This window comes from Chlorocebus sabaeus, chromosome 7, assembly GCF_047675955.1.
Source record: "Chlorocebus sabaeus isolate Y175 chromosome 7, mChlSab1.0.hap1, whole genome shotgun sequence".
Taxonomy (NCBI): Eukaryota; Metazoa; Chordata; class Mammalia; order Primates; family Cercopithecidae; genus Chlorocebus; species Chlorocebus sabaeus.
The window spans coordinates 77,996,693-78,068,781 of NC_132910.1; positions in this window are offsets into that span (position 1 = coordinate 77,996,693).

A 72,089-nucleotide genomic window follows, 5' to 3' on the forward strand; every position below is an offset into this window, starting at 1 on the left:
TGCACAAAAATGGTGCTGATCTCCAATTGTGGATACAGATCTTCCCTGTGGATGATGTACACTGAGAGAGAAAACAAACTCATTGGTGAATCCCAAAGGAAAGAGTCTACGTATGTCCTTTATATTCTTAGCTTTTCTTTACCAAGATCCTTTATTCCTGAAATATAAAAATCAGTCACTTCCACTTACAATTTAAAATGTTATATCTCTGTTTCTAACTTGTATTAGTTTCCTATTGCTGCTATAACAAATTGCCACACACTTAGTGCCCTAAAGAAACACAGATTTAGTATCTTACACTGCTGGAGGTCAGAGGTCTGAAATAGGCCTCTCTGGGCTAACATCAAGTGTATGCAGGACTGCATCCTTCCTGAGGCTCTGGGGAGCATCTGTTTTCTTGGCTTCTCCTGCTTTTGGAGGGCCACTGCATTTCTTGGCTCATTGCCCTGTTTGTCCATATTCAAAGCCAGCAATGGCCAGTGGAGTCCTTCTCACATGCAATCAATCACTCTGACTCTGACTCTTCCGCTTCCTCCTTCCACATTTAAGGACAGGCTTGTAATTATATTGGGTACATCTAGGTAAACCAGAATACTCTCCCTATTTTAAGTTCAATTGATTAGCAACCTTAATTTCATTTGCTACCTTAATTCACCTTTGCCATGTCACCTAATATATTCAAAGGTTCCCAGAATTGAGATACAGGCATCTTTGGAGGTCAAAGTATACACATATTAAAATCCTATAGTCTAGTTGATGTGAGAACACAATAGTAAAAATATTCAAATTCCCATTTTGTTTCTGCTGTGCAATTAACAAACTTTCTGCTGGTTGATCAAAAAAATCATGTGGCTCCTCTGAGCCTCAGTTTCGTCATTTGGCAATGATGTTAATAGTCATTAGTTCCGAAAACAAACTGAATTCATTGGAGTTATTTGTATTATTCAATGATGTATTTTAAATAAATCATAGGAAATATAAGATTTTATTTTAAAAGGACTCATGGTTGGACGTGGTGGCTCATGCCTATAATCCCAGCACTTTGGGAGACTGAGGTGGGTGTTATCACTTGAGGTCAGGAGTTTGAGACCAGTCTGGCCAACATCATGAAACCCTATCTCTGCTAAAAATACAAAAATTAGCTGAGTATTTCTGGACGGAATATAATCTAGCTAGTATTATAAATAGAACAAAATATAGAAGTTGATGTATCTTAATAGGAAAAAATAAGTTTAGGTCTCTAACTCTATACAAGTTGTAGCTTTATATTAAAACATTATCTTCTATTTCTTATTTGTATCCTCTGTAAACCATTCTAATAATAAGGTTTCTCTTTTTCTTTTTCTTTTTTTTTCTTTTTTTTTTTTTTTTTTTTTTTGAGACAGAGTCTCACTCTGTAGCCCAGGCTGGACTGCAATGGCACGATCTTGGCTCGCTGCAATCTCCGCCTCCCAGGTTCAAGTGATTCTCCTGCCTAAACCTCCTAAGTACCTGGGATTATAGGCACGCACTACCATGCCTTGCTAATATTTGCATTTTTAGTAGAGATGTGGTTTCACCATGTTGGCTAAGCTGGTCTCAAACTCCTGACCACGTGATCCACCCACCTCGACCTCCCAGAGGGCTGGGATTATAGGCCTGAGCCACCAGGCCCAGCTAGTTTCTCTTTTTCAAAAACATCTGAGAGTGTACCAAAAAAACAGAAAAAAATATATGTCAATTCACTTAAACCAATTTTTCCAAAAAGTAGGACGTGGTGTTGCCCCATTTTGGAGGACAAGTCTAGAAAGCATATGTCTTTCCAGGTAATGAATAACTCATCAGTTTTATAATTTCTTTAGGATCAGGACATTGGGAAATTTTAAGAATGAAGTCTCTTCTTTAGAATGAAAATATAAAGAACGTACTGGTAAAAGACTCCTGTTTAATATGCTGTTTAGAAATCATAGAATATTGAGTTGCGAAAGGAAGAAAATAAAATAAATAAAATGTAAGAAAAAGCTAAACTGACCAGGCACGGTGGCTCACGTCCGTAATCCCAGCTCACTGGGAGGCCGAGGCAGGTGAATCAAGAGGTGAGGAGTTCAAGACCAGCCTGGCCAACATAGTGTAACCTTGTCTCTACAAAAATACAAAATAATAATAATAATAATAATAACTGGGCATGGTGTCATGGCCTGTAATCCCAGATACTCCAGAGGCTAAGATGGGAGAATTGCTTAAACTTGGGAGGCGGAGGTTGCAGTGAACCAAGATCATGCCACTGCACTCCAGCCTGGGTGACAGAGCAAGACTCCGTCTTGGAGGGAAAAAAAAGCAAAAGCTAAACTGATTAAATAACTAAAAACTTAGAATCACAAAAATATTATTTACAATGTTATTTATAAAATTAGATTATATTAGATACAAAAGTAGATTTATAAATGGAAGCCATTCAAGAAAGTTCCTCTGAAGGAATTGCTTTAGTAAATAAGAATCATAATATTCTGTCTTTTATCCACTTAAGAGTTAAATCATTTTCCTTACCTTTTCATTTATATTTGCTTATTAACTCTTTTTGCAAAATAGAAAAAATGGTAGTAATGACGTAATTTTGAATTGAAATTTCTAGCTCTGTTTTGTTAATTCAGTTATGGACCAAGAATTCAACTACTTAAAAATGACTGCTTTAATAGTTAAGCAGATTTATCTCATAAAATGCCACTTGACATCTTCAGTGACTTCCCTGGGTTCAACATTAATACTCTGGTCATTGGAGTCAACATAAATGAATGAAAGACTTCTTATTTTAATCTACTTGCATTTGTGCCCTCCATTTTCTTAGCTCTGAGTCTTTGTGATATATTTCCTTTAAAAAAACAAAACAAAACAAAAAAGCTTTGTGGGAAGCCGAGGTGGGCAGATCATCTGAGGTCGGGAGTTCGAGACCAGCCTGACCAATGAGAAGAAACCGCATCTCCACAAAAAGTACAAAATTAACCGGGTTTGGTGATGCATGTCTGTAATCTCAGCTACTTGGGAGGCTGAGGCAGGAGAATCGCTTGAAGCCGGGAGGCGTAGGTTGCAGTGAGCCAAGACTGCACCACTGCACTCCAGCCTGGGCAATAAGAGCGAAATTCTGTCTCAAAAAATAAAAAATAAATAAAATAAATAATTAAAAAACAAAAAATAAACTTTTTGAGCTTTGTATTTTTCTAAATAGGTGTGGAGGCTTTTAAACAAACATGTTCAAATTCTATTCCAACTGAAGATTCAAAATTTATACACATACATGTATATATAATTCAAAAGATTTTCAGACTATTTATTAACTAATGATTTAAAAAATACAATTTGAGTAAACAAGTCCTAATGTTAAATTTTGTTTTGTTGATCTCAATTATTAGTTTTACCAAGATCAAACAAAACAAAATGTAATTACTTGAGATTAAATGACAGATTAAGTATGTTTTCATGACTTTTATTTAAAACATTGTTGGTTCTTTAAATATTTTGTTTCCCAGATTTAAAAATATTTTTCTCTCTTAAAATGTCTGTAGTTTACAATAATTTGGTAAAGTATACTTTTGTAAACAAAGATAAAAACACTTTTTCTCCCTACTTAGTATCTCCAAAATTCAAAAATTATTCATGTGTATTCCCATTTTTATAACAATATGGTTATTTGTATAAATTTAATAATAATCTGTTCCCTTTATAACAATATACAATTTAAACTATTGGTTATATTATGAAGGCTTCAGCTAAAATATTATATTTAAATATGTACATAGAATGGCTGGGTTCAAAGTTTCCTTTTTAACTTAACAATGTAATAATATCACTGAAATTTTATAATCGGTAGTTTCTGCTGGAAATTTGACAAAACCTAACCTAAGTGATCCTTTAGTCCACCTAAGAATGAAAACATATTTAACACAATTGGATCGAATCCTTTAACTCAACCCAGTCATTGGATGCTAGATGACACACTTACTTATTAGTAAAATTTCTAATTAGTTAAATAAGAAAATGTCTGTACTATTGCTAATGCTAATACTATGTACTATACCTGGCTAAATTCCTCTGGGAAAGATGAGACCCGTATACACAACTTTTTTGTAAAGGCCATATGTTTATAGTAAGTCTCACCTAATTCCCCAAGGTCATTTAAATTATTGGATTAGTTGCCTGCAAGCCTAGGGTCATGGCTCAAAACTATTATACAAACTGAGATTATTATTTTACTTTATATTTTCCTTTTAAAACTTTATACCTGTTACTTCTTAAATTTGTACAAAAATACAATTCCCAAAAAAACATACTCCTTCAACACTTTAAAATTAAGGACAAAGCCTATGAAACAAACAGATTAAACTTAAAATTAACTCCAAGTAGACCTAGCCTGAAAGTCACTTCCTTCAACGCTCCCTCGTTCTTCAAATGTGGCTAAAAGTGTTTTTGATAATGACTCTTAGTCACCAATCACTTCCCTCCAATGTGAGACCACACGAGACTAGGACAGATATATCCTGACATAAAGGGACAACAGAAACTTCGGTAAGAGATAATTGATCAGCATTGCTTTCAGAGAAGATCTTAATCAAAAGAGGGAAATGTACAAATCGTCAAAATCAAAATGGAGTCACTTATGTTCAAAACTCTGACAAATAGAGCTAGGGGAGGTCTAAAGGAGGGGTTCTCATGCATGAATACCTGATAATAAGAACTACCACTAAAGACTGCAAAAATATAACCCTGCACAAAGGCCATCAAAACCTTGCACATACACAAAAATACTTCTATGAGGACATCTGCCCAGCAACTGCCTGAGCAAATTCAAGCTGGCACCACCCTTGTTATTGATGCTTGTAGCCAAGGATAATTATCTCGAAATAATTATGCAATTCTCTGTGTTTTCTTTAAAATTTTTATCTTCCTTTTACCTCCCTGAATATGCATATAGTTTATTATGACATATGTATTCCCTCTGCAATGTTTATTCCTAAATAAACATCATTTTCTTTTATAGGGTCTCCCTCTCTGTTTGTTATTTAGGTGGACAATACTGACACAATTACATTAATTTCAACATTTTGGAGGGGACATTGAAACCATAGTAGGGACTAACTCACATTTACCTTCTTTATTATTATTATTTAAGAAATAGAAGGGGGAGGTGGATTTGAATATCAAGGTTTGGCTGACATTTAGTAGAATATTTATTTTACCCTGAAAATGCAAGGAGAAACAGAAACAGGATTTCACAGATTTAATCGTGAATTTTAAGATGAGAGAAGTTTGGAAGTATCGCAGACTATAGTTCTGAATCATTATTTAGGCTTCATTATGATGTATCAATACCTTGTGATGCAAAGATACTAATTTAAAAGGCACCTATGTTTTCAAAAGGGAAACTTTTTCCAACTGAATCTAGTGAAAACTGCATTCCAGCTGGATTTTTTTTCTTTTCTTTCCAATTACCAATCACTGTTAGACCAAAACAGATAAAAGTAACTTAAAATAATTAAAAATAGGCTTGATTTAGCAAACAGTACATATAGTAAAATATCAGGCATATTCAAACCTAGCACTCCCATGAATACTTTACTAGGGGAAAATTTGTGCTATAGAAAAACGTTACTTTCCTATACGATTAGAAACAGAATTCTTCTGTTAATGTCAATTCTTCTTTATTGTGAGAAATTGAGAAAATAAGATAAAAGAGAATCTTAAAAAGCATTTTGAATGAAAAAAACATTAATTCAGTTGTTAAATTGAAAAGACTTAAAAGGCTGAAACTATTTTGAGGTCCTCACGAACAATTTCAGCTTAAAGCAAGATATACATCTTCTTAATTTTATGCTATTGCTATTTTAAGAATAACAATACTGTTTCCTCTATTTTTTTAAAAAAATTAGTACACTTCAAATTATAATATTTAGTTCTCTTCCAAAATACTTCAAATAACTGATTTATGAATTAAATAAAACTTAACCAAATAATTGGGATGATAAAACTGTTTTTAATTTTTAGTTTTAATTCACAAACAAAATTTTTATTTTTCCAAGCAAATGTAACATACAAGATATTGTAATTTGGTAGGTATTTACATATCAGTATATACTAAGACAGAGCATGACATGTAGCAAGCACTCCAAAAAATTTATTACTAATAAATTATATGTATAAGTGTGAACATAAGTTCATTAATTCATTTTATAAACTTGAAATATGTTTATTCCCCTGTAAAAAAAAAAATCAAATTAATATCCCAAAATATACTTTAGTCCTCATTCACTACTTCAATGGAATTTGGAGTTGAAAACACTGCTTCTGCAAAATAGATTTGTGATTTGCTAAAACACATTGTTAAAAGCTCAGGTTTTGTTTCTTGGTGCTAGTAGGTGAAAGCACCACTAGCAGTTTTGAACAGAACTTTATTTTGCACATCTGAGTTAAATTATATTTCTCTTGGTTTCAGATGAATAAACACATTCCACAATAGCATCGTGCCAGTAGAATTATGCACCTGGGATATGTTAATTTTCTTAACGACATCACAGTGTTTTCCTAATAGGCTAATCATATTCAGATAAGACTGTCATGATTCCTACATTTAGAAAAAGTACTTTATTTAAGCTAAATTATTAATTAATTTTTTCCCTAACATCCATTTAAGGTCCAATTTTGTATAACATTATTTTCTACTAGTCTTCTAATTAAAATTGTTCCTTATGTTTTGATACTATTTGATCATTAGGTTGGTTTGCAGTATACTCTACACTCCTAAAATAACCTTTACAATTAAATGCTCTTATTCAAAATTTTGGAAGAAAGAGCTTTTATGCATGTTCAATAATTAAAATCAAGCTAATATTACCACATAGATTTTCTGTTATGATATGGTTACAATTTTACATGTAGAATATATGGAATACATATTTTTTCAACTCTTTACCCACATTCTCTACAGTTTGTACCCCCCAATGCAATCTTATACTTAGTACTATCTAAAGAGTTGAGCCAAAACAATCAATTCTCTTATTTTTCTCACATTATAGCTACTGGATTTCACTGAACCCATAAATAGGTTAGAATTGGTTATACCTATATAAATCAGTAAACAAAGCATCTGTTCCTCAATGTTTTATTTCTTTTCATCTAATATGCTTTATATTACCATAAAAAAGAAATTAATAATTGTATTTCTTGTGGTCATGATTATTTGACATCTATATTCAAAAATAGAACTTAAAATAGTTTCAGATCATAATTCAATAGATTTATCCATTTCAATACTCAAGCTGTACATATATGCAAATTAAATTCCATTCAAATATTTATAAAACAGTTTATAACTGCCTCTGGGTATAAATCAGTGAGCCAAGTTAAAGCTATATAAAGCTATATAAGGAAAAAAGATGACAAAAGAGACACTCCACAGAAATGTCATCCCTGAAAATTTCACTATTCTTAGAGAAGTTTATTTCATTTTCAGTTAAACAGATCCAATGACTTGTACCAAAATAACTAAAATATTCCAAATATCATTACAGATCTGAGGTTCTTGTGTGGCTGTCAATATTTTTTCAAATGAAGTTAGTTTCAAGGAGTGGAATAAAAGTAATTACTCTAGCAGGAGTTGGCCATGGTAAGGAACCCTAAAGAACCAACATCAAAGGATACGGCAGGCTAAGGAGTCTATTCAGCATTACAATAGGGCCTAAAATAAACTCGAAAACTTCTGGACTGTTCTTCTAGCTTACTAATAATATCATACCTTGCTTTCACGTTATTATCTACTACTGCCTTTGTCATTGTATATTATTAGCTTTATAAGAAAGAGTGGCCTAGACAGAAGAACTTGGGAGGGAAATGAACATTTTCCCACTTTCGCTAAAGAAATAGGATGCATGGCAGACACAGTTGAGATTGTTTTTAGCTCCAGGCAGCCTTTTTCTGTAAAACCGTTGCTTTTTTGAAATGCATATGATTTTAGTATCTCACTTTCCCCTTATACAGATGAGATTGCATCAGGCCTACTTAATTACTTTATACCTGTTTAGTTAATAAGATTCTGCAAGTAGTTGATAACTTTTGAGAAAGATCCTGGTGGTATTTTGAAAAAAAAAAAAGTCCACAACTCTCAAGCAGATGTTTCTGAAGTCACTGAGTCTCAATATAGTACACTAGGCAGTAGAGTTTTGTGTAAGAAGCAATGGCTTTGGAACCCTGAAGACCTACAATCAAATGCCAGCTTTACCCCTTACAACAATTTCTAGTTTTTTTACTTTTTTTTTTTTGAGATGAAGTCTCAATCTGTCGCCTAGGCTGGAGTGCAGTGGCACAATCTCAGTTCACTGCAACTTCCGCCTTCCAGGTTCAAGCGATTCTTCTCTCTCAGCCTCCCAAGTAGCTGGGACTACAGGCCCCAGCCACCATGTGCGGCTAATTTTTGTATTTTTAGTAGAGACAGGGTTTCACCATGTTGGCCAGGATGGTCTCAAACTCCTGATCTTGTGATCCACCCACCTCAGCCTCCCAAAGTGTTGGGATTACAGGCGTGAGCCACCATACACAGCCTAACAATTTCTAGTTTTAATCAAGCAATTTAACCATAATGAACTTAATGTTCCTATCAGTAAAATGAGATTTGGGTAAGAGAGTATATGAGAAGCTAAATGTTTCTTTTGGAGCATGGGTAACATTGTTCTCTAGGTTACTAATATACTACTTTCTGGAATTAAGCTGCCACCTGGATGCGGGAAACTAGCATAGAGACTAATCATAGGAGGTGCTCTACTGATTTTACTTCCATTCCTGGGGAAGTCATTAAAATGAATGATTTAATTACATCATTATATCATTACCTACTGAGTATCAAAATACCAAATCAATCAAGAGATGGCCATCTTTTCACAGCAGGCCATAATGAGTTTAATATATATTCATGTAGGGCCAGATATGGTGCCTCACAGCTACAATCTCAGTGCTTTGGGAGGCTAAGTTGGGAAGAACACTTGAGGCCAGCAGTTCAAGATCAGTTGGGCAATGTAGTGAAACACCACCTCTAAAAACAAGTTTTGTTCTTTAGTTAGGCAGGAGTGGTGGCACACACCTGTAATCCTATAGCTACTCAGGTGGCTGAGGCAGGAGGATCACTTGAGTCCAGGAGTTCAAGACTGTGGTAAGCTATGACTGTGTCACTATTCTCTGGCCTGGGCAACACAGCAAGACTCTGTCACTAAAAATGTTTTTAATTAAATCAAATATATTCATTTAAATGAAATAAGTGACTTTGTAAACCACATTGGGAGATTTTCTTATGTCCTAGTTTACTCAAGACAGTTAAGTGGTCAGGTGTGGTAAGAGAAAAAAAATAAATAAACTCTGCCTTTACCATTGCATTGCGAAATTACATGGTGATATACTGAGCAATCTCAAGACCAGGGATCGGCTAACTCTCTCTGCAAAGACCAGACAGTAACTATTTTAGGCTTTACATGATATATAGTCTTTGTTGAAACAACTCAACTCTGCCCTTATAACACAAATAAGCCATAGGAATAGATAAACAAATGAATGTGGCTGTGTTACAATAAAACTATATTTACAAAAATTGATGGTGAGCCAGATTTGGCTCAAAGGCTGTAGTTTTCCAACTCCTGCTGATCTTTATGCTGATTACCTCTTAATACTTCACCAATTATCACTACATGATTTTCTATATTCCTGATATTTCCTACCAGTTAGCAAGATAATCAAGACTATATGCAGAGGTTTAGAGAATATATTACAAGAACAATTGCATATTTAAAATTATATATAAATTCTAATCATATTCTTCCTTAAAAAGTTCAATAGAAAAATATGTAAGAGTAGATCAAGAGCAGGAGATGGTGACATTTACAACCAACGGTGTGACTCCTCACTAATATACAGACCTAACATAATGCATCTTCCAATCCCAAAGATCATAGATTAAGGCTCCAGTCAATAAAAAAAAAAACATTTCATATCATCAATACCACTGTTAATAACTGTTATGCCACTTACTAGTCATGCCGATAACCAGCCAAGAACAGGAGAAATTGTCACTAGATAACTATAGTAGCTGAAGACAACAACATGAGAAACCAAAACAAAATATTTTAAATTTATCCACACACTTGCAATAAGATTAAGCCCAAGAATTAAAAGTCACTTACCCTACACAAACACAAAGGAATTTTCAGTTGTTTGAACAAATGGAGAGAACGAAGATACTACAAAACATTTGGTAAGCCTCCTCCACAAAGCATGTTACAAACCACAGAACTTGAAAACAAAGCTAAAAGAAGTAAATGATTATTATGTGAAGACGGTTAAATAGTTTTCTTCATTTTACTTAGGGTCTTTTTAAAGTTCAACATGAATACAGTTAATTCATATTATTTTTTCAAATTGGTCCATTAGCTCTCTGTTATTAGGTTATAGATTCAGAGGTATGAATGATGAATTATTCATCTTTGTAAGTATATGAATAATATATGTATACTGGCCAAAATTAGTTGGTCTTAATTATTAATCAGTTACATTTACTAGCCCTAATGGAGTATAGAAATCACAAAGTCAGCCAGGCATGGTGGCTATAATCTCAGCACTTTGCGGGGCTGAGGCAGGAGGATTGCTTGAAGCCAGGAGTTTGAGACAAGCCTGGGAAACATAGTAATACCTCATATCTACAAAATATGTAAAAATAAGCTGGATATGGTGACATGTGCCTGTAGTCTCAGCTACTCAGGTGGCTGAGACTGGTGGATCATTTAAGTCCAGGAGTTTGAGCCTGCAGTGAGCTATAATCATCACTGCAATCACCGCACTTCAGCCTGGGTGACAAAACCAGACCCTGTCTCAAAATAAAGAGGAAAGGAAGGGAAGGGAAGGGAAGGGGAGGGGAGGGGAGGGGAGGGAAGGGAAGGGAAGGGAGAAAGGAGGGAGGGAGGGAGGGAGGGAAGGAGGAGGGGATACAGAGAGAGAAAGAAAAAAAAGGAAAGGAAAGGAAAGGAAAGGAGGAAAGGAAAGGACACAAAGTTGTTCATTGTTATCTCAAAACCCACTCATACAAATTAGTAGAATATTCCCAGAAAGTGTAAAACTCTATCTTCTATCTCTAAGTGAGATGCTGCAAAGACCAGAGTTCTTACGAGAAGACTGGAGAATTCAGAGCTGTACCCTTAGGCAATTCAAAGCAGACTTCTGTCCCTCTTAATTAAATGAATCCCTCAGCACTGCATGAGCAGGCTGCTTTCCAGAATAGAAGAGATGTCACACAGATGTTTCCAAAAAAATTTCCTCAAGGTTTACCTTGTTGAGAAAGAATGACTCCATTCAAAGCAAGAATTTTACCAAACCTATGAGAATGAACAAGAGCAGAAGAGTTGGAATTCCTCTCTTTTTAAAAGAACAACATACACAATGTACAACCAGACACATATTCAGAATGTCCAGATGTCTTCACCATGTAGGGGAATACTTTTAAAAACTCCACAAAAATAAGTAAAGGCACTGATAGAATGATGAGAAGGTGTTGCAAATCTGAGAAGTGAGAATACACAGACCTCTCTTGCATTGCCAACTTGATTAGCTCTTCTCCTTTACAAAAAGATGCTTTAGCCATTAACCTGCCAAAAGAAGGACCCAAAACTATGCCTGATTTCAGGTCAAAGGTGAAAGAAAGAAATGCCAAGAAGACCATGCTTACAAAAGAAACCTTCAAAACAAGGCAGTAATGATAAGTTTTATAGATCTGTAATACAGAAGAAGAAACCGGTATGGAATAGATCATGTCTGCTTTTGAATTTTAATGCAGATGATGGAAAAAGAGGGCATACATACAAATTAGGGAAAATGTGATTTGAAACAGATGTCAAGCAGCCTTTCATTGCAAAGAGTCATAAATGAATGTATGGAATATCAGGCAGACAAAACTGCTCAAGTGAATATTAAATTTGTTTTTAAAAAAACTTAGTATCATCCCTCATTAGAAGGTATTATAAAAAGCTATGAAGCTTTATTGAATAACTTCAACAAATTTCCTGAATTGTGAATGCTAATTAATTTTTATTCTTATTTTATAACAACACACACACAAAAGGTGCTCACTAGTAAGAAATGATGAGAATAAAGCCAAGAATTAACATGTGGATAGGATTTTAGGTTTCTGATTTGGAGTGCTCGATCACTCCCTCAGCATCACAGCCTCACATGGTGAATGCGATGATTTCTAAGTTGCCAAAAAAAAAAAAAAAAAAAAAATGAGATTATTTTGAAGATTAGAGTTCTAGTCTTTTATTTTAGAAAAAAAAAGTAAGGAAGAAGAGTGCTTCCATTGTTGCTATATTGTAAGCCTGACATTATAATTCCCTCAAGCAATTTTTATGATTTATTTAATGGATACTTGAAAATGAGTACTTTTCTTTTTAAAATATATCCTTAAAAGAAAATCATAGGTATTATCATTTCTAAACACTTGCTTTGTGAGAATTATACTTTTCTTAATGGCCAACAGAAACTGTAGAGACACATTTAGCACTCAAGCAGAGCAACTGATTAACTTTTCGACAGAATTGTTTCTGCCCCATGCCTACACTCTCTTTATTTTATACCATTTTCTGCATTTGTTTAACTTCCTTCTTTTGCAAACATTTTTATTGTATTCTAATTGGCTCAATTTTATGTAACATTTAAAATCATATAAAATTACCTTAAATTATTTAGAACTAAAGAAAGGATAATTAATTACTTGAATCCTTCCTGTAGAATTGCACCATGTAACATAAAAGCCCTGATCACCCTTTTAGTTTATCTCAATTCAGTTAGTACTGTTCTTACACAAGTCATCCAGAAAACATAATTTGTTGGGTAGCCAACACTGTACTCTTGTTTCCAACGATACTATATAAGGAGATTCAATGAAACCTCAAAATAAAGCAAACACTCAATCTACAGAAGGAACACAGAAACAGAATTGTCTGAAAAAATCCATTTGATGTAATGCCCACGGTTCCTGAGGATTTAGAGAACATCTTTACCCCAACAGCTCCCAGTCCAAATTCTCAACAGCGAATCCTGCTTTCAGTGTCATGGTGCTAACCCCCAATCCTTGTCAGAGTCCATATTTTATGACACAGTCTTGTTGAAATTGACATAGGTATACAGTATACCATCTGTCATGGGATGAAGAGAAAAAAAAAAGTCTCTGGCTTCTTCCCCATAGTATTACCATTGTTTCTTCTTCCATTTTTATTCTTCCAGTTCTAGAAACTCTTTTATAAACCTCACAATAAAAAAACTTAGCCCTAACGGTCCTGGTGGTACTCAGTGAATTATCTGCTGAAACACTACTTGCTTTTTGATTGCAAGTATTTAGGAATGAAAGGAAATAAATAAAGGCACAGTGGAATTTCATGACTTCTAAAGTTGCCATACACAATATCCTGATAAAATTCATATTTTTTATCTTACTGAATAATCTTTCTTTAACATAGCCCAGGCATTACTGTTTCTCATCATTGACCTTATCCCAGCAAATACGAACTACAAATATAGTTTCATAGAAGGAGCATATTTACCTGCTGTGTATCTCTCAGTAAACCAAGCTTTCAACAATTTCCAGTTAATTAATACATGTCAAATTTCTCATTTGAGAAAATATCTCACTTGAGAAAATACCATTTTCTAATGATACAAACTTGTTTTTTTATAAACTTCTTGCTAATAATAAGCTAGTAAGCTAGTAACTCATTGGAATTCAGTCATTTTTAGACTAAGCTTTCCACTTACGTCTTTCTTAACCTAATAGATACAAGTTCAACATCATTTAGTACTTCATAGTTCATAACATACTTTTAAAAGATTATCTCATATGATCCTCAAAAGAATCTATTTTATTATCCCAAGTTACAGTTAGGAAATATGAAGTTCAGAAAGAATAGGTGACTTTCCTTGGGTCACTAAATGACACTGTCAGATCTCTGGTTCCTAGTTTAATATTCTTTGCTGTACCTCATGCTAAGGGTTAATGTTAATTTCATTAAGTCAATATACTATTAACAAGGTGACTCTGACAATATGACTCTGACAATTTCTCTACAGGCTGTTTTCTTCATCTAAACATTATCTTCTTCCTGATATCTCTGTGACACTAAATTATAGAAGAACTTTAAAGTCATAGTTAGGCTGTACATCAAAACTTGCAGGAGGTGTGTGGGAGTCACAAAGCAGGTTCTGAGAATCATGTGTGTTGGGCTCCTCAGTGTCAGAAAGAAATGTGGAGATTCTTATGAAGAAAGAAAAATTGACAGATGCTTTTATGGTTTGCATCTAAATTAGCTCAAGCTATGCCTGTGCTGGAAAAACAAAATTACCATATTATTTTCCATGCAAAATATAATTAAATATTTTAAAATATTAATAAGAAACTAAAAAGAAAAGTAAATGACCAATATTGTAAGTGTAACAAACAGAGACCCAATTGTAAGGTGGATCAGATGTAAATTACGGAGCTGGCCAGAGCTCTGAAAGAGTGTATTCTCCTCAGCAGCATCAACAATTTATTTTTAAGAGCAGTTATTCACAAGAGGGTCAGGCATCATTTAAACTAAATGTAAAGCTCTGGAAGGGACTTCTCTGGCACATGCTATATTCATCCTCAGAAATGATGGTTTAAACAAACCTCTGTTTCAAAATGCAAAACTCTGTTTCAAATTATATTACTTTAAATTAACATACTCTTCCATAGAAGACACAAATGTCTGTGTTTACCCACCATTACTTGGAAATAAGCGAAGGTTTTGGTATTATTTCAACTTTCTATGTATGTTGAACTGTAATCAGTATGACCCTACTCTTGAAAAAAATGGAGAAATTGGTCATTAAGCAATTAAAATAATTGCTTAAAATTATCTTAGTCAACAATAAGATGAAAATTAGAAGAACATAACTAGCCCATGCCATTACAAAATTCAACAAAGCTGTTTCTTAAATGTGCACATTTAAAAGAAGAAATGTGAGTGGGGAGAAGAAGAGGAGAAGGAGAAAGGGAAAGGAAAAGGTAGGGAGAGAAGAAGGAAGGAAGGCAGGGAGGAAGGCATCTGACACTGCAACTTGGTGAGCTACATTTCTTCTAAATATTTACTAAACAATTATTCAAAGAATAAAGCATTCAGGAAAAATAATGACAGCTCTTCAACCACAAAACAATAGTATATGTCTCCAGACTGCTTATTAGTAATTCAGATATTATCACCAAATTTGCTTAAGGATTTCAAGTGCGAAACTCACAAAATGTCATTTTAATTCATTCTTAGAGTGTCGTCTTGGCAATCAGTGGAGAAAATTATAGGATTAAGTGGTCTGGCTATATATAAAACAAAGGCAGAAACATAAATCCCTTCTTCAAATACTTGACTGATGTAATGATTTTAATGACTTGCATACTATCGTTCTTCATTCTTAGGAATGGATTATAGTTCTGGAAACGGACTTGACTGATTGAGTTTCATCCAGTCTCACTCTGGATTTTGCTGCTGAATATGATCATTTCTACCACATGAACAGCAGGAGCCAAGCATCTGCCTCTTTATTGTAGCTTCCATGGTATTATTGTTGAATGTGTAAGCCAGTGGGGCCTTGCTGAATGAAGTCCGCAATTTAAATCATAAAATGTTTCATACACCAGAGAACACTTTGGAGGCAACCCAAAGGTGAAACACAACATCTATTGCAATGAGCTATCTGCTGCAGACCCATAAGGCACAATTGAAGTAAGCTTTAAGAGCAGTGCTTCTCAAAGTGAAGTCCAACTGCCTTGTGAAACAACTGCCTTGGAATTAACTGCAGTGATGAATAAAAGATGAAGATTCCTGGGCACCTCTTGAGAGTTACACAATCATAATTTCTAGAGGCAAGTCCCAAGCATCTGCACAAGCTCACCTGGTGATTTTTATATACCCTAAAAATTTAAAAGCCACTGTTTTAATTTTTTTCTCACTGTTTTAAAGTCTTCAGTATACATAACTCTCAGATGCCGATGTATTAGGTTGGTTGAAAGTAATGGCAAAACTGCAATTAATTTGCACCAATCTAATAGTTCCCCTGAAGAAGAATTACAGAATATTTTTTTGAAATAGAACAGTTTCTTTTTATAGGCCGTCATGGAACCCAAACGGATAGAGTAAGGCAATGGATAGAAGCTAGAGAAATGCCCTGCCAGGTTGCCAAGCACAGAACTTGAAAAAAAAAATTTAAATTTTGGTTGTATCAAGAAATAAACATCATGGGGTAGGGTTTTTTGAAAATATGTTGCAACTTAAAATGTGAATTTAGTTTAAGAATTATTATTGACATTTCTTCCCAAACAAGATTATAGTGCTGATGGCACAGTATTGACACATTTACATATAGCACATGGGTAGACACATATGGTAGAAAAACAGCTTCTTTCTTTGCCACATCCACATGCCACATATGCTGGAACTTATTAACATTCTGTTGAAGTGGTCAGACTGTTCTTAGTGTGCTTGTTTTTTCTTGGGGAAATCTATTACCCTCTCAATGAGGAAGCATTCAGTTACCAAACTATTCCTGGTTTTAAGTAATTTGCAAACTTTGTCTTGTAAACACTTACAGATATACCACAGAAGTCCCTAGAGTTACCTTGGAAGTAGCCCAAATTTATCTCAAACATATCTTGCTCATGCAAAATAAATATTGAAACCATTATTTCAGAGAAGCTATTTTTCTAACCCAGTTTCTTTTCAAACTGAACGTCAAGGGCATCGCCTTGGAGGTTGGAAATGCAAAGCCGTGTTTGGTGAGATCGCCAGTGCTGAATGGGAATTATAGGCACAATTGCCTTCCCTCCTTCCCACTGATGTAGGCCTTGCTGTTCACATTTACCTGCTCTTTATAAAAGAAGAAGAATGACTGGAAATATATAGCAGAGCTCTAATTTAGGTTTGCTCTCAAAACATTCACCTCCCTTTAATATTTCCTTTGCAGCTGGCATTGGCAAACTATCGTCCATGGGCCTACGTATCCTGCAGCTAGCTTTTGTAAACAAATTTTATTGGAACACAACCACACCCACTTATTTACATATTGTCTTTGGCTGCTTTCCCACAGCAAAATTTGGGTAGTGGCAAAGAGACACTGGGGCCTGCAAAACTAAAAATATTTACTATCTGATCCTTTGCAGATAAGGTTTGCCTGCCACGGATCTAGATAATATTTACAGTTGCCTCAGTAGTAATCCCTGTCAAACAGAGGTAGGTAGAGGCAGAGGTGATGTATGCCTAGCATGATGAAGGGAGAAATTTTATACAAATATTATTACAAGTAAAAAGGGACAGCTTGATCATAAAAAGTGAAAAATGTCTATTCTTAAATAAAATAACTTCTTTCAAAAGTGAGACATTCGCTAAGTTGCTATTTTGAAAAGGAGGTCAGTAATAACCAAGTTATTGCTGTATATTTGATTTTTATAAATATATAGTAATCCACATAATTTCCCCAGATAAATATTAACACAATTATTTTGTTTTCCTCTCTTATATTATCTCATTCATTCACTCACTCAACACTTATTTAATAAGTACCCATGCTAGACACTAGGTACACAAAAATAAACAAATTGACATTGATCTATTTTCAGGGAAGTTTTGCTAAGTGCAAATTTTGAACTCATATTTGAATTTATAAATAAAGAAAAAATACCAGACTATAAGAGTTTCTCTCCCCAGATAAAGTATACTATATGATGATATATAATCAGGCAATGCAACCTAATACAAAACACTGATATAATATAGATTATTATCAATGAATTTCCTATAGAATGACATTTTTAAAAATAGTCTAAACTATAGTGTTACTATTTTTGTTAAAAACATTGTAACCCCACTCACAGAGCTAAATGAAGAGGAGATTCAGACAAACTTCTAACAACAACAGGGTTCTAGGATAAAGGAAATGTAGCATGTTAGGGAAGCAACATGATATGACAATGTAGTGGAGATGGAGACTGTCTCCTGGAAAGCCTACCATGGGAGGTGATATCTACTATGGTCAGACCTGATGAACGCCGTAGGAAATTTTATAAAGAGGAAATAGAGAATGGAAAGAGGTGACAATGCCAGATCATGCATGTCCGTGTTGGCCATGTAAAACGTTTCATCACTCTTGGTGTTTTTTTAATTGAGATAAACAGGGAGAAATTATATGTTTTAAATAAAAAAATGGGAAAATAATGCTTTCCTGTATAAAGACTACTCTGGCTGCACAGAAGAAAAGTGGACTGGAGGTACTGAGACCACGTAGGAAGCTGCTATAGAAATTCAGGGAGGAGGCCGGGCACGGTGGCTCACGCTTGTAATCCCAGCACTTTGGGAGGCCAAGGCGGGTGGATCACAAGGTCAGGAGATCGAGACCATCCTGGCTAACACGGTGAAACCCCGTCTCTACTAAAAATACAAAAAATTAGCTGGGCGTGGTGACGGGCGCCTGTAGTCCCAGCTGCTGGGGAGGCTGAGGCAGGAGAATGGTGTGAACTCAGGAGGCGGAGCTTGCAGTGAGCCGAGATTGCGCCACTGCACTCCAGCCTGGGCGGCAGAGCGAGACTCCGTCTCAAAAAAAAAAAAAAAGAAAGAAAAAAGAAATTCAGGGAGGAGATGATGGAGGCTGATCTACGGTGATGTTAGTGGAAATGAAATGAAATGAAATGAAATGAAATGAAAAAGTGGTGGCATTTGCTCTGATTGGGACCATGGAGTGGTAATAGGTTAGGGAGAAAAAAATGATGAGTTCAGTGTAGAACATACTGACTGTCTAGTACCTGAGGATCATCCAGGGGAAGCGTAGAACATGTAGCTGGATAAGCCCACCTGAGGCCAGGAGACTGGAGATAAGGATGACTCTTCAGTCTACTGATAATGATTGCTAAAATTGGAGTGGATGAGATTCCCCAGGTTGCATATTTAGAGTGAGAGAGGAAGGGCCCAAAATGGAATCCACTAGGTAGAGCATGAGAAGTTTGCAAAACAAGGACAACAACATAAGTTTAAGAAGGTGTGGCTTAAGTAGATTGGATACAATGTATTGAGTGTTTGAGCATGAGAGTGCAAAGAGAAGGTTTCATAAAGAAAAGAATGGTCAATATGTCCTACTGAGAAAAATATATATATAACATAAAATGTGTTCCATAGATTTATTGTCATTGCCAATTATGGTGACGACAGCTGGGGTGGGGGCAGAAGCCATACTGTGGAAGGCTGAGAAATTAGTGAAGAAACAAAGTAGAGTAGCAGATTTAGGCAATGCTTTTCATATGTTTAACTATGAAGGAGAAGAGAGAGAGAGAGAGAGAGTGGTAGCTGGAAGGAAACACCAGCTAGGAAAACACATAAACAGGACTTCTAGAAAGGTACCAATATTCTATTTTTTAACCTGGTAGATAGCTACATGGTTGTTTGTATTTCAACTAATAAACTGAAGCTTTTCAAATAAAAAGCTAAACTTTATGTTTTGTGCACTTTTTTTTGTTGGTTGGTGTATAGCATTTCCAATTAAAAAAATATGTATGAAGGTATCATTTTAAGGTCACAAAAGAAATTAATATGTGTGAAGAAAATTATAAATCTTCTTTTAAAGATATTTTTGAAAATTTTCTCTATTTGGAAAGGTATATAAAGCTTTCGTATAGGAACACCAAGAATCACTTAAATGAACATTCTGTCAAATCAACCTATATATTAAATGCAATTCCAGTAAAATCTGAATAGGGCTTCTCTATGGAATATAAGAAGGTAATTCTAAACTTCACATGGCACTCATAGGGCTTAAAAACACCAGAAACATGCCTAAAATATAAAAAGGTCAGATGTCATGCCTTGTCAAATATTAAGACTTATTATATCATAAATAGAACAGATAAAAGGTATAAGGATATAGAAATAATATGAGTGGATAGACTTACAAATAATAGAGATAAAGCCAAGCATATATAAATGAGCCTTAACAAAGTTGACATTGCAGATAGGTAAGGAAAGAATTAACTATTCAATAAAAATGTTGGGAGAGTTATTATTCATATAAAAAAAGAAGATATGAACTTTACCTCACACTCTACAGTAATCTTAAATTCTAGATACATGAAGTACTTTCTTTTTATAAAGAAAAATCTATAAACAACTAATTTGTCAAATAGAATAGTATCTTAATGAACTTCAGGTAAGAAAAGATTTGTTAACAAGACACAAACGATATGAAGATAAAGAAAAAGATTGATATATTTAGCTACGTTAAAATTAAGAACTTCTGTTTCTTAAAATACACCATGAAGAGAATAAAAAGACAAGCTACCACCTGAATGAAAATATTTGCAGTATCTGTAAATAACAAGGATTAGTATTTAGGATACATAAGTTCTTTTTAATCAGTAAGAAAAAGACACATAGCCTCAAGTAAAAATTGAAATAAATGTAAAAGAGCATTAAACAAAAGAGGAAAGCCAAATGAACCATAAACTTGTTAAAACATGCATCCTCATCAGTAATTAGGAAATACAATTTCAAACCTCAATGAGATCCAATTTCATGCAAAATTTTAAAGTAAGTCAGTGTCAGTTTTGGTAAAAATATGGGACAAGAAAAACTCTTAGTCACTGCCAATGTACACGTAAATTGGTGCAACCCCTTTGAAAACTATTTGTCACATAAAGTTGAACATGTGTGTATGCTGCAGCCTTGTAATTCTACTACTAAAATATTTTATATTTATATATTACAAGATTTATATAAGAAAATGCATAGCAACATTGTTCTGAACAACAACAATCACAAACGTTTACCAAAACAAATGCTCAACAAAGTGTGTTGTACTATTGTTTTCATACAGTTATGTGTGATATGAGAAGTGAGGAAATAACTTACACTATATTAATATATTAAAATTATCTAAAGTGATGAAAAGGAATGACATAGTACTTTATAAATCAATAAAAATGAATCGCAAATAGTATTAACCAAAATATGCAAGATATAGAATACATATGTCATGTGTTATTATTTGATTTTCATAAAATTCAATACCAATAAATTAAACCTATTTTTAGGGCATATACATGTGGTTGGACACAAAATACAGAAAGGGAAAGGAATGTGATCTCAGAGGGATACACTGCTATCATGCTTTATTTCTTAGGCTAGATGGTGGGCACATGGGTGTTAATTTTATTTGTTGTCATTTTACAGTACATGTATGCATTTTACGTACTCCTTTGTATATATAGTGTATTTTCCAAATCTCTTTAAGGAAAATATCATATGCCTTAAAAATAGGAAATCTTTGATGAAAAAAAAATTAACCAATGAATTTTATCTGATCATTTGAACATTATGAAGTTGATTTTTAAAAATACCTCAATATAAGGTAGGGAAGTAGTAAATAATCACTGAGCTAGGAAGAAAAAAAAAATCTAACAAAACTATTATGAGGGCAAAAATTACCAAAAAAAGGACTCTAAATAGGCAAAAAGCAGAAGAGTAGGTGGAAAGGGATAAGAAATTATTGAACGAAGTGTTAAAAAAAAATTAGCACACTGCTTTCTCCATGCCAATTTATGTTGCCTCCAGAAATATAATACATTAAAGATTCCAAAAAACACAGATAGAGGGAAAAATAGCTATTTTTCTTAAAAGAAAGCAAATAAAAATAACTAACTTCAGTTTGCAAGTACTAATGATGGAAAAAGTTTACCCTGTGTTTTCATAAATCATGTTTCATTTGTGTGAAAAATAGAGAAGAAAATAACATTCTAACAAATGCACTTGAAAATTTATTAATCTTTTACTGCTGTCATGTAATAAACACACACATAGAGATGTGTTATAATAAAAGAACAATTCTTTATGTGAGTGTGTGCAATAACCAAAAAATCATCTAAAACACCCAAATTCCAGAGGGTTAAACTTTTACCTTTTTTTTGGTGGTAGTATGGATTTTATTCAGAGAAGGTAGCTGGACATTTGATGAAACTAGAAATGGATATAAGGTCTTTTACATTTGAGTTTTTCTCACTTTGAACTTTGTCCAAGTGGTGAATGAGTCATGACCAAATATTTTCACAACCTACTAGACATTTGGTGATCATTGAGCCATGAGATGATGGCCTTCCATCATTCCTTGGTGGACAGGTGTCACCACTACTAATTAGGCTTTTGCTTAAAATCTGCTAGGGAGCCAAAAAGCAAGAGGGTCTGGAGACTGAACAGCCCATTCATGGCCTGCAGTGGCCCTATCCAGGTAGGAATAGAAGGCTCCAGGCCAAGCCCAGCTGGTAAATGTCATTACATCCAGCATAACAAAGAGGGGTTTTACCTTGGATTGCTGTCAATCTGGCTCCTCTACCAGCATTTAGTTGACAGGATGAAATTTCACAAATGTAGGTGCTTTGAGGAACATAACTTTGCCTGAATCAGTCCCATAAATTTTACAACTGACATTTCACATGATGTCATGGTATATTCTGGTCAAAAGTCTATCAGCCACAGATTAGCAGAATCTTAGAATAGGTAGACAAGTAGGATGTGCTCCATAGGCAACTGGTTTACACTACAGATATAGTTCTAGAAATGAGGCAGAAAATAACATTCTCAAAATAATAATACTCTCCATTTATACAACATATTACAATTTTCAAATGATTTCACATACCCTTAGAGGTAGAAATTTTTAATTTCAGAAGTAAAAAAAACAATTAAGCTCACAAAGATAATACAGGACTGAGCCAGGACATATTCTGAACATAAGTTAAAGTCTAGTGTTGCAACATCAAAGACATGGAATCAACCCAAGGTGCCCATCTATAGGGAATTGGATAAAGAAAATGTGGTACATATACACCATGGAATACTGCACAGCCATAAAGAGAATGAGATCATGTCCTTTGCAGAAGCATGACTGCAGCTGGAGCCCATTATCCTAAGCGAATTAATGCAGGAACAGAAAACCAAGCACCTCATGTTCTCACTTATAAGTGGGATCTAAACATTGGGTACTCATGAACATAGAAATGGCAACACTAGACACTAGGGACTACTAGAGAGGAAAGGGAAGGAGTGGTTGAAAAACTATTGCATACTATACTATCTGCGTGACAGTATCAATCATACCCCAAACCACAGCATCATGCAATATACCCATTTAACAAACTTGCACATGTACCCCATGAATCTAAAATAAAAGTGGATTTTTAAAAATAATCTACTGTAGGATCCTCTCCACCACAGATGCTTAAACACAGTAACAAGGATAGTGGTTGGCCAGGGACCATGACTCATACCTGTAATTCTGGCTACTTGGAAGGCTGGGGCAGGTGGATCGCTTGAGCTCAGGAGTTCAAGGTTACAGTGAGCTGCACTCCAGACTGGGAAACAGAGTGAGACCACACTCAATTTAAAGAAGATAGTGGTAGTAGCTGCCATTTTTATTAAGCAGCTAGTATGTATGAAGCATTGTATTATGTACTTTGTAATTCTGTGTCTAAATTGAAAATATTAAATTATATTAAAACACATAGCAAGAACTTTCTCTATTTAATCCTTTGATTACAATGAAGATTTCTTATCAGTTTCTAAACTTAAATGCCCTTGTTTTGCTCTCTTTAACTGGAGCAAAACTGTATTGATTTTATATACATATATAAATTAAATATTAAATATATGTGCTTATATATTTTTACATTACACTAATTTTATCATATTTTGCAATTCATTTTTTATAATTATATATATTCATATATTTTAAATATATGTTATAATTGTATTATAATTAATCATAATATATAATTATATATTCTATATATAAAAGATAGTTTATATGTGTATATATTATATATACTGAACATATATTTTATAATTTTGTTATAATCAATTAAATATATAATTACATATAATCATGTACTAATTATTTCTATTATTTCACATATGAATGAAATTAGCTACAAAAACAGTATTATACATTAAGAGATGATAATTTTACTAAACTTTAAAAAAATTGCATGGTCAATATTTAAAACAAAAATTTTTCTTAGATATTATTTATATTTTATTTTTTACCCTTTGTATCACAAAACAAATTACCCTGGAGGGTTCTATTTAACAGATATTTATTGAAAGTTGGCTGTGCTAAAAAAGCAGGAGCTATCCAGAAGTGAGATCAGATAGTACCCTTAAGGACTTTATTATCTACTAAGAATAAAAACACACAAATAAAAGACAATGAGAATTGACCAGAATTTTTTTTCTTTAAGTTCTTCTAAATAGAAAAGGTTGTGTATTTAAAATTAACCAAAAATATATTTAAACTGATATTTCAGCCATGAAATATTTCTAAGTTTTCTTAGAAATATTTAGAACTAATATTAGTTCTAATACTTAGAACTAATATTTCTAAGTTCTCAAAAGTCAACTCAAAATAAATTCAGAGTGGTTTCAAATACTGAGTCATTAAACTGACCCCTAAGAATAAAGAGAGACAGAACACAAATGGTGTCTCTTTATTTTCATTGATTTATTTCAGCACAATTAATCATACTGGATTTTTTCATTGGCAGAAAACTTTTTATTCTTGTATTTTTCATTTAATATAAGAGCCAGCAAAAATGCATTGAAAGGCAAAGTTAACAAACTAAAATCTCTAGCTTCAAATGCAATATCTAAAAAGGAAAATCTCAAATCGTTAGCCCACATAAATATTCCCCTTCCTCATTCCTCATCCCAATCTCCCTGTGTCCTCCTGACAACACACACACACACACCCTTCACCACACACCTGAATCAGTTATTCTAACATACAGCAACCTGATTCTATATCCGGTCCTTTTATGTCTACTTTCAGTTTAACCTAAGCCAGAACACTATCACTGAATAATATAATGTAATGCATGACAAGTATAAATCTTTTAAACATGGCCCCATATGCTGGAGAAGCAAAGAAAATAATATGATGCAGATTTCTGAATCTCCTTTTCCCTCAGAAATCATATGCAATGATTAGAGGCACACTAAAAATCCAAACAAAGAGACCACTCGCTGTATAGATCTATAAACTGGATATTGGTGTTACAGATGCCAAAACACAGTCAGAAAGATTAGCTTTCAGCTCCAGCCCTGCTGAGGAAGTTCCCTGAAGGATGAAAGAGGCCTCGAACAAAGTGAGATGCTTTAGCTGATCAAGCCCTATTTGGTCACTTTCATCTTTGCGATGCGTGGAAAAGGAGCTGCTTTCCTGCCAGCTCTTGGCACTGAGACCAGGCAGAGATATAAAGGGAGGTAAGGCAAGGCCAGTACAAAAGGGGAAGTGGTTAAAGGCAGCAGCCCATTCCAAAGAAACAAAGGTGCTGGCAGGAGACGTTAACAAGGAAGACGCTTGAGCCTCCATGGTAAATAGAATGGCAATGGCCTAATAATAAACCTGAAAGACACAAGTGAGGATGGTTGCATGCAAAGTGGAGGGAAACCTTCCAATTACTGCTGTAGACAGCCCTATTAATCCTCAGGAGCACTCCCGACAAAAAGTCTATTCAATTTTCCCTCGATGTGTTCCATCTAATGGGAGCAGTATTATGTCTGACACTGAGGGTAATTACCTCATGAGAATTTCACATACAGAGAAGTAAAGTCTTTAATTTTCTGCAGGTGTCTTGGACACATTCTGCATAATTCTTTGCCCCAAAATGAGGTGTGCATTCCTATTCTGCAGAGCTGCTTTCAGATTGGGATGGTTTGCATTTGAGGACTATAAGTAATAGTCATTTATCTTAGCCATTATGGAAAGCAGCACATAGTATATTCTCCCTTCATCACATTACAAATGTCATTAGTAACTTCAGCAAAGCTGAAAAAATAAATATAATATATATCATATATGTATCTCATATATACACACACACACACACACGTACTCATATATATACAAATCTTGTTATAACACTCCTCTGGCTCACAACCATTAGCAGCAGATAAGTACTTAGGAGCCCTTCTATATACATTAGCTATGAGAGTTCCAATAAGACTACAACCCTGTAGGCAGACACTTAACTGTTTACGCCTCCCAGTTTATGAAACTTAGAAACGTTGAAATTGTACAGGAAAGAGAATAAATAGAGAGGACAATATTAAGGCTGTTTTATTTTCTGAAATAAGTACATATGTAGCATGTCTTATTGATTTGTTCTAAAGAAGCCTAAGCCAAACATAAATAGATAATTTTTTTTGTGGAATTACACAAAGCAGTTTTTATCATTTTAGCATTCAATCCCTTTTGTGTAACAAAGAAAGCATCCTATAACAGCGGAGGTGTGACAAAAAGGATGTTTAATATGCTAAGTAGAATATGCACAGGGAGGAAACACTCCTTTTAAAAAAAATGTTTTTCAATGATGGAGCAGTCAAGAGTATAGAAATAGGTTATAATGTGGCACACTTCATTCAAATTAATGCAGAAATAATTAAACATTTCTTAGAGTTGATGGCTTTACTACTGAGAAATTGTTACATTATACAAGAACAAAGATGATCTTATTTTTTCTACTAGAAAATAGGTTACATGATCAAGACCACACTGCTTGGTGTCATATATGCTCTTTATGAATGTGTTTTCTTAAAAATACACACGGTTAACTAGAAAACAATGACACTTCAGATATCGCAATATGGTTTATTGAAACAGAGGTGGCTGAATCCCTTTGTTTCTAAATTGGTTCTGCTTCCAAAGTGGCCATGATTTTAGGTTACAGAAGTTATGCCTGCATGGGACAATCAGATTGTTGCCCTGAGTTCACCAGCACTCTCTGCTGTTCAGGGGCTCATAAACAGCCCAAACTAACTGTTCAGGTTTCCTTCTTATCCAGGTGTCTTAAACATTGTAGAACATTTTGAATGTGTTCAGAAAAATCCCCAAAAACCTGACTCTAGCTAATAAAAATTTTTATTACAGTTCAACTTTAGCAAAAAATTAACATGTCCTTGAGTGTAAGTTATGTTTAATTTTCTTTTTGAAATTAGGATGTAAAATTTTAATTAATTACTCTAAGGAAGTGTAGTCTTCTACTCAAAAGCCCGAGGCATCCTTTCAGAGAGAGAAGACTAAGGATGTGCTCGCATCCTTCTCCCTCCTTTCTCTTTCTGAAAATCCCAGTACATGCAGCAATTGGTGCTTCTGGTAATTGCAAAGGACATGCTGTCCTTGGCTTTCATTATTTCCCAATTTACTCAGGCAGGCAAAGACATCTATCAAGTCTTCAAGCCATAAACTTCCTAGCATCCTGTAAAACTTCCCCAAAAGTCTCCTGAGGCTGAAGAGACTGCAAAAAACTGACCTGGAAACTTCCATAACTAGTGCGCTAATCTATAACTCAATAAGAAGTATAGACTTGCTAATGCCCAGTTACCCTTCATGCTCATGGCTAATCACTAAGGTTGGTCTCATTTCTTGATAAAAATGCCACAGGCAAAGGTGAAGAAACTACCAGTCATCTATTACTGGTCTCTGCTTATAAGAAGATACCACAATATGCTGTGTTTTTCTTTTAGAGGGAAGGTGAAGAAAACCTTGGTTATCAGCTTTTTTTCCCCCATTAACAGATATAAAATGGTTCTTTATGAAACATCTGAGTGTAAGTTCCAAATTTCCCTCTGTGAACTCACCATGGCTATGAAATGTTGCAAACATGTAATTCTCCTGTATATTCTTAAAGAGACATTGACTTTCAAATTAGGTCAATGTTGGTAAACACTATCTAAGACCAAGTGAACATAAATCTGAAAGATAATTCAGCATTAAATATTCAAAGTAGAATAATTTTAACTAATACTCACAGTGCTCACTATTTTCTTTTTTTTTTTTTTTTTAACATGAGAAGTTTTTCAAATACCCAACCCCCTGGCAATTCAGAACAGATTCAGGAAAGAACATTACTTCTTACTCAAGAATTAGTTCCAAACTAATACAGATGACAGAACAAGAAAGCATACATGGGAAATAAAATCTGAAACAGATGGCAGGAAGTCCTATATGAAGAATTATACATGCATAGATGATCTGGCCAAAGAAAATTATTCTGGCATAAACACTGGGTCCATTCAAGAGATGGTCAAGAAGAAGGATGAAGTGAAATCGTCAGACCAGTAAGTGGTCATCATTGAGCATGATATAGTTTTTAATTGTACTATTGGTGATGTAATTCACATTAGGGTATTCTGGCCTTATAGGTCCTTAGTAAGAAATGAAAACAGAACATAGCATTACTCACTCTCATTTGCATGCAGTAATTTCTGTAAAAATGCACAGAAACAAACATGCATTCTCAATACGTGAGGATTCTGATATGAAAGGATGAATGAAGGTTCATAAATATAGTGTGTGTTGAGTATAAAGAGAGAAATATATTAACACCTAGATTATGTTTCTATCTCCAAACAGATTTCTTTATTATTTTTATTTTTTGAGACAGGGTCTCACTCTGTCACCCAGGCTGTAGTGCAGTGGCACAATCGTAGCTCACTGAAGCTTTGACCTCCTGGGCTCAAACAATCCTCTTGCCTCAGCTTCTCAAATGGTTAGGACTACAGCTGCACCACCACACCTAGCTAATTGTTTCCTCAATTTTTTTGTAGAGCTGGAGTCTCGCTATGCTGCCCAGGCTGGTCACGAACTCCTGGCTTCAAGTGGTCCTTCCATCTAAGCCTCCCAAAGTGTTGTTATTAACATGTAAGCCACCACGCCGTGCCTAAACAAATTTATTTTTAATGTCTCTGAGTTCCAATGCATTTTGAGAATTGTAATCAATCTTCTTTATTTTTATTTCAGTCTTCCTTATAGCAGCTGTGCATATTTAGCATTTCATAAACAATTAAAACAGCACAGATTAGGACTCCAAAACAGAATTATAAAATTTCAACAGTTAAAAAAAAATCAGATTGAAAGGCTTATAAAGAAAGGTTTATGCCATACAATTTGACATTTCCATTTCTAGTTCTAGACAATGTAACACAAATATGACTTTCACAGAGTATGTCAGGACTGTCAGCGTTAGCTATACATTTTTAAAATATTCAGACTAAATTAAAATAACCTGTTTCCAGCCTTTGAAATTTTTTTTTTTTATTTTGTGTTAAAAGTTGTACAAAGATGTAAGGAGAACTAATATTTTACTGAGCATTTACTATGTGCTAGCCAATATTCTATGGTCTTCACACATGGTGATCCATTTAATATTCAAGATCCTCCAGTATTACTTACTGTACTTATCCTTGCTTTGTAGATGAGAAGGTTAAGTAAACTTGTCATGTTCAATACTGTCAAGTAGCATAGCTGGGATCCAAACCTAGCTCCCAAATTCACTCACAACTGTTTGCTACAATATTGTTTTCATATCTTACACATCCATAAACCTTTATTTACCTCTTCTTCTCCATTATCTAAAAACAAAATCTCTTTTTTACAAAATTTTTCTCACTATACCTGAATTAATAAACTATAGTCCAATACTCATAAAATTATTCTCTTTACATTTATACACACAATTGAATAAATGAATGTGTGTGTTCTTTACCCCTCTAGCGGAAATGAATAAGAATTGTTTTGGGAAAAAAACTAATCTAATACTTAATTTCTCCACTAAAGATATACAGTAGCACACTTACAGCATTTCACAGTAGTATCTTGGAAAGTCATCTTATTGCCAGATATTATAATATTTAACTCTCTGATATTCAATTCCCATTACTTTTTTTGTGTACATTCAAAAATTTTTAACCTGTATGCATTATCCAGCCAAAATATTAAACTAAAAAGTAGAAATTTGGCCAGGTGCGGTGGCTCATGCCTGTAATCCCAGAACTTTGGGACATTGAGCCGGGCAGACCACGAGATCAGGAGATCGATACCATCCTGGCTAACACGGTGAAATCCCGTCTCTACTAAAAATACAAAAAATTAGCTGGGCGTGGTGGCGGGCACCTGTAGTCCCAGGTACTCGGGAGGTCTTGGCAGGAGAATGGTGTGAACCTGGGGGGGCGGAGCTTGCAGTGAGCCAAGATCGGGCCCCTGCACTCCAGCCTGGGCGACAGAGCCAGACTCCATCAAAAAAAAAAAAAAAAAAAAAAAAAAAAAACTGCCCTGTTCTGCCCTTTCTGCCTTACCCTGCTTGGTGGATTCTCTTAGTCTGTGGGTTGTTATATTATTCAGAGTTCCCAGGGAAACAAAAGAGAGAGAGAGAGAGAGAGAGAAATTTGTTTTAAGGAATGGACTCAGGTGAGTGAAGTCTGGCAAGTCCGAAGCCTGCAAGTCAGGCCAGAGCTGGAGACACAGGGAAAAGTTGATGTTGCAGTCTCGAGTCTTAAGGCAGTCTGAAGTTAGAATTCCATCCTTCTCAGGGGAATCTCAGTTTTGTCTCTTAAGGTCTTGACCTGATTGTACAAGGCCCACCTACATCATGGAGTGTGTTTTGTTTTACTCAGTGTTTACTGATTTAAATGTAAATCACATCTAAAAACTACCCTTAAAGTGACACCTAGACTGGCGTTTAACCAAACAACTAGGTACCATAACCTCCCCAAGTTGACAAAAGAAAATTAACCATCACAGCAGCTCATATGTAAATTTTGAATTTTAGAAACTGAACATTACAGAAGACCAATTAGGGAATTGGTTTTGCCATCTTCAATCCTAAGTAGTGTGTCTTAAAGTTTCAATGATTCTGTAAAGCTGAACATATCTTGAATAATTGTAAACAAAAACACTTTTCCCATAATAAACACAATTCCACTGAGCAATACCACCACTAATGTACAATGAAGACCCTTTTTTAGACTAGTGAAGTGCGGTAGTGACAGAAGGGGAAAGGGTAGAACAAGGAGTTTGATTAATAACTGATTATGAAAAATCTATCTTGATAACTCACTACTTTCAAACCAGCTGTGAGATATTTAAGGCTTGAATTGGAATTTGTGACCCACACAAAATATTGCAGTGTCCTACAGCAGATGCCATTTGAGCTTTGGGAAAGAGAGCCTTGGCCTGATATCACAGTGCTGTGATGGCTTCCTTCCTACAGACAAGGAGCAGGAAAATTGGGAAAATCACTACTGTAACCAGAAACAACAATTAATGTCAAATACAAATTCGATAGTACTGCATCCATTACAGCAGTCTTCACTTTCACACCCGATTTCATTACAAAATTAGGATTGGAAACTGCTAGTATTCTGGCAGGTAGTTTCAGGGCACAATCAAAACCTCATGTCACCTGAGGCACTCTGGGCAAAATTCCAAACTGCCAAGAGCACCACCTAATTTGCCTATACAGTTGCATATTTTTGCTACAAAGATAAAGAGTGCAACAGTGATATTTGCTTGCATTTGCATGTTACCCAATAACTGGCTTCAAAGGACTTGTATTTTTTTCAATGCTCACACAATAAAATTCTGAGATCATCAGCTCTGTATCTATTTTCTTGTCTGAGGGAAAAGTCGACCTTGGGTTGTTTCTAATTGCTCTGCCAACAGCATTTAAGGGTTATTTGTAGTTCACATACTTTAAAAAAAAAAATACTTCTTGTGACATATTGATCCAAAATATTACCACGAAAACATTTAAAACAATTGCAATAAGATACTGATTGTCACATCTTTGCTGTATAGGGGTTTTTATGCAAAAAGATTCATGACTGACCCTTTCAGTAGTTACAGATTGAATAATATCTGAGTTAATAACTATCCTTTAAGTATTCTTCTATGTGCTTAGCCTTCTCTCATGTGCATATGTATTGTCAGTAACGCCATCAGTAAACAGAAATTAGGAAGCATTACTTTTTCATGTGCACATGAAACACACATGGATAAACAGGACATGGCTCCTCATGTCCTGTTCTAAGGGAGAAAGAGAAGTAATCAGTTAAAATACAGCACAGTAAGGGCTGGCATTGAGTATCATGAACATCTGGGAAACTACAAATCTCTTAGTATGACCAGAACATAGGGCTTAACATGAAGTATTATTAGAGCTGTCCATGATTATAGTATAGAATTAAGAGGCATTATTGAAGGCCCAATTCTAAAGCATGATTTTGTAATGATACAAATCTAAATACTACATATAGATGGTTCTTGTTTTATCTTACCATAGTCATGCCATTCTGATTGTAATTATTCTGGTTTTCACAGATGATGTAACTGGGACTTAGAGACATTTATCAAGCCAACTTTGTTGAACACTTTGTTTCACACAGAACAATGGCTCCCCAAATATGTCTATATCATAATTCCTGGAATCTGTAAATATATTGCCTCACATGGCAACGAAGACTTTGGAGATTAAATATATTTCTTGAGATGGGAAGATTATTCAGGTGGGCCCAATAAGAGGGAGGCAAAAGAGTCAAGAGTCAGAGAAGGAGGTGTAACAAGAGAGGCAGAGTTCAGTGTTGCAGGGAAGGATCCCCAGAGCAAATATGTGGGCAATACTAGAAGCTGGCAGAAACAAGGAAGTGAGTTCATCCTAGAGCCTGCAGAAGGAAGACAGCCCTATCAACACCTTGACCTCCACACTATAAGATAATAAATGTGCACTCTCTTAAGCCAGTAGTATGCCAGCATTGTCATAAGTGCTTTGCATGAATGAAATAATTTTAGCCTCACTAACATGAGTCAGGTACTACTTTATATTGTATGTAGTCCTCACAACAACCTATAATGTAGGTACTAGCTTTCTACCCATTTTGGAAGTGTGGAAACCAAGATACAAAGAATTAAAGTAATTTGTCTAAGGTCATACACTTAATCATTGACAAAGCCTGAGTTTGATCCCAAGCAATCTAGGGTACATCTTGACTTGAAGTGTCTTCTTTTCCACATTCGCACACCTATTAAATGTCAAAAACAGTGTCTTAATCCGTGTTTCCCCGCAAAAAAACAGAACCTAAGACAAACGTTTGTGTGCAAGTAGTTCATTTTGAGTATTGATCCTAAGAAGCAGGAATAAGGGACTTGGAATAAAGAAAACAGAAGAAGGAGAAGTCAGTCCAAGGATTTATGATCAAGCTGTATTCACTGATAACAACTAGGTTCTTATCCCACTGGATAATGTCTAAGGAATGTGGAGAAGACATCTCAGAATTATCTATTCAAGGAACAGAAGAGGGAATTATTTATTTGCCAGCTTTTGTCCCCCATTAATCCAAGGTTCAGAACTCAGTGTTAACTTTTCACACTTTCAGGGCTACGCATACACTAGATGAGATGAGTGGGTTACTAAGGTCTTCAACTTGGAGGCAGCTAAGAAGCCTCATGGTGACAGATACTCAATTCAGCCAGAGTGAAGATCTGTCAGGTTACACCTGCCCCAGTTGAGTGCGGTAGCAACAGCTGGAGAAATAAATGTGAGCTGTAAAAATGTAAGAGCATAAAAGGAGTCGAAAGCAGCTGGTCTTTGGATTTCAAATTCCAGATTCTTTCCATTGTATCATGATGCATCTCCTCAAGTAATGACTTGTTTTTGCATTGATAAGTTCTGCTGTTTTGAAAGATTAGGTTTCTGCAATAATAGTGAACAATAAAATGTGTTTTTCTTATATATCCCACGAAAGGTGGATTATGCTGTTTTATATGGATTACTTTTGTCTCACTAAATGGATATCAAATTCCTAGAAAGTGGATATAGTAACATTTACCACTGTTTTTATTTCCACAATACTCAAATCAACAATGGACTTAAAATAGGAACTCAAAAAATATGCACTGATTAGTATTCATTTGAATTTCAACTTCTCAGATATTAGTTTTATTAGTAATTACTGCCAAAATATAAATACCCCCACTAGGGATTTTAGAAAATGCTTTCTTCATGTTTTAATGCTCCTTTCAAATCTGTTCCATTCTTTCTTCTTTTAAATTTAATAGCTTAATATTTTTCACCCAAATATAGCATACAATTTGACTTCTGTCATTAGGCAGGAGAATCACCAAGGACCAAACCTGGAAATCCTGAAACATATTTCTTTCCAGATGGATCATAATTCAAATTGAACAAAGTTTTCAGAAATCCTAAGCATAATTCTATATTAATATATTTGTCATTTTTATAGAGAACATTTTTTATCAATTGGACAACATGTACAGTACAACAAACCATCCAAAGAATGACAGCATTAGAATGTGAGTTAATATGGTTATGACTCTATGTCACTAATTTGAGGCCAATTGCATAGATATAATAAAAACTAAATAGATTGTGATATATTATTATTTTATATATCTGGCTAGTAGGTGAAAGACAGCCAAATATTTTGTACCTTAGCAGCATAGTGAAAATTCTCAGGACATAGCACTCTTCATTTCAAAAACGAAAACATTTCCATGAAGAAATATCCATGCCAAAATATATACAGAAAGTAAACTTTGTTGGATATAATTATTTGAATTTGCTTGATATTTTTGTCTTTTCTTCATTATTACACCTGTGAAAATGGTGTTTTAGTTTAAGTAAAAAATAAGCCAAAAAAGGTTCCACTGGGAATCACTATTTTTTATCACAAAAATTAAAATTAAGTAATATACTAAAAATGTTTACCATTTGAGAGATAGTAATCTACAAAATTTACTATAGCCACATTGAAAATGTATTCTTGAATATGGTTTTATTTAATGGATAATTGCATATAAGTAATTTTCTACACACATGTATCATACAGTAATTACTTTTGATAATTATTGTTTTGTTTTAAAATCATTTAAAGTTATAAACAACATAAAATAAAAGATATTATGTTTCACTTTATCTGTATTTAATAGAAAAGTTTCTTAGAGTATAATTCTAGAAAAGTATTACAATTTAGGGTTTAAGTTTTTTATATAATTAACACTTGGTAAGGATAAATCACATACTTACTATTTTGGAGATTTAGGATTCTGTGAGACTTATCAATCATGATCAAATACACCTTGAAAAAAATACTCTATGCCAATGAAAAGAACTATTCAACTATGGTAATAAATCATAAATTCACAAGGAAATACGGGGCCTCAATTTTTATGGGCTCATCGGAAAGACCTGCATGCCATAAACACATGTATTTGGTATTTGCGGTTACTGCTTTTAAAAATATGGAGAAAGGACAAAAAAAAATCTGTCAAATCAAAAAGCTAATACAAGGTTCCAAATTTTTTAAATCATAGATTCATAAGCTTCTTAAGAAAAGGCATGAATCTTTAAAGAAGGATCTTTGGAGGCCTGATACAAATGATAGAGAATAGAAATTTTAAAACCTGTCTTTTCAAAGTTAACAACCGTATATTTGAAAAGTGATATATTTTTAAAATTAAGCAAATATTTTTGTTCATATTTCATTAGGAGAAAAGTGGCTATCACATTGCAGTTTCAAGTTGCAATTTATATGTAGAAACTTTCTATTCCTACTAATGCTATTTTTTTCACTCCTTAGCATCTTTTATAGTTTGAATATATCCCCCAAAAAGCAGGTGTTGGAAACTTAAACCCCAGTGCAACAGTATTGGAAGATGAGGCCTAATGAGATGGGATTGGGCCATGAGGGTTCCATTCTTATCAACAGATTAATGTCATTATGGCAAGAGTGCGTTCATTATAAAGGGGCAACTTTTGTCCTCTATTCACTCTCTTGCCCTCTCTCATCTTCTCTCTTACTCTTTGGTCTTTTCCATAGGATGCCACCACAAGGCCTCACCACATGCTAGCCCCTCTATCTCAGACTTCCCTGAATTCAGGACTATGAGCCAATCAATATCTGTTCATTATCAATTACTCCACCTCACGCATTCAGTTATAGCTGCAGAAAACAGACAAAAACAACATCCCGTATTTTCCATGTTCCTACAGTGCAATTTCAGAGACTTGCTTCCAATTTCTGAACACCAGTGAGCATGTACTAGAATGTAAGACTCAGTCAAGCTTCTGGAATGCTGGGAACACCAGGTAAAATGTGTGAAATACAACATACAGTAACTTACCCTTTACTGGCCCATCCCTAGCTGGCTGAAATTACAACATGTAATTTATCTTGCAGGAATATTGTTTCTACCATCTGTGTCAAATAATCCAATTACCTAACAGCAGTAAAAGGTATGCAAGTAATATCAGGAATGATATGAGACTACGAACAACCTGAGGTCTGTCGTATTGGGAAACTAGACTAAAAGAGGAGATCAAAACCCAAAGAAATGTAAAACAGAAACCTTCACACAACATGAAGACTTAGCCATCCAACATCCCATCCAATAACTAAAATAAACAAAGCATCCATTTATCATGTTACAGTGTCTGGAATTCTTACTGGCACAGTTTCTGACAGTTTTCTGAGATATTTCCTTTGTTCACTCACACTAAATAATCTCAAACCAGATGTATGATGATCAGCCACATTTAGGTGGAAGAAGTATTTATTCCCATTAACCTGTTAACAGATAAATATGTCAGTAATGCCATGTAGTACCATTTAATTCAAGGGAATAGAAAGACATATTTCTTCAGTTAAAAAAGTTCCCAGTACACGTTATTTGTTCTTTTTAAAGCATCTTTTCTTTTCAGTATAGATACACTTTCATCACATACTTTTCTTCCAGAATGTACTTGAGTGTTCTTTGTTTTTCAAACTTCCTGTTATAATCATATGTAGGTTCTCAGCTGAGTGGTATGTTGAAATCCCAGAATGAAAAAATATAGGCAAAAGGGAGAAAAGTGGGGACAGAGCCACGTGTAATAGATAAACCCTGCTTTAATGCTAACCCCAGTTAACTTGGCCAACAGCTCAAATGTACGTACATCAAAATGTACGTAGTTTTGTAAGCTAAGCTCAAACTGGCCTTCGCTGGCCAATGGACACTGCTGCATGAGGGTAACCCAGGCTTTTACACTGACTACAGTTGGTTAGGGAAAACTGGAAGGGAGGGCTGTTGCTCAGGAAATGTAGGGGAAGAGACCAAATCTACAATGGTCTCTGCAACAAAAAGCAGGGTTAATGGGTCAAATCCATAATGTGTCTGTGTGTATACTCAACATGAAAACTGGACATCAAAGACCAATTTTAGTCGAAGAGTCTGAAATTTTTGGTTAAGCCCACAGAGTGAACAAGGTCCAGCATTTAGAGAGTCTCTAAGGCCATTGTAGGCCCAAAATGTTTTGCGGAAGATGTCAGTCTGGAGGGGAAGAGCAAATTTACAGTGATTTCTTACATGGAAATAACAGAAAAGTGACAAAGATCCAGAAGTAGGTTTGTTAGGGTTTACCTTCAATCTTATGACATCCAGGGACCCCTCACCTGCACAGATACCTTCTTAAGATATAGCAGGAAGCCTAACAATATGTTCCTGTGATCATAGGTCTCTGGAATTTTTATCAATATAAAGTAAAATTATTATGACATTAGAAGAAACTTGGAAAGACCCTTAGATTAGGAATGTCTGATTAAATCAAGTGAGGAAAAAAAGACTCCTGGTATGAAGAGTGCTTTCTTGTATTTATTTATTTAATAAAAATAATAAAGGACCACACTCAGGCTGCAGTGCACTGCTGTAATCAGGACTCACTGCAGCCTTGACCTCCCAGGCTCAACCAATTCTCTCACCTAGGCCTCCTAGGAAGCTGGGACCACAGGTAGATGCCATATTATGCCAGGCTTTTGTTGTTGTTGCAGAAATTGGGCCGCACTGTGATGTCCAGGCTGGTCTCGAACTCCTAGACTCAAGCAAATCTCCCATCTCAGCCTCCCAAAGTGCTAGAATTATAGGCATGAGCCACTATGCCTAGCCAAGAGTACTTTTTTGTCATCTCTAAATTTATCTTTTAAAAATTCTCCATTTTTTTGTATCCACAAACCTATGATAGTATTTCTCCCAGTTTTACAGTGATCTTGAAAACTGATGACAGATAACAAATAATGAATTGTTTAGATAAAACAATTTTTTCAAATCTTTTGGTAACACACATATTTTCTAAACTATCAATAAACATTATTGGTAGTTTAGAAAAACCTCTTTCAGATATATACACACACACACACACACACACACACACATATATATATAAAACACATATATGTACTTTTCATATATATAATCAGCCATGCTAGAGGAAGTATTGAGTTATCCTTTCATTCTCTCTGTTGCAAACATAACAAAAGTTATTTTCATTTGAAGCATATGTAGGCCAAAAAATGTAAGAAACAGTGTGTGTGCGTGTGTGTGTGTGTGTGTGTATATATATGTATGTACGTCAGATAATTAATAAAATATGTCATATTCATGCATTTGTGATGATTATGGTGATTTGTCAGTTTTTTTAAGTTAGTAATTTTTGTAGTTTCTTTTTTATTCTAAATAATTACTTTATTCCTAACTTTTAAATATATAACTTAGAGGAAAGGGGTTTGAGGGGGAAGGATAGATATCTAAATTGTATAAGCTTTAGCCTCCACAGAATCTAGAACCGCTCCCATTTGGAAATTGAACGTCAGTTTTTCTGTTGTTTCTTCTTGTTGTTTCAAGACGGCAGATTAGAGGCTTTTAGCATGCTTCAACCCCTTGGAAATAGCAAGACAGTGCATAAAGACCAACTCTATGAGCTTTATGTCAAGAAGGAAAATAGGAATACACTGGAATCAGGAAGGACACCCAGATTCTGGGAAGGAGAACATGGGAAAACAGACCCAATTACAGTGTGTGACTGATAGAGGTGAGTGAAGCCCCAGTATATCAGAGAGGCAGAGAGCTCTCCTCTGTGACTCACCTTTCCACTGAGGATCCAAGCAATCCAGGCTGAGGGAAAGCACTTTGTTTCTCCCAAGCCCTGGAGCTTACCTGGTGAGAGGCTTGAAGATGCTGTGAGGTGAAGACACTAGGGAAAAATGCAAACATTTGCCTACACCAGGACCAAGAGAAGGACACTATTTATAATCCAGGTGCAAATAAAGTCAACCCCGCACCGTGGCTGCACAGGCATTTCAGTCTTGGGCGGGAGACTGGAGCACCTGCTCTGAAACAGATTAGAGATCTCCACATCCAGAACTGTGGAAAGTGGCTCAGCAATAGGCAGTGGAATTGTACTCTCCTCCATCACAGGCCTGGGGCAGGAAGAGAGCTACTACAACTACAGTCTCTCCTGGATGACACGACTGGCAGCCAGGGCCAGGTTAGCGACCTGGAACTGGTGTGCATGTGTCATTGTTGAGTGCCTCAGCCTGCTCCCCTGAGATCGTGGTATAGAGAAATCCTCCCTGCTCCACCCCAGGCAGAACCTCAGGCATTTATAGCACCTACTTGCCTGGAACAGCAGCTTGAGCTAACCAACCCTTCATGGACATAGATTTTGGTGCAATGGGGCCCTCTTTGCTCCACTCCCAGACAGATCTTCAGGCATTCAGAGCACCCATCCACATAGACTAGCAGCCTGAGTCACCCTACCCATCCTGTGCAGAGATCCTTTGCATGGGGGCCACTCTATACCCAGACAGATCTCCAGGAATTAGGAGCATCTGCTCACCTGGTTCGACAGCCTGAGCTAACCCCCACTACCTGGATATAGATTGTGGTGGAATAAGACCCTCTTTACTCCACAGTCAGGTAGATCTTCAAGCATTTGGAGTACCCACTCACCTGGATTCGTCATTTAGGCCACCCCCTGTTCCTCATGCAGAGAACTTGGGGCCAAGGAGTTTTTCCAGCTCCACGCCAAGGAACAATTCTGGGCTCTTGGTGGCTGCCCATTGGATTCGTCCTCAGGCCTGGTGTTTGTACCTGCAACCAGGACCCTGTAGGTGGACCTGTATAGTCCAACTCTACACATCTTCCTCCTTATCCCACTGGGGCTAAGCAGGGAGCTCAGACCACTGTGAACTCTACAAATAAGCCTATTGCCTGAGGCAACAGAGAGCTTCTCCCAGTACCCAAGCATTAAGTATATACCCAGCCATGTGTTTAGCCACAGTCAGCTCTCACCCACAGCACTATCTATTGATTGTAGGTCAAATTGCACAGTCCAATATAAAACCTGCCAGCAGAAGTCTAGAGTCATATCCTCTAAGGAGTGGGGGAAAGGGAAAGGGGGAAAAGAAAAATAATAATAATATAGATAATAATAATAAATATAAAAATAAATAATAAAAAATAATTATAGGGAAACAAAGAAAAAAATAATCCTACCCAAAGGAGAATAATTCAAAAATTAAAAAGTAGCAGTGTCTTCAGGTGAGAAGGAACCTGGGCAAGAATTCTAGTACCATGAAAAATACTGATGACGTGATACCGCAAAGGACCACAGTAGGTCTCCAGCACTGGTCCCTAACCAAGATGGAAACTCCGAAATGACAGATAAAGAATTCAAATCATGGATGCAAGGAAGCTCAATGAGATCCAAGATAAGGTTGAAAATTAACATAAAGAAACTTCTAAGGCAATCCAGGAAATGAAGGAAGAAATAAACATCTTCAAAAGAAATCAGAGATTTTGGAATGGAAAAAAATCACCTAAGAAATTTTAAAATACAAAGGAAAGCTTTATCAATAGATTAGACCAAGCAGAAGAAATAATTTCAGAGCTTCAAGACCAGTCTTTTGAATTAACCACAACAGACAAGACTTGGAATCAACCCAAATGTCCATCAGTGACAGACTGGATTAAGAAAATGTGGCACATATACACCATGGAATACTATGCAGCCATAAAAAAGGATGAGTTTGTGTCCTTTGTAGGGACATGGATGCAGCTGGAAACCATCATTCTTAGCAAACTATCACAAGAACAGAAAACCAAACACCGCATGTTCTCACTCGTAGGTGGGAACTGAACAATGAGATCACTTGGACTCGGGAAGGGGAACATCACACACCGGGGCCTATCATGGGGAGGGGGGAGGGGGGAGGGATTGCATTGGGAGTTATACCTGATGTAAATGACGAGTTGATGGGTGCAGCACACCAACATGGCACAAGTATACATATGTAGCAAACCTGCACGTTGTGCACATGTACCCTACAACTTGAAGTTTAATAATAATAAATAAATTAAAAAAAAAAAGAGTCTATACAAAGTTAAAATCAAAAAAAAAAAAAAATCTTTTTAAAAAGGAATTTAAGACATGTCCAAAGTCTTCAAGAAATATAGGATTATGTAAAGCAATCAAAATTATGAAATACTGGCATTCCTGAGAGAGAAAAGAAAAAGAAAACAGCCTAGATAACATATTTGAGAGAATAATTCAAGAACATTTTCCTTATCTTGCTAGAGAGGTAGGCATCCAGATATAAGAAATGTAGAGGACACCTGGAAAATATTATTCAAAACCAACATCACCAAGATGTAGATTCACCAGAACTGTTCAGAGTCAATGCTAAAGAAAAAAAATCTTAAAGGAACCTAGAGAAAAAGTCAGATCACATACAAAGGGAACCTCATCAGGCTAGCAGGAAGACTTCTCAGCAGAAACCTTACAATCCAAGAGAGATTGGAGGCATATTTTCAGTATTCTTAAAGGTAAGAAATTCCAACCAAGAATTTTATATTCCAAAAAACTAAGCTCCATAAGTGAAGGAGAAACAAAATCTTTTTCAGGGAAACAAGTGCTAAGGGAAATAGTTACCACTCTTGGGGTAACCACTAGACCAACCACTAGACTACCAGACCACCTTACAAGAGATCCCTACGGGAATTCTAAACACAGACACAACAGAACAATACTTACTACCACCAAAATATGCTAGCCCATGGACCCTATAACGTAACCAGACAATAGGAACTACAAAGCAACCAGAAAACAACTTCATGATAGGATTAAGACTTCACTTATCAATATTAACCTTGAGTATAAATTATCTAAACACCCCGCTTAAAAGGCACAGAGTGGCAAGTTGAATTAAGAAAACAAGATCCATTCAACTGCTGTCTTTCATAAACTCATCTCACACATCACGACACCCATAGGCTCAAAGTAAAGGGTTGGAGAAAGATTTATCACATAAATGGAAGTCTAAAAAACATCAAGAGTCACTATTCTTATAAAAGACAAAACAGACTTTAAACCAACAAGAATGAAAAAGGACAAAGGAGAACATTACATAATGATAAATGGTTCAATTCAACAAGAAGACTTAACTATCCCAAATATATACACACCCAACAGTGGAGCACTGAAATTCATAAAATAATTTCTTCTAGACCTATGAAAAGGCTTGGCCTCATAATACTACTGGGAAATTTCAATATTTCACTGACAACATTAGACAGATCACAGAGGCATAAAACCAACAAAGACATTTTGGATTTCAATTTAACATTTGACTGATTGGATCTAACAGACATCCATAGAATACTCCACCTTTTAATCACAGAATATACATTTTTCTCATCTGTACACAGAACATACTCCACGACTGACCACTAGCTCAACCATCAGGCAAGTCTCAATAACTTCAAAAAAATCAAAATCATATCAACCATAATCCCAGACCAAAAAGGAATAAAAATAGAAATCAATACCAAGAAGATCTATCAAGACCATACAATTACATGGAAATTAAACAACTGTCTCCTGAATGACTCATCAACAACTTTTGTTGTTTTGGGTAAACAACAAAAGTAACACAGAAATCAAAAATTATTTGAAAGCAATAAAACAGAGACACAACATACCAGAATCTGTAAAACACAGCAAAAGCAGCGTTAAGAGGAATGTTGATGCCACCGAACATATACCTCAAAACGTCAGAAAGATTTCAAATTAACAATCTAATATCACACCTATAGGAACTAGAAAAGCAAGAACAAACTAATCCCAAAGCTAGTAGAAGAAAAAAATAACTAAAAGTAGATGAGAACTGGTTAATTGAAATGCAAAAATTAATACAAATAATTTTAAAAAACGAGAGTTTATTTTGTTAAAGAATTAACAAGATTAATAGACTCCCAGGTAAGATTACAAAGAAAAAAAGGGAAGATCCAAATAAGCACAATCAAAAATGACAAAGGTGACATGAAAACCAATCCCACAGAAATATAAAAATACTCAGAGATAATTTTTAAAACTTCTATGCACACAAAGTAAACAATCGAGAGAAAAATGAATAAATTTTTCACACAATCTCCATCTCCTAACATTCAATCAGGAATAACTTGAAGCCCTAAACAGATTAATATCAAGTTCCAAACTGAATCAGTAATAAAAAAATCTACTGGCCGAGTTTGGTGGCTCACACCTGTAATCCCAGCATTTTGGGAGGCCGAGGTGGGCAGATCACAAGGTCAGGAGTTCAAGACCAGCCTGGCCAACATGGTGAGACTCCATCTCTACTAAAAATACAAAAAATTAGCTGGGCATGGTGGCACATGCCTTTAATCTCAGCCTCTTGGGAGGCGGAGGCAGGAGAATTGCTTGAACCGGGACCCTGGAGGCAGAGGTTGCCAGTGAGCCAAGATCATGCCACTGAACTCCAGCCTGGGCTACAGAGCTAGACTCTGTCTCAAAATAAATAAATTAATTAATTAAATTAAATTAAAAATCTACCAACCAAAAAAACCATGAACGAGATGGAGTCACAGCTAAATTATATGAGACATATAAAGAAGAGTTGGTACAAGTTTTATTGAGACTATTCAAGAAAATCAAGGAAGAAGGACTTCTCCCTAACTCAATCCACAAAACCAACATCACTCACATACCAAAACCTGGCAAAGATGGGATGATCAAAAAAACTACCAGCCAATATCCCTGATGAACATAGACACAAAAATTTCAACAAAATACCAGCAAAGTGAATCCAGCAGCACATCAAAAAGTTAATTCACAATAGTCAGGTAGACTTCATTCCTGGGATGCAAGATTGGTTCAACATTTGCAAATCAATAAATGTGATTCACTGCAGAAAAAGAATTAAAAACAAAAACCATATAATCATCTCAACAGATGCAGGAAAAACTTTTGATAAGATTCAACATCCCTTCATGATAAAAATCCTCAAGAAACTAGGCATAAAAGGAGCATATCTCAAAATAATAAGATCTACTCATGACAAAACTACAGCCCAACATTAAACTGAATGGGCAAAAAGTGGAAGCATTCCCCTTGAGATCTGGAACAAGACAAGGAAGTTCATTCTCAACACTCCCATTTGACATAACACTGAAAGTCCTTACCAGAGCACTCAATGGAGAAAGAAATAAAATGTATATGAATAGGAAAAGAAGAATTCAAAGTATCTCTCTTTACTGGTGATATGATTCTATACCTAGAAAATCCTAAAAATTCCACCAAAAGGCTCACAGAACTGTTATACAACTTCACTAAAGTTTCAGAATACAAAAACAATGTATAAAAATTAACAGCAGTTCTATACGCTAATAATGTTCAAGCTGAGAGTCAAATCAAGAACACAATCCCACTTACAATAGCCACAATAAAATTCCTAGAAATACAGCTAACCAAGGAGGTGAAAGATCTCTACAAGGAGAAATATAGAACACTGCTGAAATAAATCATAAATGACACAAACAAGTGGAAAAATATTCCACGCTCATGGGTTGGAAAAATCATGGTCATACTGCCCAAAGCAATCTATAGATTCAACACTATTCCTATTAAGCCACTAATGCCATTTTTTCACTAGAAAAAAAATTCTAAAATTTATATGCAACCAAAAAAGAGCCTGAATAGACAAAGCAATCCTAAACAAAAACAGCAAAGCCAGAAACATCACATTATCCAGCTTCAAATCATACTGTAAGGCTACAGTAACCAAAACAGCATGGTACTGGTAGAAAAACAGACGCATAGACCAATGGAACAGAATAGAGAACTCAGAAATAAAGCCACACACCTATGGCCATCTGATATTTGACACAGTCAACAAAACCAAGCCATGAGGAAAGGATTCCCTATTCAGTAAATAGTGCCGAGATAGCTACCTAACTATATGTAGAAGAATGAAACTGGACCCTTGTCTTTCATCATATACAAAAATTAGCTCAAGATGAATTAAAGATTTAAATGTAAGACCTCGAAATATGAGACTCATTGAAGAAAACCTAGGAAATACCATCCTGGTCATTGGCCTAGGAAAAAAGTTCATGACTAAGTCCTCAAAAGCAATTGCAACAAAAACAAAAATTGGTAAGTGGGACCTGATTAGACTAAAGAATTTTTGCACAGCAAAAGAAACTCTCAACAGAGTAAAAGACAAACTATGGAATAGAAGAAACTATTATCAACCTATGCATCTGATAAAGATCTAATATTCAGAATATATAAGGACCTTAAATAATTGAACAATTAAAAACCCATTTAAAAAAACAGACAAAAGACATGAACAAAGTCTTCTCAAAAGACCTACAAGTGGCCAAGAAACATATGAAAAAATATTTAACATCATTAATCATCAGAGAAATGTGAATAAAAACCAAAATTTGATAGTATCTCATATCAGTCAGAATGGCTATTACTGAAAAGTAAAAACAAACAAATGCTGGTGAGAATGCAGAGAAAAGAGAATGCTTACACACTGTTGGTGGGCGTGTAAATTAGTTCAACCACTGCAGAATACAGTTGAGAGATTCCTCAAAAAACTTAAAACAGAACTACCATTCAACACAGTAATCCTATTACTATACATATATCTAAAAGAAAATAAATTATTCTACCAAAAAGGCATATGCACTTGCATGTTCATCACAGCACTATTCACTAAAGCAAGGATACGGAATCAACCTAGGTGACCATCAGTTGTGGACTGGATTTTAAAAAAATTTTGTGCCTATACACCATGGAATACTATGCAGCCATTAAAAAAGAACGAAATCTTTCTTTGAAGCAGCATGAATTCAGCTGGAACCCATTATCCTAAGTGAATTAACACAGGAACAGAAAACCAAATGCCATATGTTCTCACTTATAAGTGGAAGCAGACGATGGATACAAAGACATAAAGATGGCAAAAGTAGACAATGGGGACTATTGGGGGAAAGGGAAGGGTGAGAGGAAAGAGTTGAAAACTGTTGGGTACTATTCTCAGTATCTAGGTGATGAGATCAATCATACCCCAAACCTCAGCATCATGCAATATACTCAGGTATATTGTACATTTCTGTAATAAAATGTGAAATTATTTTTAAAAATAAATTGAGCAACAACCAGCAACTTGGAAGGAACAAAAAAATGTCACAAGCACCACAAAGAAGTAGTCAACAAAAAAGGTGGGAGTTACCATATTTTAGCCAATGACTGATTCTTACAATGATAGAAAGCTGGAGTGTGTGACTCAGGAACTAGGATTCCTTTCTAGTTCTCAGACTGTCTTTCAACACATAGAGATGGCTGAATGCTGTTGTATAAAGGCACCTAAGTCATCCCAGCAAAAGATATCCCAATTTTAGGGTAGGAATATAAATTCTAAACCCCACCAGAGACTTTGCACTGTAGAAGCCCTCTTTTTATCAACAAGATTATAAATCGCAATTGGTTGGTTAATAAGAAAAAAATAAAATAAATTGGTGATCCATAAATATGAGACATGTTTTCAAAATTTTATAACTTGCAATGGTTAAATATGCATTTCATGACCAGATCTTTGATACAGTGTCAAAGAATTTCCTCTGAGCATACGTCACTTATTATATTCCCATATATAATAGTGAGTTCCATATAAAATTGCCAAATTTCAGCCACTCATGATTTTGAAAGATGGGAATGTCATAAAGTTCATTTGGATCTACTGGACCTACAAAAGAGTAATTTTTTTATACCTTGCATCTAATTTAATTCTTGACACCTTGATTTTGTAGTCTTTATAACACAATATAGTTACTTTTCTTAGAAAAACTGACCTTAGGTTTTCTTTTATAGGTTACCTGTTACTTCTGTCTCACAGCTCTTAAGATTCTTTCCCTGTCTTAATTTTGGATAACTTGATGACAACGTGCCCAGGCGAAGATGTTTTTGCAGGGAATTTCCCAGTTGTTCTTGGTGCTTCTTGTATTTGGATGAAGAACACAAGTAGACAATATAAGGTCACACCTCAAGGAACTAAAGAAACAAGAACAAACCAAACCCAAATCAAGCAGAAGAAAGGAAATAACCAAGATCAGAAACAAACAAACAAAATACAAAAGATAAATGAATCTGCTCCCCAAGGACTTTAACTGTGACTAAAACAACTGATTTTTAAAAAATAAGTACATAACATAAAAATGTACAGAGGAAAAGATGCACAATAGTATCAAAGAGGAGTCAGCTTGCAGGAAGCTTGCATGTTCTCTGGACCATCATCAGTATGTTTTACAGATAACACTGATTAATTGACAGTTCAGTTAGGAGATCAGTGAAGAGATCTCTTGCCAGACTTGGTCAATATTATCTCCAGCACTGAAGGAAATTGAGCCTGGGTGGCAAAGGTTTCTGTTTACAATTTATTGGGGCTAGGGAAGCTGAGGATTGGCAGTTTCACATGAATACAAAGGCCAAATAATGTAATCAATTAATTTGAATCTCTTATTCAATGAGTAATATCATCCATGTGGTAATCTAGTTCACCAGTAAGGTGTGTCCACAGTGTGTGAGGAAAACTCCTAAGTAGCCCAAGGATAGCCTATCTCATTATGATATGAATCTCACCACAAACTGTGTGAACAAAGAGTGTTTCCAATTTACTGTATATTTTACCTTTTTATTTTCCTTAGTTCTTTTCCTTATAAGTTAATTGAAAAGTATAAAGCATATATTAAGGTAGAAAACCATTATGATTCAAAAAAGTGAGAAAGTTCAGGACACTTAGAGATATATATTGTATTCACAAAGAAATGTACATAATTTTCATGATCGATCCAATTAGTTATGTTTGTACTAAGTTTTCATAGTAAGAAGAAACTAGAGTTAAGGCTGAGTTTTGCTATTTCCAGAGTTCTAGGCCTAGCCCCATCTCCATGCTCTTTGAAGAGATGTCATAACAACCCCAACAGAATATTTTGGCTGTCTATCTGAGAGTGCAATGGGAATCTTAAGGCTGAAACCTCATCTCATTACAGACACTGTGCAATGAACAAATCAATTCAATATATATTTTGCTGTAGGATCAAAATTGGAAGTCACTGACTTCAAAATCCTCATATCAGTCCTTTCTGCTTTTGCCAGCAAGCAAATATATCCCTGGAGTCCAGCCCCTCAGGTGTGAGCACATCATAATATAAAAATCTGTCAAAATCTCTAGTTTTCTATATGAAAAAATAAACCCCAGAAGCCAAATAAATATCCCTATAGTGTTACATCATATCTTTGACTTTGGTACAGACTGTAGGCATTACCAGCAGTCTCTATTTCTACCAAATTAAAGTAGGAATCCGAAAGAAACCAGTTCACTTCCATGTATCTTTATTTAGTTGAACAAGACAGCCTACCTAAGCAAAATAATGAGACACGTAGGAACTAGCGTGTATTTTGAAAAGAAATTCCCCCAGGGTTCAGCTAATTACTATCTTAAAACAACTGCCTATATTCAGATGCCAATAGAAAGATTAAATCAGTGGCTATGACCATATTATTTCCCTCTTAACACTACAGACAATGTGTCTGCGGTTACTGTACTAACAGCAGGGTACCACGCACCCTGTGGAGCATTCTGTAGAGGATAATGCTTTGAGGGAACACAGCTGCTTTCAGGGGGAGAAAAACTGCAGATTTAAATTTCAGAATGTTTTCCTTTGGGTCGTTTTGTACTTGTGAGCAGAAAGTTCACTCTCTTATGCGCTCCTTCAACATACACACACACACACATACACTTCATACTGATGCAATCATTACCAACCATGATGAGTGTGGTTTCTGCAAGTCAGATGTTGTCTTGACTCATGACTAATTTAAATAACTGAAATAAATCCAGACAACCACTTTACACTATAAAGGGGAAAAAGAAAAAGCTTTTATATGTGTTTCTCCAGCATGCACAAGCAAAGTGGACTATGCACAGACCAGGTGAGAAACTTTTCCACATAGTAGTCTTTAATGTTTATAAATAAGACTTTCTCATGTAGAGAAAGGGAAGAAGGCATATGAAGTGAGTTCACAGAAAGGTGAAAGAGCAATAAACAATTGAGGAACAGCACACTAGCTTCTCCAAAAGGCTATCACTGTTGGAGCAGCCACATGCATTCTCATTCATCCTATATAGTCCACAACATAGACAAGCAGCCCACAGGCACCCCTGCATTTGGCATGGATCCTGGAAATGCCCACACCTACCTTTCACCAAAGCCAGCCTGTCATCCATAGCAGTTGAGAACACATTCTCAGAGGGAAGTTTTAAAGATTAAGTAATCTAAAGCACCAAACATTCTAAATATAGGCCATAACAAAATGAGACAGCCTTACCACATTCTGTGTGTCCCCATTTGCAGTTCCCCAACAAAACCCTGCTCTGTCATACTGTGATGCCTTTCTGCATCCCATTCCCACCGAGGGAGTGTTCCTCTTCATGCTTCTGCTCAGACAGGTCCTGTCTTCCCTGTGTTACCTGCTGTGGAAAAACCATTCTTCACTACTGCTCTTTAATCCTTGGGCAACATAGACATACCACTTTTTATGTTGCATTGTAATTTCTAAAACTAATTTTTAATTTTTCTCTAATCCTGCCCCCTCCACCCCCAGATTATGAGGTTTTGAAGGACAGACAGTGAAATTTTTCTTTTTCTATCCCTGATGATTAGTACAATACCTGGCAGACAACAGATTCCCAGTAGGTGGGTGACAGATGGATAATCTCTAGGCTTGTGTTGGTTGTTCTTTGTTTCTTTTTCTCTTATTGTGATTTGGGAAAACAAGTTTCTTACATTATGAGGATGATGTTATTTATTGAGATGTAAAACTTCATCTCCTTCTCTGCTCCAACAAGGGTTGATTTGTGAGTGACCAGGTTCACTTCTCTGCTGCACAGCTGGAAGAAACGTCTGAAATTCACCCCCCCCCTCCCCCACCCTTGCAAGGAGTGCTCTTGGAATCACTTTTTTGCACAGAGTCAAATTTTTCTCTCACTTCTAATTCTTACCATTCCTCTTGATGATGGGAGGGATTTGTAACCTTAATTTCACGATATATTACCTCAGAAAATACATCTCTTGTCTCAGTGGTCCTAATATCCTTCCCAAAGAAGCATGAACACACAAACACACACATACACACACACACCCCACACACTTGCCCTTTGAGTTATTTAAAGAGTAACCAACATCAATAGCAATTCAGTCCCAGAACACAAGTTTGGCTTCATAAATTAGTCTCACAGTGACAAGGAGTCTTTTCCCTTTCTGATGGGAAACCTGTTCCTTATAGCAAGAAAAGAAGTCCAGGGATCATTTTCTTTATACTATATATTTTCCTGGCAGTTTTATATATTTTCCTTCTTTTAACTTTAGAACACGTGCATTATTTTATCTTCATTCATCCATTTCACAATTTAATTTTAACAAATAACTAATAGAAACCATGATTAAAAGGAATTCTAAACAACTACCTGGCCTACTGGCCTTCATTCATGTTTTCACAAGCACCACACTTACACTTGTTTTAAAATGTTCCAGCAATCTTAGTTCTAACTTTGACTATAATATATTACTATATTCACTTAGAGTGAACCTCTCTATCCAAATTAAATCTTCTTCTGAGTTTTGCATAGTCAGTAGTAAGATCTCACTTAAAAGGCTTGCCAGAAAAATTCTCAGAATGTCTAGTGCTGAAGTTTGGAAAGTGAAGGACACTCTATACAACAAAAGGTAGGAAGGCAGAGTGAGAACCCAATGGCAGTATAACAGGCAGAATAATCACGGCTCAGAGAACAGATCCCGAGAGCCAGACTGCCGAGGTCCAAATTCTACAACTGCAGGCAAGTTACTTAACACTCAGGTTCCTTATCTGTAAAATGGTCATAACAATATTACCTACTTCATATGGTTGTTTGTGAGGATTAAATGAGAGTACACATACTTAAAATGTTTGGACTGGTAACGAGGTAAGCACTAAGTATTTACTATTAAAAATTATTATTATTATCAATAATATTCTCACCAAATGTAAGTATCAAGCCTCTGAGTTAAAAATTATTTTATCTGAAATGCATTAATTGACCTTTCTGTGGTTGATGGCATCCCTGAAGAGTCAATTAATCAAAAGCAGGCCACGTAGCTTGCTTTATCTTTAAGGCAAGCTGCCATGGGTTTTTAATTTAAAGGAAAAACAATCATGGATAGATGCACATCTAAAATAAACTTATCCTTCTTAGTTTCATAATTCTTAAATTACAGCTAGTCTATCTAACAAATACGTATTATATGTCTGCTATTATATCAAAAGGTATAGATAAAAAGAAATGCAGTATAATACATGATTACTTTTCTCAACAAATTTTGGAGAAAACTCAGCTTATAGGCAGGAACTGGTACAATGGAAATTCTGAAGAAAGATCTGGAGGGAAAGACTCTAAGGCTAATAGAATGGGCTTGAATTAATCTTTGAAAGATAGAGAAAGTTTAAGTCAGAAAAGAAAAGGAGGAGGCCTCCCAGGCAGAGTGGATAGTTTAGGCAATAAGTAAGCATGCAGGGACACATTCTCATTGGTTAGGAATGAGCGACCCAGTTAAATGAGACATTGAAGGGCCTGGCGGTGTGAGTGCACACCCAGGCCCTGGGACTGGGGTTAGATTTTATGTGCCTCCATGTTTCTCTTCAAACTGGAAATGTGTTTTCACTGTATATGAAAGGGAAGGAGATGCTTTGATAGATGGCACTCTTAAAAAGATGTCAAGGCTTCATGGAACAACCTCAAATACCATCCAGTTCTCTTGATACCTTGTGCCCTGGTTTCTTTTCTTCCTTGATGTTAAATCACTATAGAAATTTGCATGAGAAGGGGATCTTTGTTTCTCAGAGTTCATCTGCTCCAGTAGCCATTTACTCCTCACTTCATTGTCACTCATCTCCTCAGCAGAGAGAGGGTGAGGACTCCGAGGAGAGAATAGCAGCAGGAGCAGACAAGCTCCTGAGGACCAGAGACTTTGTTGTCATGTAAATCAGCACAGAAATAAAAGGGAAGAGATGTACAGAGAATAGGTTTTAGAAGCAAATAAATAAAATGATTTCCATGGGGGCAAGAGTAGCTCTTTAATATTTATCAGTGCCACTGAGTTCTTTTTGCAACAGTAATTCATCATCATAAAGCCCATTTCCACATAGCTTGTTGGGTATTGCAATCACAGTGAGGGTACTCCCCTAAAAAACATTACTAATGGCTGTCTTGGTTTCAAAATGCTAGACTCATGCTAATGGAGAAGATGACCAAAACAAAAGAGAATAGATGCAAACAGAAACATCACATTTTTACCAGGGAAACTTAAGTTGAGCTGTGGATCATAGGACTTTGAATCTTTAAAATGGAAACTTACTATCACACTAACCCTATATGTCATTGAGTTATGGGAATCCAAACACATATGGACAAAATGGTGAAGAATGAAATCTGATCCATTTTACCGGAATTCTTTCTGTAAAACATGAATTTCATTATATTGAAGTGGGCAGCAAGGAAAAATACATAACAGACTGTGAGAAAACGTTTGCTTATCTGTTTTCAAAGTGTTTAATGTGTTATGGTTAAGAGAAAAGAGTCTTAAAAAGTTGCTGTCAGCAGCAACTCATTTGACTGACAGATTCCTTAGCAAAAGCTAAAGGAGTGAGTAACCCTGGAAGCAATTCATGCATGCATGCAGCATCAGTTTTAAGGGAGCCCTGGGTAAATTTCACCCGATGAACTCCTTCTAGTGGTAAACAACCTCACCATTGTATAGTAAAAGAAACACTAGGGAACCTTGAAACTACTGAGGGATCAAAGGAAGCTGAGAGGACAAGAGTGGAAGCCTAAAAGTTATCCTGTGTAAGCCACCCTTTGCTTCAGAATCCAGCTCAACTTCCCCCGAGATAGACTCTACACAAGATGTAAAACAAAGGCCATTCTTACCTTTAGAGGCAGTGAAAAAGCAACCAGAGGAAATAAAAAACAAAGAGAGGCTTTTGTATTCTGGCATTTTGGTTTGAGAGCTCCCCTGCCCCCAACCCCCAACCATTGTCCATCCTTGCACAGTGTCTGATGACATTCATTAGGGAGATATAGCTTAAAATGGGTGTGCCCCAACCGGCTGTCTCCTAGAGTAACCCTGAAGGCAAAGAACATAACTTAAGGAGGCATCTGTCAAGGAATTCTCAGCTACTGTAAATTTAAGCTGTGAGAGCCCAATAATTAGAGAATTGTAATTAAGGAAAAGTAGAGCAAGGTCAGATTCATTCAGAACCTAGAATAATTTCTAGATTACCTTGCTTCGTACAGGTTCTTCCATTATTAGTTTAGACCTCATAATAAAAACGCAGTCACACATCTTTGTGCCACAATTCCAAAGGAACTATCTTCAAATTTGTTTCTTTCCCATGTTCTCTCACTCAAGAACTGTTACCTTCATCTGCTCCTTCACCCACACCAGAAACCCTGGGAATCATCCCTGAGTCTTTGCTCACACACAGTCAGTTGCCAAATCTTGTTCATCCTACTGCCTTACAATCTCTTTTATAATTTACACATGCACACTGCTTCTACCCTAGTTAAGGCCCTTAGAGCTCACCTACACCTAGTTAAGGCCCTAAAGACTCACTCACTTATCTTTTACCTCCAAATGTAATCTTATCTAATAAACCTTTCATATTGCTGCCAAGGTAATTGTTTGACAATTCTTTTTTCTTTTTTTTTTTTTTTTTTGAGACGGAGTCTGGCTCTGTCGCCCGGGCTGGAGTGCAGTGGCCGGATCTCAGCTCACTGCAAGCTCCGCCTTCCGGATTTACGCCTTTCTCCTGCCTCAGCCTCCCGAGTAGCTGGGACTACAGGCGCCCGCCACCTCGCCCGACAATTCTTACAGTTGCTCCTGCCTATCTGTGGTACAAAATGCAAAATTTTCATGATCTGGTCATTATCTGACCGTCCATCCTCATATCTTACCCCTACACATAGCTCCTCTGTGCAGTACTGATTCTTTCCTGAACTCGGCTTATTCTCTCTTGCTCCCCTGCACTTGCACAACTGGTTCTCTGTTCTCTCCATGGCCCACGCTATGTGCCCTTCAAGTCTCAGGTGAACCATGTTCTCTACGATGCAGTCAGGACTCCCTCTTTCATCATCTCATAGTACCTCTGTGTTCAGCACTTCACATTGCCAAAATCAGAAACTCACTCAGGTTACAGGTAAGTGGGCGTATGTTGTAAGGATAGAAGAATAAGTGAGGAAGAGGGGTCCCAGACAAATATCAGAGTACACTCCCAGCCAGGCACCAGGAAAATGGAGCATGGTTCAGGAAATAGAATAGCATTCAGGACCCCAGGCAGCTTTCATGGTTTATCTCACTATTCTCCTCAGAAAAGAGAATATGTAAAGTCCTTTTCTCAGGTCCTGTCATTGTTATCCCATAACATCTTCCAGCTTCTGTTCCAATTATCAACTGTCTGACTTCCTCTATATGTTGAATTCAAACCATTTAGAAGAGATTTTACCAAGGCAATGAGGTACCATGAATCTCTATTGAGGTGTTCTTTCCTACCACCACACCCCACAGAACACTGACTTGTAGCTGTGCTATGCGTTGGCAGATCAAGCTAGCTGTGGCCAGAGCAATTCCACTGGGTAGCAGCATGGTGATCTATGGTCAACAAATACCATAAAGGGACTATCAGGTGTCAGCATTCCGAGATTTGGTATACCAAATAAAAATTTCATTGTGTATAACTGACAAAGAAATTCTCACACTGTATTATATTTGCTTACATGATCACATGACTATCTTTTTAAAAGTCTGTGAGCATTTTGTGAAAAATTTTATCCCTCAAGCTCCAGATCTACTATGTAAGTATATAGTAGGTATGCAATAAATATTTGATAAATAAATGAATGAATGGATGGATGGATTAGGAGTATACACATACAGGTTAAATAATTTTATTTTGGCAACAAAGAGTTTATTACTAAATGTGTTCTAAGTATCTTACTTTTATATCCCATTTAGCTGAAGCACCTTATCTAAATCTGTGCTGTAAGTCTCCTGGAGAACTACGGAGTGGAAACTCGCTCAAATCATAAACACAGAAACCCTAACCCCAGAAATGGTAGTTCTAGTATGTTAAAAGATGATAAAATCATAGAATATCAGGGCTGAAGGGGACCTGAGGACCATTTTCCTAACCCTCTGTCCATCAGGATACACACAATAGGCAATATTTACGTGAGTAACAGTTGAGGTGGCCTACCACACTTCTCCATCGGTAAAGGGTACCATGAGCTCTGCTCAGTTACATGCACCATGCACTTTAACTCCTTCCTTTCCCAGAGATGCATTTCAATTGAGATATTCGATAACATGTTTAGATGAGGAAACCTAAGCCTATAGAAGATAAGTTGCTTATTCAAGATCACACAGCTCCCTAATTAAAAAGCCAGATTCTAGGCCTCCTTCTCAGTCCAGTGTTCTTTTCTAGTTCTCTGTTTAGCATTTCTCAGTTTCTCAAAGGCCCAAATTAATAATTTCACCTAAAAGTTCACTTCAACCATTTTGCTACCAGAGGCAAGAATGAACATAAGCCCCATAAATAGAGAATTGAGCAAACTGTATTTAAGGGAAAAGATCCACGTGCAGATAATGTGGCAAAGGCAAAGGCAAGAGCAGGGACACAGGAAAAACTACAACTCTAAGAAATGCTTCTGTAATGCAGTGAACTGGTCATTCAGTAAATTGGTTCTTAGATAAATTAATTTTCTGCAAATTGGCCTTGGCATATTGCAACTGGCATTTAAATACATAGCTCCATAAACACATATAGTTGTGAGCTAACTCAGAAGTCTCATGTAAGCTATTATCCCTTTATATAATCTGTTCATATAGAGTACAATAATTGCTTTTTCTCAGCCTAGTTAATGTTTGGTTGTTTTGTAATTTTTAAAAATACCAGATACTTAATTAATTTAAGCTCATTGTTTTCCAGTCTTTTAAGTTACATATTAGCAAGTTTCTGCTATGCATACATTTAGCATATTTGTGGTAATTGAGAACAGAATTTGGAGGTTTACTAACAGCAACCACATGAAGGAGAATATGAAATGCTGATTACCCTCATGGATTACAACAAGATTCTGTGGTGTATGAATTGTCTGGCATTTAAACTAAGAGTTGATGAAGATCAACATCAATTAAATGCTAAGGATTATGTTTTCAGTGTCCAGAGTAAGAGAACAAGGAAATGCACTGAAAAATAAAAATGGTCAAGGTATTGGCCTATATTCCCTTTAAAATGCATATTATATTTTTCACTAATATTAGTTATTACCTTCTTAAGTCACCAAGCTAAAAGCCAAATTTATACCACATATCACTTTGTGAGCATGCATAGGTATTAAGTGGAAATATATATGATTGAAGATAAAATAATTAAATCAAGAATTTTTTTTTTAAAGAGACTCTTGACTGTCTCACAGACACTCTTACTTGCAAAGTTTTAAGAAATTTAGTCTTACCCAATCTGCCCCCTTGATTCTCCTGGAGATCAAATAGGATGGAAGGTAGAGAAGAAGATTGAGTAAAAACTAGCCTGGGCATTTTCACTATTTCTGCTTCATTCTTTCACTTCAGGTTATCACTCAAAATTCTCTGGTATTTGTTGTTGTTGTTTTTTTCCTTTCCCTTGTAAAATCATCATTTCCAAGAACCAGTTTCCGTTTTTCTTCTCCTAACCTACTGACTTATTTGCCTCTCAAAACAATCCAGAGTAATTTCTTCACATTAAAAAACCCCAGGATACTGGGCCTTACCCACACACTTCCCCAGGCTGGAGGTAGGATTTTCTTGACTTCAACTGAGACTGTCACATGATTTCTGGATCCAGAATCTGACTTCTCAGAGTGGCCAGTTATACTTTGCCCCTCAAGACAAAATGATTCAGGAAGCATGACTACTTGTACAACAATTTTCAGATAAAATTCAAGTTTCCCATTAAATGTGAGTTTCAGATATACAATGAATAACTTTTAAGCATAAGGATATCCCATGCAATATTTTTAATATATTTATTTATCTGTAATTCAAATTTAACTGAGAAACCTGTATTTTTATTTGATAAATCTGGCATTCCTAACTTGCACCTGTCCCTCCTTTTGAAAACTTTCATTTTCTCTAGAATTTAATCCTTCTTAAGTAATAGTTTAGTCTTAATAATGTTCCTTATTGTTTCAAGTTTCCTTGCAGGAGTTCCTATGCTGATACAAATGTATATGCATGAGTACATATGGACATGTACCTGTACTCAGAAAAGTTTAATGTCAATAATGACAATAAGAAAAGGTTGAAGAATAAAACTGCCAGCCTTCCCCAGAGGATCTTCTGATAATTTTCCATGTCATCCAACATAAATTCTTCCAAAATGGTCCTTTATTCTTGAAATTATACCACCATAGCTCTTGAGAAGATGGAATTAAGGAGAAGGCTTTCTTTGGCAAAGCTTACTGTACAATCTGAATTGGTAGCTAGATCCAAAAATACATTGTCGTCTATTGAATAGAAATCACCCAGATTTTGAATTGGCATAAAAGATTCCCAAACTAAATACTCTGTTATAAATATTTTGACCTGTCTAAAACTGTATACATTTTGTCAACACTAAGGGTAAGAAAGAAGAAAAGTCAATAATTCCTGTCTCTCTCAATAATTTTTATTTTTTACTTACGCTTTCTCCATTTGCACCGAAGGTAAAAGAACAGAGAAAAACCAGAAAGAAAATGCGTGTCATACCCACACATACATCATTTCAGCTTTATATACTTACACACATTATTTATACATATATATTATATATGCATACATATATACATATATAATTTTTATATTTATATACTTGTGTATATATTTTATATATATAAAATATGTATATAGGAAAGTATACATGGAAATGTCAGTTCATTTAAAATAATCAGTAAACCATTGGTTCTCTTAGTGAATATCTGGATGGAAATTATTTCTTCAAAAAAGGTGTCTTTTTTTCTTTTTTTTTGGAGACGGAGTCTCACTCAGTTGCCCAGGCTGGAATGCAGTGGCGCAATCTCAGCTCACTGCAAGCTCCGCCTCCCAGTTTCATGCCATCCTCCTGCCTCAGCCTCCTGAGTAGCTGGGACTACAGGCGCCCCCAACTACGCCTGGCTAATTTTTTTGTGTGTTTTTAGTAAAGACAGGGTTTCACCGTGTTAGCCAGGATGGTCTTGATCTCCTGACCTCGTGATCCGCCTCCCAAAGTGCTGGGATTACAGGCAAAAAATTTTATTTCTCAGTCATGTTGATGACATGTCCTGAAAGCCAGAGCCAAAATGGCCTAGAAAGAATGCCTGAATTATTCTGTTTTTCCTCTACAGATCCAGAATGCTCCAAGATGATGGCTCCTGTTATCAGAGCTGCATCCATTGTTCAGTTTCCCAAAGCCAGATTTGTGGGAAATTTATGTGAAAAAAGAAAATAAGTTGATTGTCTTTTCTCTTTCCTCCTAAGGAAAACTAAAATACCAAAGTGCCTAATGTGTAAAGAAGACACACTTGCACTATGTCCCAGAGAGTGATGTCCTTTAATAGTCTAGGACTTGGATTTCTTAGATTTAAACTATTATGTCACCAAGATGGCAGAATAGAAGGTCATGCACTCATATCCCTCTACCACAACAATAATTTTGCACCCAACTACAATCAAACTCTTTCTGCAGGAGCCTCAGGATTCAGGTAGGAATTTGTGAAACCCCAGTGGAGTCAAAGACCTAGGTAACACCCAAGTGGCTGATCTGCTCCACTGAGCTTGCTTTTGGGTGCAAGCCCAGAAACAGCTCAGTCCCTCAAGGGGTTTGGCTACAGTCCCATTTGGCCATGAGCCTACAACCAAAACCAGCTGCCAAGGGGTCCAGAAGAAATAGCACACACTAGTGCATTGTTAGAAAGACTCTCTGCCCACTGACATTGGTCTTGGCAGTGGACCTGAAAATTGCCCTGTGGTGCTGCTCCAGCTTTTCACTGCTGAGGTCTCAGCTCAGAACTGCTCACATGAGGATTCAGAGGGAAATTTTCCCCATATCTCCCAGCTCGAGAGGCTAAGCTTCCCATTTGGGCTCACCAACCTTTATCCCACAGAAGATCCTGTAGGGGCCCAGTCTCATTTCTGACCCCTATTGCTGGAATTTGGCACTATTACATCTGTGCAGAAACCTGCTGGCAGATGTGTAACAGTCTGTGCAAAAGAGATGAATGAGCTCTCCAGGCTTCACCCAATAGCAGATCCCAAGTGGAGACAGTCTTAGCTCTGGCCCCTCTCACTGCAGATAAAGAACTACCCTATTTGTGCAAAGACATGCTGGGACATGCATACCTGTTTGGGCCAATAAGATGGACATTCTAGTCTCTAATCCATAGCAGATCCAGACAGAACCCATTCTCAACTCCAGAGCCCAGGCTCTGGGAGGCATGCTCACGAGTGTCACCAAGATAGTCTTCTGGACTCGGGACCCCAGCTAGTGTTCCCACATAGCTCCAGTACCTTCCTTGGGTCTTCCCCGGGCCTTGGGCTAAAAACCTGCATCAATCTCAGAGGCCTAGTGAGACTTGCAGGAAGTTTGGACACTTGAAGTCTCCTCTAGTGCTGAGGTAGGTGCAATGGTCACAAGCTCAAGGAATACAACAGTCAGTTAGCTTAGAATCCCTGGAAGGACCTCTGAAGAACAGGCACAAACAAAGCCAGACTGTGAAGACTGAAATAAATACCTAATCCCTCAGTAAGCAGACATTGTCACACTTCCTTAAGCATCAGTTGGTGAGGTCATATTCTCCTCACCAAACAGACAAAATAAAGTACCAGAGACTGACCTAAAGTGATGGAGACATGTGATCTCTCAGACAATGAACTCAAAACAGTTGTTTTAAGGATGATCAGTGAATTTCAGGAAAACACAGAGAAGCAATTTACAAATTAATCAAAGAAAATTTACAGATTAAGACAATTTAAAAATCAGATAGAAATTCTGGAGCTGAAAAACACAATGAATAAAATGAAAAATGAAATGAGCATCATCAACAGCAGAATTGATCAAACAGAAAAATGAATCAGTGATCTTGAAAACAGATTATTTGAAAATACAATATCAGAGGATAAAAAAGAATGAAAAAGTGAACAATGCTTATGGGATCTATGGAACAACAACAAAAGAGCAAATATTCAGGCTATTAGAGTTAAAAAAGAAAGTGAAAAAGACAAAAGGGTAGAAAATTTACTCAAAGAAATAGTAACAAAACTTTTCAAATCTGGAGAAAGATACAAACATCCAGGTATAGGAAGGTCAAAGGTCACCAAACTGAGTCAACCCACGAAAGAATACCTAAAGCTGTATTGTAATCAAACTCTCAAAGGTCAAAGACAAAAGAAAGATCCTCCAAGTATTGAGAGGAAAGAACCAAGTAACATATAAAGGAGATCCAAAATGCCAGGCAACAAACTTCTCAGCAGAAACATTAGAAGTCAGGAAGCAGTGGGATAATATATTCAGAATTCTAAAGGTTAAAAAAAGTTGCAACCTATAATTCTGTACCCAAAACAGCTATCCTTCAGAAAGGAAGGAGAGATTAAGACTTCCCTATACAAATGAAAGCTGGGGGAGTTTATCACTATCGACCTGTTCTACAAGAAATGCTAAAGGAAGTATTTCCAACTGGAAGAAAATAACACAAATGTGATTGTTGTATTTATAGTGTAATTACAGTGTCTAATTGACTTACATCATTAGTAAGAAGACTAAAAGACAAAATGTTAGAAACAATAACTAAGAAAATTTGCTAACAGGCAATATAAAAATATAAATTGTGACATCAAAAAGTCAAAATGTGTGAGAAGAAAGGAGTTAATGATTTTGGGGGGTTTGTTTCTTTCTCACTTCTATGATCAAAACAAGTTGGTCATTTTTAAATACTTGCTACAATATTAGGATGTGTTTTGTAAGCTTCATGGTAACCACATAGCAAAAATTTATAACAGGTGCACTAAACATAAAAAGCAATGAATTTGGGGGAAATTTCTTTTTTCTTTTTCATTTCTATGATTAAAATAAGTTGGTCACTTTTAAATATTTGTTATAACTGTAGGATGTTTTTTGTAAACCTCATGGTAACCACATAGCAAAAATTTATGATAGATACACTAAACATAAAAAGCAATGAATTAAAATATACCACCAGAGAAAAATCACATAACCACAAAGGATGAAAAAAAAAGGAAGAGAGGGGTTACACAATGGCTAGAAAACAAATAACAAAATGGCAATAGTAAGGCATTGCCTATCAATAATTGAACATAAATGAACTAAATTCTCCAATTAAAAAACATAAAAGGGTAGAACATATTTTTTTAAAAAAACTGTATGCTACCTACAAGAAATTCACTTTATCTATAAAGACACACATAGCCTGAAAGTAAAGAAATGTAAAAAGAAATTCCATCCCAATGAAAACCAAAAAAGAACAAGAGTAGCTATACTTATATCAGACACAATACACTTTAATAAAAACTGTAAAAAGAGACAAATATGGTCATTACACAATAACAAAGAAATAAATTCATTAAGAGAATATAACAATTATATCTATGCACCCAACACTAGAGTACCCAAATATATAAGGCAAACATTAATAGATCTAACGGGAGAGAGAGATTGCAATACAATGATAGTAGGAGATATCAACATTGCACTTTGAGCAATGGACAGACCATCCAGACAGAAAACTAACAAAGAAACATTGGAGTTAAACTATACTCTAAATCAAATGGACCTAACAAATATTTACAGAACATTTCATGAACTGCTGAAAAATACACATTTTTCTCATCAGTACATGGCACATTCTCCAGGATAGACCATATGTTAGGACACAAAACAAATCTCAACAAATTCAAACATGGTGAAATCATATCAAGTATATTTTACGACCATGAAGGCCAAAACTAGAAATCAATAACCAGAGGAACACTGGAAACTGTACAAATACATGGAAATTAGAAGACATGCTTCTAAACAACCAATGGGTCAATTAATAAACTAAGAAAAAAACATTTTAATCTTGTGGAACAAATGAAAATGGAGGCATAATATAATAAAGCAACTTAATTTCCAAAACATATGGAATACAGCAAAAGCAGTACTAAGAGAGACACTAATAGCCACAAATGCCTACATTAAAAAAAAAATAGAAAGACTCCAAATAAACAACCTAACGATGTGCCATAAGGAAATAGAAAAGCAGGAACAAGCCAATGCCAAAATTAATGAAAATAAACAAATAATAAAGATCAGAGCATAAATAAATAAAACTGTGACTATAAAAAATATGAAAGGCTGGGTGGGGTGGCTAATGCCTGTAATCCCAGCACTTTGGGAGGCCGAAGCAGGCAGATCACTTGAGGTCAAGAGTTCAAGACCAGCCTAGCCAACATGATGAAACCCTGTCTCTACTAAAAATACCCAGGCATGGTGGCATGTGCCTGTAATCCCAGCTACTCGGGTGGCTGAGGTAGGAGAATTCCTTGAACCCAGGAGGTGGAGGCTGCAGATCGTGCCACTGCACTCCAGCCTGGGCAACAAAGTGAGGCTCTGTCTCAAAAAAAGAGAAGAAGAAGAAAAAGAAGCAGCAGCAGAAGGAGAAGGAGGAGAAGGAGAAAGGAAAGAAAAAGGAAGAAGAGGAAGAGGAGGAGGAAGAGGAAGAGAAAAGATCAACAAAACAAAAAGTTGGCTTTTGAAAGCATAAACAAAATCAATAAACATTTTGCTAGTATAAATACAAATAAAAGAGAGAAGACCCAAATAAAATCAGAGATGAAAAAAGAAACATTATAACTGATACTACAGAAATACAAAGGATCATTAAAACTATTATGAACAATGATATGTTAACAAATTAGAAAACCTAGAAGAAATAGATAAATTCCTAGATACACACCACCTACCAAGATAGAATCACGAATAAATAAAAAGCAACAACAAATAATGAGATTAAAAACAGTAGGAAAAATTCTCTCCTCAAAGAAAATCCCAGGACCTCATCTATTCACTTCTGAATTCTACCAAACATTTAAGGAATTAATACCAATTCTACTCCAAATATTTCAAAAAACTGAAGAAGAGGGAATGTTTGTTAACTTTTTCTGAGACCAACATTACCCTGATCCCCAAACCAAAGACAATACAATGACAAAAACAACAAGCCAATATTGCTGATGAAATAGATATAAAAATCCTCACCAAAATACTAGCAAACCAAATTTAACAACACATTAAAAAGATCATTTGCCATCATAAGTGAGATTTATTCCAGGGATGCAAGGATGGTTCAGCATGCACAAACCAATAAATGATACATCACATCAACAGAATAAAGGATAAAAACCATATGATCATTTCATTAGATGCTGATAAAGCATTCAATAAAACTCAACATCCTTCATGATAAAAAAAAAAAAAAACCTAAAAAAATTGGGTATAGAAGGAACATACTTCAACATAATTATGACTGTATACAAAGGCCCACAGCTAATATGCTGAATGGGGGAAAACTGAAAGCCTTTCCATTAAGATCTGGAACAAGACAAATATCCACACTCACTTTTATTCAACATAGTTCTGGAAGTCCTAGGTAGAACAATTAGGCAAGGGAAAGAACTAAAAGGCATCCAAACTGGAAAGGAAGAAGTCAAATTATCCTTGTTTGCAGATTACATTATCTTATATTTTGAAAAACATAAAGACTCCACCAAAAAACTCTTAGGACTAATAAACAAATTTAGTAAAGTTGCAGGATGTAAAATCAACATAGATTTAATTGAATTCCTCTCATGCAAGTAGTGACTTAGGAGAACACTATTCATATGTAGAGAATATAAATTCTGGACCACGCATTCAAGCATGTGAGAAATAATCAAGACTTCTATACAGTCACTTAATTTCCATTTCAAGCTGTCATCCCCATTAACCAGTAGGAAACTTGTGCTCAGGCATAAGGAGTTCCCCCACTTCATACCAAAGTTCAGGAATGCTATTAGCAGCACCAAGGTGTTGGGAGCTATGGTTACCTGTACAGTTGATTCTTGAACAGCATGGGTTTGAATTGTGTGGTTCTACTTATACATGGATTTTTTTCAACCAAACACAGATCAAATATACAGTATTCATCAGATGTGAATCCACATATATGGTAGGTTCTTTGAATATGCAGGTTCCACAAGACCAACTTCAGGTCTTGGGTATGCATGGATTTTGGTATATTCAGGGGTCCTGGAACCAATCCCTATGTACCCCAAAAGACAACTGCAGTACCTATTAAACAACAGGAAGTGTTTTGTGGGTCTGCACACAGGTTACCACTGAGATGTCTAGTGACTCTTTCACCCTAACCTCTCCAGGTCCAGAAGCCCTCTAATGATTTCTGCCATGCATAAAACACTTTTACAAGGTTGCTTTTTAGTTTTGCCAGTCTAGATGTCCCATGAAGCCACTACTCAAAGTTGCAAATGTAAGAAGCCATGTTTACTCATTTCTGCTTGCCAACATGATTTCATAAAGCGCCTGACTCTATGACAATGTACCACTCTCCAGAAACATGCTCTGAAGACAAAATAGTTCACACGGCCCTCAATGTCTCTTGCCTTAGTCACTATGTTTCTTAAAAGATAACCTTGGTTTTTTTGCCTTTTCCTGCCTATAAGATAACGTCTGATGGGGTTAGTGACTATGCTTCTGTAATCCACAGCCACCTGTACTCTTAGACAAAAACTTTGATCTGGTTCTGCTTTAATGTGACTTCAGAGAGAGTTTGATGCACCCATAACCACCTACCTGTTCATAAGCAGTGGGTTCAAATACCATACCTGAGCAGTCTAATAGAACCTCTCTAAAGGGCTGCTCCTGGGACACAGGCCTTGGTCTGTAGTCCTCAGTAAGAATTCTGAATAAGACTAACTTGAATTCTTAATAAAGGCTTGAATTTTTTTTAGTCAATATATTTAGTCGGTATACTGCTAATAAGCAGGGCCAGGTCCTGTGTGCTCTTGGGGCCATATGACCCACCCCTTCCACGTCTCTGAGGAAACATTAAAGATATGTCCAAGGGAAATCCTTTCCATCTCATGGTTCTTTGAAATAATTACTTTATAGTCAGTAATTGCCATCTTTTAAGCCCTTAAGACTGGCAGACTATTTCTATTTTCTCTCTTGCAAAAGGCCTCCCTGGGGTTAGGTATTATACAACCACTATCTACTAGAAGGAATAGGTAATTTGATGAAGGGAGAAAATGCGGAGGAAAAACACTCACAGACTAATATCCCAGAATCAGATATCTATGCTCAAGCTCAGTTAAGAATTCCTAGTTTTAAAAGAGACCAAACAACCCATCAATGGTCTAAAATCAAGGCTTTAGTTTCTATATCTTCTTAAAAGGTATAACCTCAAAGCAGTCTACAGTAATTTTTGCTAACCCACAGGGGATATGTTCCAAGACTGAAACCAATACTACCAAACCATCTATATGCTATATTTTTATCCCATACATACATACCTATGATAAAGTTTGATATATAAATTATGTACAGAAAAAGATTAACAATAATAATCAATTATAACAATATACCAGCATGACTACCTTTGCACTTTGGGGCCGTTATTAAGTGAAATAAGGGCTACTTGAACACAAATATTGCGATACCGTGACAGTCAATCTGATAACTTAGACAGATACTAAGTGTCTAATGGGCAATAGTGCATACAGTGTGGATGCACTAGACAAAGGGATGATTTCGCGCACCAGGTAGGATAGAGCGGGGCTGCAGGAGATTTTGTTATACTACTCAGAATGGAGTGCAATTTAAATCTTATGACTAGTTTATTTTTGGAATTTTTCATTTAATATTTCAGAGTACAATTGACCATAGGTAACTAGAACTGCAGAAAGCAAAACAGCAGATAAGGGGGAACTACTGTACTTCAGATGTGACTTGAGCATCTAAGAGAATATTTTCAGAGAGTCTGTGGTTGATCAAAAGATAAATCTGAGAAATACATAAGAATAGGAAGTTTGTGTTCTTTTAATAAACTGATGATATATAAAAGACTCGTATCAAAATACAGTCCTATATAATTAATTCAAATTAAATATAGAATTGCCTGTTGTTATAGGCACTGGTGGGTAGAACTAAAATTTTCTTTTCTGTTAATGATAGAAAGGGTGGTCAATATGAAAGCAGTACCTCATTCTTTACTTTTTGGCAGATTTACAAACCAATAAACATCACACCACTGTGCCTTTAGCACACATGTCCTGGCAGATTTTATTCCATGAGACATATCTCTTTTGAATCTAATATAAAAATTGTCCAAGCAAATCAAATAGGGCAGGATGAAGCTGTAAGATTTTTGAAGTGTGAGGTGAATTGCAGTGTTTTAGACTTACATAAAAATAGAGAAGTACACCCTACTTTTATAAATAGCTTTATTTTGGCTAGAACAGCTTTCCAAAGAGTAGTTCCAGGGGACACATTTGCAGAGGGAGAAATGTGACTCTGCAATTCAGTTCTAGGTGTGCAGGTGAATAGCAGGGACACCCAAGGTTTCCAAATGACATTGAAGGACTACCTCGTGTAAGACACCAACCACCTAGAAAATGAGCATTTCAAAGGCTAACTTCCTGACCTGCTTTACTGAAAATATCAACAGCTGTTTTTGCCTAAACTTCATATGTGCCAGAATATAAAAAGATGAGATTAAATTCTACATAAGGAGTAGAAAAATGAAAAGTGAGAAAGAAAAAATCTCAAAACAGTGAAGAATAGGAAAAAAAAAGAATTCACAGACTTCTAGTAAGATGAAGAGTAAGCCCGAACAAAAAAGAAGAGAGCTAGTTAGCATGAGCTGTTTAAATTTCAATGAGACAATGAGTTCAGAGCTCTTTGGTATGGAGCAATGCAACCCTGGCAGCAGGATACTCAAGACCAAATGGGTCTCTCAGATTACTCCATGATTCAAAAGTCCTGTGTATCTGGTGTGTGTCCACAAGGGCTAGAACACATGTGATGGGACAATCCAGCACAGCATTGCCTGGTCCCACATGTGAGTGAGGAAGAACGTGCCTGAAGATAATGAATCCCTATTTTTAAAATGTGAGATTTACTATTTGACTCCTAATTCTACTTTAGAAGTCTGCTTTTTTATTTTAGCGAGCATGTTTATTTTAATTCCAGATACATTTTAGAAACATGACATTATTCTGAGGTAATAAATAAAGAGAGAGAGAGAGGGTGCAAAAAGACTGAGTTAGAAGAGTTTTCTGATGATTTGGTGAAGCTTCTAGAGAGGAGAATAGGGATTCCAAATATTGTCAAGATGCCTTTTGTACTGGACTACTCAATAGGGCAATTTGTCATTTTCTTAGTGTCGTGCGGATCAATTCATACTGCTCTAGGTCCCAGGAAAGTAGGATCAAGTAGGCACTGTGCTCTGCCTTTTGGTGTAACTGCCCCACCCCCCCAACACACACACACATACCTATAGTGGCATTCCAACCACTCCTCCTGAATCTGATTTTATCTTCTTCCAAGCATTTCTTCATATTGCAACCATAGTACTGTTTAAAGAACGCACACCCAAACAGATCACCCATTGCTAGCTTCAGAAACTTTCTTTTCCATGACTCTAAGTATGAAATCCACTATCAGTAATATGAATCTGGCCAAGGCTTACCTCCTCAGCCACATGCTGCCCTTCTCTGCTCACTGTGCCTCAAATGTAACTTCTTTTAGTCCTACAAACTTCATCATAATTTTAAATATGTATTTATTTGAGAGTGTATTATTTTAATATTTGTTTGCCAGTAGTCTTAGGATTCATAACAATAAAGATTCCATATGTCTTATTCATTATGCTACTTGGAGGCAAAACAAAATTTGATCCTAGGTTTCCTGCCTTCAACACCATTGCACTTCATCCTTTCTCCTCCCTCAGTTTCCAGAAATCAATTCTTTAAACTTGACTTTCAAGACATATTATCTGATGAATTCCCCTGGAATCCCAGCCCTCGGTTCTAGTTACCCCAGTCTGATTGCCTTTTCACAAAGCAGGCTTTTCCCTATTTCCTTGTTCTTGCCTATGATCTTCTCATAACTTGGAATATTATGGATTGTTCAGGACTAAGATGATAATTTAGTTCCCTTCCAAGCCTTCGCTATAAATTTTGATGAATTTTTATATCATATTTGCTCAGTTTGACATAGTATCATGTCATAATTTTTCGTATTTATTATCTTCTCATTTCAATTGGAAGCTACTTAAAGGTGAAGTCCATGAAGTCTCATCATTTGTAAACCTGATGATTCCTAGTACAATGCTGAGTAGTACATGATTGGCTGGTTTCATGAGGAATCTTCCCAGAGGCGACCAAGTTCCTATCATTTCTCAACCCAAGGAGCGAAGTTTCATAGATCTCAGGCAAATCTGCCTTTTTGAAAAATAGATGTTTATTTTTACACTGCATTATCCATGTGAACCTCCCCCTGAGTTCAAAGGAGAACACATCCAGCATGCTGGGCGTGTAGAAGTTTCTTTTGAGCAAAAACATTTTGGATTTTTAGTTTCATAGTATGTCTTGCCTAAAGCTTGAATAACAGAAAAAGAAAAAACACTGTTAAGGTATCTGACAAAATTGTACTTAGGCCAGCTGTAAAAACAGTACCTGCTGCTTTCTAAGGAACACATATCTGAGTGCATGCCTAGGAATAATGCTGCATAATTCTAAGAACATAATCTCATGACTGGTCCAAATATATCAGAGGGGTCTGTTTTATAAATGTTTGAAAATGTAAACTAAGATGCCTCTAATTCTCATCAACAATGATAATGTAGTTTCCAAACAATTGCCTCTTGTAAGAATTATTCTAGTTGAGAAGCATCTTGAATTTGTTTTATTTCCCCAACAATAACTGGATTGTCAGTTCAAGACTTCAAGTCTCAGACTGTCATTATATGGGACTTTGATTCTACCGTGCTAAAGAAGACTCATGCGTCTGTTGCGTATTTGAATAGCATGCATTCTATAACTAACCAAATATTGATCTTAAAACAGCTATGTATCAAGAAATTTCCTGTATAGGAACAACAAGAAGAAAAGTAACAGGAGCCGCAGTTTCTGCTTATTCAGAAATCCTCTAGATAGACATTTTAAATAAATGATTTTTAATCCTAACAGATTATAGATAATATTCTCATTTTACTGTTTAAAAAAAAAAAATTGTTTAGCTGGGCACAGAGGCTCACGCCTATAATCCCAGCACTTTGGGAGGCCAATGAGGGGATCACCTGAGGTTGGGAATTCTAGACCAGCCTGACCAACATGGAGAAATCCCATCTCTACTAAAAATACAAAATTAATTGGGCGAGGTGGTGCATGCCTGTAATCCCAGCTACTCAGCAGGCTGAGGCAGAAGAATCGCTTGAACCCAGAAGGTGGAGGTTGTAGCAAGCAGAGACTGTGCCATTGCACTCCAGCCTGGGCAACAAGAGTGAAACTCCATCTCAAAAACAAACAAACAAACAAACAAACAAACAAAAACAGGTTCAAGGAGGCCAAATAAAAAGGCAGGAAAAAAGCAGTCAGAATTTGAATACTCAAAATCCAGTGTTCCTTCTACCATAAAAAGCAAGCAATTGATAGCTTTTGAGAATTCAGAAAGCTTTTAAAGGCCAGGTGGGTATTCTTGGGGGTCTTGCTATCAATGCAAAAGTCCAACATAATGTAGAACATGCCACAAAATACATATATTGAAATTATATGAAGGACACTGAACGTTGAAGTTGTTTCACTGTAAGAAAATATTTTCTCTTTTAATCACAGTAACTAACGTATTTTTACATCCACTGACAGAGTATATGCAAAAGCAAATAGAATGCTTTTAGCATAGCAATCCTGTTTTTTTTTAATTTGTTATTAATCTGTTATGGAGGATTATGCATTTCCATCCTATTGACCTTAGGAGTAACTATGTGACTTCTTACGGCAATGAAATTTGAATAGAATTGTCATTGGCTACTTTTGGCTGGAAACTTTAAGAACTAGCATGTGCTTTGTCATCCTCATTTCCTCCTTAACTACGGAACTACCAATATTCTTGACTTAAGCTGCTCCATCAGCCTGACTGCTGATGTAAATACACTGTGAAGCAAAGCCACATTTGATCCTCAACAGACATGCAGCATGGGTAAAATACAAACCTTTGTGATTATAAGCCACTGAGATGTTGTGATTGTTGTCCTAGCATAACCCAGCCCATTCTGAATAATAGGTCTGTAAATCACCCTTCCTAACTAACTCCCATTGTGTTTGATTTATTTTGTAAAGTGTCGCATAGTAATCAAGCCCCAAAACAGTACCTTACAACAAGCTCTCATTTGTCACTTATGAGTCTGAAGGTCATCTAAGGCTCTCTGCTCTTGGCTGGGATATTCTGGATGCAAGAGATTATGGCTTGAAATCAAACATCATTCTATTCTGTATATTTTCTTCAGGACCGTTACCTACCTGAGACATTTTCTTCTTGTGGTAGATGGTAGAAACACAAGAAGCCATCAAACACAAGCAAATGTAAATCTTCTTCTTGCAGCACACTACAATAAGGCATGCTCCATTACTGAGAGGTAATTACAGGCATTACTGAGAGGTAATGCAAGATAGCATGGTATGGAGATGGAGTTAAAATTGAGAATAATTATCCAATTTACCATATACCACTCCCTTGGCCACAAATATTCACCCTCTCACACAGGAAAAACTTACCCCTTCAGGACATCCCCAAAAGGCTCATCTGAAAACAACATTAGGCACAAAGTTCCAGATCTTGTGATCTACCATGGATCCAGATGTGGTGGCTCTTGATCTCAAGACCTACCAACTAAAAAGACAAGTTATCTGTCCCCAGCTCCCTTTGGTTCAGTATGCCCAACATAAATGGTGGGATAGGGAAAGGATAACTGCAGTAAGCAAGACTCTTTTAAAAACAAAAGAACAAGAGGCAAACAGCAGTCTCTGGTCTATAGCTATTCTAATCACTCTGTACAGATCCCCCTATGCTGTAATCAAAAGCATCTCTTGATTAGACCCAACTCCCATTTCCTTGCAGAAACATCCTAGTCCATAGTTCTCCTTGGCTACTGGCTCCATTATCTACCCCAGCCATATCTTAAGAGGGCATTGGAGAAGATGCCATCAATGGTTGATGAGCAGATTCCTCTCAGCCTGCTTCCTGGCTGTAGAAAGTTGCTCTATTAAAACATCCTTTTGGGTACTGAATTACCACTGTCTTTTTAAAATATATGCTTATGGTACTTTGTAGCCCTCTGAGAAAAATTTTGTCTTTCATGTGTCAGACGGCACTCAACTACATCTGTCAAATGCCATACAATTCTTTGTGAGACATGTCTCTCTTGACTCCACATTGGCAGTGCCAGTGATTTCATAAAGAGTTAAGTGGTACATTCAGAGGAAAGGAAACAACTGAGGGACTCTGAGGAAGCTTATAAGACTTGAGTCAGATACATTCAATAATCTGACCTGATTTCTTAACTTAATCTGGATTCCTTGCCTTTTCATGAAAGAATTTTATCCTTTTACTTATAATAGGATTATGACTATATATTTTAATATATTTTGCTGGTCTGCTCCATCTGTTTTACTTTTTTAATAAGCCATGCCTCTGATTACTTCCCATGTCTTTTTCTTGCTTTTGTTGTGTTGATCGAATTCTTTCATTTCATTCTTTTCATTTGGTACTTTGAGAGCTAGATATACATGTTCAGTCTTTCAATGATTCTCCTTACATTTGCAACATGGAT